This window comes from Leptodactylus fuscus, chromosome 2, assembly GCF_031893055.1.
Source record: "Leptodactylus fuscus isolate aLepFus1 chromosome 2, aLepFus1.hap2, whole genome shotgun sequence".
NCBI classification, from domain to species: domain Eukaryota; kingdom Metazoa; phylum Chordata; class Amphibia; order Anura; family Leptodactylidae; genus Leptodactylus; species Leptodactylus fuscus.
The window spans coordinates 127,668,721-127,740,809 of record NC_134266.1 but is presented as its reverse complement, the minus strand read 5'-3'; the positions used below and the strand labels follow the sequence as shown (position 1 = coordinate 127,740,809).

At 44.6% G+C, this 72,089-nt stretch overlaps 1 protein-coding gene across 1 annotated transcript; it reads right to left on the bottom strand.

Annotated features, from left to right (window-relative positions):
* Window positions 1-32,962: 32,962 nt before the first annotated feature.
* On the bottom strand, window positions 32,963-44,299 carry UTP11 (UTP11 small subunit processome component). The gene is made up of 8 exons (XM_075264577.1): window positions 44,184-44,299; window positions 44,030-44,091; window positions 41,713-41,815; window positions 39,756-39,869; window positions 35,580-35,673; window positions 34,561-34,691; window positions 33,221-33,331; window positions 32,963-33,094 (listed from the first exon to the last, which is right to left on the bottom strand). Exons 1-8 carry the CDS (start codon window positions 44,244-44,246, stop codon window positions 33,011-33,013), a joined length of 762 nt encoding a protein of 253 aa, XP_075120678.1. The 5' UTR covers window positions 44,247-44,299; the 3' UTR covers window positions 32,963-33,010.
* Window positions 44,300-72,089: the final 27,790 nt, after the last annotated feature.

The window sequence follows — 72,089 nt, the reverse complement described above, 5'->3', positions numbered from 1 at the left end:
TCATGGTGGTCTGGGGCCCTGGCCATTTCCAGCTGGCCGCGGGCCCCGTATCCTTCTGGGATTGGTGACAGTTACACCCCCTGCTGGCTTGTCAGATCTGTAACCTTTAGTAATAATTAATCTGTCAGGATCAGAGCTTTATCTGATCCAAGTTATTCCAGCGCGAGCCTGGCTGTCTGTTACCACTGTTAATATGTAAAGTATGCTGCCAAGCTACAGGGCTATCTATAACATACATAAATATGTATTTATGTGTAAATTATGGTGTGCCATAAAGTTAATTGTTTCTTTTAAATTTGGATGCATTGGGGCAGAAAAAAAAAACAATCAATGTAAAATAGTTTTCAGATAAATTTCTAGATGTTTTTAAACTATAACCAGTTTTATAAAACTGTGCGTAATCTGTGTATTTTGGGTATTCGCATTGGCATCCTCCTCCCTGTATTCTATTCAATGAAGGATATTTTTGTTAACTTTAAAGTTTCTAAGAACCTGCAGAAAAGGAAAGGGAACTTCATTCTACTGGAAGATAAGAAGGATGCTATTCTTAAAGTAGGCAAAAAGGTTTTAGAAGTGATAAAAGCAGTAATTTCACATAATTCACTTCAATGTGATAACCACTGAGTGTGACATTAAACACATGGGGGCAGATTTATTCATACTGGCATTTCATACACCAGTCTTAATAAAGGCACAAACTGGAGTGGGGCATAAATCAGTCACAGGACCATGCGCCTGGATGGAGGTCTACTCCAGTAAGAAGCTGGCATAAATTTCCATTATAACTTATAGATGCCTCCACCCTGGCCCTTCCCAGTCCACCCACATTCGCACTGTGGCAATTGAGGTGCAGACTGGAGATTTTGGAGCACATTTGTAACAAGACATGGCCTGTACAATATTATGATCAAAGGGGGAATTTATCAAACCCTCTATGCCAGTTTTCTGATAAAGAGGGATTAATAAATCTCGCCCAAAGATCATAGAATTGAACAGAAAGAACAGCTGGACCTATGGCTAAGTAAATGTAAAGACGGACAAGTGACAAATATAAAACATGATACCTAACTAGAGATGAGCGAACAGTGAAATGTTCGAAGTTCGATTCGAGTAGCCGCTCAATACTCGACTGTTCGATCGATCATCGAACCCCATAATAGTCTATGGGGAAAAATAATTGTTTAGGGGGAACCAATGTTCGACTCAGGAGGGTCACCAAGTCCACTATGACACCTCAGCAAATGATGCTAACACCTCTGGAATGTAACTGGGACAGCAGGGGAAGCATGTCTGGGGGCATCTAACAAGCCCAAGTCACAGTTTTACCCCACCATCACAGCCTATCAACTACACACTTTCCACACTCAAAAAAACCTCTATCAAAGTGGGAAAATACCTGGAAACCTTTTTTCCTCCCCAATTGGATGGACAGAAACCCAAATTTTACTCTAATGAAACCTTAACTTTAAATCACGTTGCCCATGACAACCACAGATGGAATAGGCAATGGGAAATCCAACAGTACCCACCCTGAACTGTCATTGTGGATGCGTGTGTGTGTGTGTGTGTGTGTGTGTGTGTGTGATGTGGCAAGACCTTCCAAAATTCACTTTCCTGGCCCTTAACATGAGCCCTTCCAAATTAAGTTAGAGGCCCATAAGCTGAGTTACCAGCAGAGATTCAGGCCCTTTAGGTGACTTCAGCCTCTTACCAGAAGAGTTTTAGGCCCTTTAACTTAGTTGAGCTTTGCACCAGCAGTGTTTTTGGCCATTGGGGTTAGTTGAGCCTTGCACCAGCAGTGTTTTTGGCCCTTGGAGTGAGTTAAGCCTCTAACCAGCAGAGTTTGGGGAAATCAGGGTGGATTCAGGGTCTAACCAGCAGAGTTTAGGGAAATCAGGGTGGATTCAGCCTCTAACCAGCAGAGTTTGGGGAAATCAGGGTGGATTCAGCCTCTAACCAGCAGAGTTTGGTAAAATCAGGGTGGATTCAGCCTCTAACCAGCAGAGTTTGGGGAAATCAGGGTGGATTCAGCCTCTAACCAGCAGAGTTTGGGGAAATCAGGGTGGATTCAGCCTCTAACCAGTATAGTTTGGTGAAATCAGGGTGGATTCAGCCTCTAACCAGCAGAGTTTGGGAAAATCAGGGTGGATTCAGCCTCTAACCAGCAGAGTTTGGGGAAATCAGGGTGGATTCAGCCTCTAACCAGCAGAGTTTGGGGAAATCAGGGTGGATTCAGCCTCTAACCAGCAGAGTTTGGTAAAATCAGGGTGGATTCAGCCTCTAACCAGCAGAGTTTGGGGAAATCAGGGTGGATTCAGCCTCTAACCAGCAGATTTTGGGGAAATCAGGGTGGATTCGGCCTCTAACCAGCAGAGTTTGGGGAAATCAGGGTGGATTCAGCCTCTAACCAGCAGAGTTTGGGGAAATCAGGGTGGATTCAGCCTCTAACCATCAGAGTTTGGGGAAATCAGGGTGGATTGAGCCTAGAAGGATCAGAATTGTGCAACACAGATGGTGGAGGAATATGAGGAGGAATTGTAGAGCGCAGACATGACAATTCATGTTGGGGTGCTTGACACTGGTGGGCACGAAAATGATGGGTCTATCCAGTGGCTGTTCATTTTGATGAAAGTCAGCCGGTCGGCACTCTCAGCTGATAGCCGGCTGCGCTTATCCGTGATGATACCACCGGCTGCGCTGAAAACCCTTTCAGATAACACGCTGGCAGCAGGACAGGACAGCACCTCCAAGGCGTATAGGGCAAGTTCAAGCCATAGGTCCAACTTCAACACCCATTACGTGTAGGGCGCAGAGGGATCGGAGAGGACAGGGCTGTGGTCGGACAGATATTCCCGCAACATGCACCTATACTTTTCCCGCCTGGTGACATTAGACCCCTCAGTGGCGGGAGTTTGGCGAGGGGGTGCCATTAACGTGTCCAAGAGCTTAGACAGTGTACCCCTTGTGGGTGTGGACCGGACGGCACTTGTTCGCCTCATGGAAGAACTGTTCTCTCTGCCACCAACAACACTTGATGGAAGCATCTCCATCATGTTCTGCACCAATTGCTTGTGGCAGTCATTAATGCGATTCCCCTCTACCGGAATAAAAGACGAGATGTTATTTTTATACCGGGGGTCAAGGATTGCGAATATCCAGTATTGGTTGCTCTCCATTATTTTGACTATGTGCTTGTCACTTGAAAAGCACCCCAACATGAAGTCAGCCATGTGTGCCAGAGTGTTACTTGGCATGACTTCGCTGCCCCCACCAGAAAGGACACTCTCCATTTCCTCTTCTTCCTCCTCCTCCCTTTCGCTCCATCTGCGCTGCAAGAATGGGACGCATTGAACTTCCCCGGTAGCCTCCTGTGTCACAATCATATCATCTGCCACGTCTTCATACTCCTCCTCCTCCTCCGTCATTAAACACTGTGAAGCGGACTGGTGTGTGGAACTACTCTCCTGCTGTGACGGTTCTGCTACTATCCCTGACTCCTCAGTGTGATCTGCGTTATCCCTGATGGCAATGAGGGATTCTCGCATCACACACAAGAGCGGAATTGTTACACTCATTAGTGCGTCGTCACAGCTGACCCTCTTGGTGGACTCCTCACCTGTAGGATTTCACATAGGTCTCCAATCCATGGCCACTCATGGTTGAGAAACTGAGGGAGCTGACTTTGTGGCACCCTAGGGTTTTGGAGATGGTACTCCATCAAAGGTCTCTGCTGCTCAACCACTCTGCTCAACATATGATGTGTTGAGTTCCAGCATGTGGAGACGTCGCACAACAGTCGGTGTTCAGACAGATGTAAGCGTTGGTAGAGTTTTTTGAGGCTAGCAGCGGCTACTGTAGACTTGCAAAAGTGGGCGCACAAGCACCGCACTTTCACCAGTAGCTCGTACACATTTTAGTATGTCTTTAAAAAACGTTGCACCACTAGGTTAAAGACGTGGGCCAGGCATGGAACATGTTGGAGGCTGGCAAGCTCCAGAGCTGCTACCAGGTTCCTGCCGTTATCAGACACGACCATGCCTGGGCCCAGGTACAGCGGCTCAAACCATATTGCTTTCTCATCGAGGAGGGCATCCCTCACCTAGGAGGCAGTGTGCGGTCTGTCCCCCATGCTGATGAGCTTCAGCACAGCCTGCTGACGTCTACCCACGCCAGTGCTGCAACGTTTCCAGCTCGTAGCTGGAGTCAATTTAATGGCGGCGGAGGAGGAGGAGGAGCCCCTGCCAGGAATGATAGGCGGGGAGATGAGGTACACCAGCCCAGTTTGTGACCCAGTCCCAGCCTCAACTACATTCACCCAGTATGCCGAAATGTAACGTCCCTGTCCGCATGGACTTGTCCACGCGTCGTGGTCAAGTGGACCTTTGTGCAAAGCGCGGAACTTAGGGCCCGCCTGATGTTGAGTGACATGTGCTGGTGCAAGGCGGGGATGCCACACCGGGACAAGTAGTGACTGCTAGGGACAGCATAGCTAGGTGCCGCACTTGCCATCAGGTCCCGGAAGGCCGGAGTTTCCACAAGTCAGAACAGCAACATCTCCTGGGCCAGGAGTTTGGAGATGTGCACGTTCAAGGGGCTTGCGCATGTGGGTGGTTAGCGCTGTATTTTTGCCTGCACTCAAAAGTCTGAGAGATGGTGGGTTGCTGGGAGGAGGTGCATGATGGTGCAGGAGAAGGAGCTGAGACAGGAACAGGGGAGGATGAGGGAGAAGTCCCCAAAGTGGCGGAGCCAGATGTTGCGGCGTCCTGGCTGGTGCTCTGGACTGCCGCGCCAGCACTGGCAACAGTGGGAGAGGCAGTGGCGGCAACGCCGGACAACGATTGTCCTGTGTTTGCTCTCTCCCACTGAGCCCAGTGCTTGGATTCCAAATGACGGCCCAAGGAAGTGGTCTAAACGTTGCTCTTTTCAGAGCCCCTAATCAGTTTTGAGTGGCAAGTTGTGCAAACCGCACTATATTTGTCCTCCGCGCATTCCTTGAAAAATCTCCACACCATCGAGGAACGTGCCTTCGATGGGGGAGTTTTTCTGGGCTGGCTATAATAGGGAACATCTTGGGCCAATCTGGGTGTGGCCTGGCTTCGACGAAGCAGCTGACCTCTGGACATGCCTCTGCCTCTAGCTACTCTTTTTGGTGCTGCACCTCCTTCAACATCGACACTGCTTTCCCCGCTTGACATCCCCCTTGTCCAGGTCAGGTCAGTGTCCTCATCGTCCACCACCTCCTCTGCCAATTCCTCTCTCGCCTCCTCCTCCTGCACACTGCACATGGCAACAGGCTGCCCTGATGGTAACTGTGTCTCGTCATCGTCACTGAGGGTGGGTTGCTGGTCAACCACCACAAAATCAACAGGAGATGGAGGAGACTCCAGTACTTGGGCATCTGGAAACAGAAAGTCGTCTGGTAGCTCCGTGGAAACGGGAAATGGAGGGACAGTTAAAGGACCAGAGAACAGCTCCTGGGAGCAGGGAAACTTGGGATTACTCTGCTGGGAAGATTGGGCATTTTGGGAAGAAGGCTGACCAGAATGTTGTGTAGGAGGAGGAGTTGAGGTAGAGGCTGACTGGCAGGTGGATAATGTGGTGGAAGCATTATCCACCAGCCATTGTAACACATGTTCCTGGTGCTCAGGCCTACTTAGGTTTGTGCCCTGCATCCTACTTAATGTGGCCAGCAAGCCGGGGACTGTGGAGAAGCGCAATGCTTACTGCCCCTGAGGAGTATGCACGGAATGCGCTGTGGCTTCACCGCACCCCCAGCCTCGCCCACGGCCTTGTCCACGTCCCTTTTAGATGGTTTTGATTGTTTGGTGGGTACACACCATGACAACCTGGATGAAGCGTATATAGCCTGAGAATTAGAATGTATATCCCACTGATTTTTTGTGGGTACACACCGTGACAACCTGGATGAAGCGTCTATAGCCTGAGAATTAGAATGTATATCCCACTGATTTTTTTGTGGGTACACACCATGACAACCTGGATGAAGCGTATATAGTGTATATGGGCTGAGAATTTCAGTGTACAGTCATGGCCAAAAGTTTTGAGAATGACACATATTATATTTTCACATGATCTGCTGCCCTCTGATTTTTATGTGTGTTTGTCAGATGTTTTTATCACATACAGAAATATAATTGCAATCATATTATGAGTAACAAAAGCTTATATTGACAGTTAGAATGAGTTAATGCAGCAAGTCAATATTTGCAGTGTTGACCCTTCTTCTTCAGGACCTCTGCAATTCTCCCTGGCATGCTCTCAATGAACTTCTGGACCAAATCCTGACTGATAGCAGTCCATTCTTGCACAATCAATGCTTGCATTTTGTCAGAATTTGTAGGTTTTTGTTTGTCCACCAGTACCTTGATGATTGACCACAAGTTCTCAATGGGATTAAGATCTGGGGAGTTTCCAGGCCATGAACCCAAAATCTCTATGGCAAGGTGCTCCATCATGCTGGAAAAGGCATTGTTGATGGCCAAACTGCTCTTGGACGGTTGGGAGAAGTTGATCTTGGAGGACATTCTGGTACCATTCTTTATTCATGGCTGTGTTTTTAGGCAAGACTGTGAGAGAGCCGATTCCCTTGGCTGAGAAGGAACCCCACACATGAATGGTTTCAGGATGCTTTATAGTTGGCATGAGACAAGACTGGTGGTAGCGCTCACCTCGTCTTCTCCGAATAAGCTGTTTTCCAGATGTCCCAAACAATCGAAAAGGGGCTTCATCAGAGAAAATGACTTTACCCCAGTCCTCAGCAGTCCACTCCCTGTACCTTTTGCAGAATATCAGTCTGTCCCTGATGTTTTTTCTGGAGAGAAGTGGCTTCTTTGCTGCCCTCCTTGAGACCAGGCCTTGCTCCAAGAGTCTCCGCCTCACAGTGCGTGTAGATGCACTCACACCTGCCTGCTGCCATTCCTGAGCAAGCTCTGCACTGCTGGTAGCCCGATCCCACAGCTGAAACACTTTTATGAGACGGTCCTAGCGCTTGCTGGTCTTTCTTGGGCGCCCTGGAGCCTTTTTGCCAACAATGGAACCTCTCTCCTTGAAGTTCTTGATGATGCGATAGATTGTTGACTGAGGTGCAATCTTTCTAGCTGCGATACTCTTCCCTGTTAGGCCATTTTTGTGCAGTGCAATGATGACTGCACGTGTTTCTTTAGAGATAACCATGGTTAACAGAAGAGAAACAATGATGCCAAGCACCAGCCTCCTTTTAAAGTGTCCAGTGGTGTCATTCTTACTTAGTCATGACAGATTGATCTCCAGCCCTGTCCTCATCAACACCCACACCTGTGTTAATGGAGCAATCACTGAAACGATGTTAGCTGGTCCTTTTAAGGCAGGGCTGCAATGATGTTGAAATGTGTTTTGGGGGATAAAGTTCATTTTCTAGGCAAATATTGACTTTGCAAATAATTGCTGTTAAGCTGATCACTCTTTATAACATTCTGGAGTATATGCAAATTGCCATTAGAACAACTGAAGCAGTAGACTTTGTAAAAATTAATATTTGTATCATTCTCAAAACTTTTGGCCATGACTGTATACCTCTTAGTTTCAGGAAGGGGGAAGGGGGAAACATACTGTTGAACCCTGGATTAAGCGTATATAGGGTATATGGTTATACAATTTCAGTGTATCCCACTTAGCTAAATCCCCACCGCAGAAAGCTGGGTTGCGCAGATACAGCCTGGCTTATTTGCTGTGAATCCCACTTTAGCGTTTGTGGGTAGACGCTGTGCCAAGCTTGTTTCAGCTTCTCCCTTTAGTGTAGCTCTTAAAAGAGCTGTTGTGGTTCTTCTTCTTTGCTATTCCTGCCTAGCAGAATCTAAAAACCTAACTAGCCCTCAGCAGATGTCTGTCTCTAAGTGCAAGCACAGAATGAATCGGAGCTGATGCCACCTGTTCGTTTCAATCTGAGCTCACATGTCCTCATCAGCCAATGGCTTTTTCCTAGTTTTTTCATGGCCTCCATTGTCATAGTTCCTGTCCCACCTCCCCTGCGCTGTTATTGGTGCAGAAAAAGCGCCAGGGAAGGTGGGAGGGGAATCGAACTGTAAGTGCATTTTCAACGCGGTGTTCATATGAAATCGAACAGCGTGATGTCCGATCGAACATGTACTCGATCGAACGCTGTTCGCTCATCTCTATACCTGACATATTGTAAACATGAGAAGAAGCATTCCTAAGAAAACACAGAATACGTTCCCTACAAACATAGGAACAATTCTATCAAGTATTCAAATCTAGTCCACATTTTAGTCTCTGTTTTTATATAGCAAGAACTGTATACTGTAGCTCAAGGTATATACAAACATACATAATACTGTATACATATATAAGCTGCTGACATTGTCAGTGCAAGACAAAAAATTGTGCTGCAGGGTATATTTAAGCATATAGAATCTGAGCAGGCAAACTGCTGCAGAGAAGGAGAATTTAGGGAGTAGCAAGAGAATTGCGCTACAAGTAAAGCCTCCAGATATTTAAGGAAAAGTAGTTCCCTTGGGCAGCGCTTCCCCAATCAGCTAAAGGGTAAATCGATAAAAACATGAAGTCTTTTATTTTGTATAGCGTTCATTATTGCATTGATATTATTACATTTATTGCATATCGTCTTGATGTGCAAGAATCAACTCCTGATGGTCCAATCCTGCAAAGAGGGTGTAATTAGATCCAAGTGTACATGTGAACATGCCATAGGATGTTGTGCTCCGCTGTAGCTTTTCTAATGACTCGCAGCAGAGGTTTTAACCATCAGCCCATGGGACATTGGTTCAGCTTTGAATTAATAATATATATCCTATTAATTACTTTACTACAAGTTAAAAGATATGACTGTTGGGATACTGGGTACTAAGAAAACCGCTATTAAATAATTCATTCATAAATAGATCATAGGGACTAAACATCAATGGAATGGAGACTATGCTTCACTCCCAATTCACAGTACAAATCCCCCTAACAAAGCATGTAACACTTACTATCGCACATACAGGAAACAGTTTTATGTATGCCACTAGACCTTTGCTAAAAACACATCTGGACGTACAGAACAAATATCATTTGGCTTCAACATAAGATTGCAGCTCATAGCTTATCCACAGATGTTTTAATGGAGGTTATAACAAAAAAAAAAATATAGTTCTATATTTGACAAGGAAATCAAAGGCCGATCACATGTACACTTTCATGCTCCTCTGACCTACTTACAATGTTCTAGGCAAATTCTGTAACTTCACTTTCTACTCCACTAACTGGTCCCCATCTCTGCTTAAATACAGCATGGACCTTATTTTTGAGGGACTGCACAGGCTGGCAGTGGTCACAGTATGCGCTCCATGTTGTGCATATAGTTAGATTTTAATACTTGTCAACAAAATGATTTTTTAATATTTTTTTCATCAAATGATTTTTTTAATTTCTGTCCTCTAGATGCTGGAACATCCTTTATTACCTACCTTTTGCAGTTTATAAGACAGAAAAGTTACAATGGGACATTTTTCAGACATATGTAAATCATTTAAAGTTAAATCAAGGGTTAAAATTCAAAAGCATGTTTTTAGCCAGACCCAAACAGATAATGATGTCCCTTAGGGTCACTTACATCTACCCAGGGCTTTCCTACTACTCAACCCAGCTACCTTTCAATAGTATTGATAGTATGCTATCCTTTGCCCTTTATCAAGTTTTCACTAATAAGGTCAGCCTGTACCCCACAGATCAATGGTATTGAATAACGAGGGTGCACTAGGACTCCGGCTGTACCCTGTCTATCATGTGAAATCAATTTCTCATTTAGGTTAAGGTTGTGCTTGATTAAACAGAAATAATGCAGATTACATCATCACAATATATTTGTTTGTACTGTACTTTGTATATGTATGTTATATATGTACTATAAAGTTACAATTTTATATTTGAAATCCTTAGAAAATATATTTCTACGGTTTAAAGCTAACACCACACCTACTGGAATGATACCCCCATCAGGCCCTTGTGCAGAAAAAAGCAGGTGAAATTACTGCTTTTTTATGACATTTTTACCCCTGCAACTTTCCCCATTTACAGTCATGGCCAAAAGTTTTGAGAATGATACAAATATAAATTTTCACAAAGTCTACTGCTTCTGTTTTTCTAATGGCAATTTGCATATACTCCAGAATGTTATAAAGAGTGATCAGCTTAACAGCAATTACTTGCAAAGTCAATATTTGCCTAGAAAATGAACTTTATCCCCCAAAACACATTTCAACATCATTGCAGCCCTGCCTTAAAAGGACCAGCTAACATTGTTTCAGTGATTGCTCCATTAACACAGGTGTGGGTGTTGATGAGGACAGGGCTGGAGATCAATCTGTCATGATTAAGTAAGAATGACACCACTGGACACTTTAAAAGGAGGCTGGTGCTTGGCATCATTGTTTCTCTTCTGTTAACCATGGTTATCTCTAAAGAAACACGTGCAGTCATCATTGCACTGCACAAAAATGGCCTAACAGGGAAGAGTATCGCAGCTAGAAAGATTGCACCTCAGTCAACAATCTATCGCATCATCAAGAACTTCAAGGAGAGAGGTTCCATTGTTGGCAAAAAGGCTCCAGGGCGCCCAAGAAAGACCAGCAAGCGCCAGGACCGTCTCTTAAAAGTGTTTCAGCTGCGGGACCAGGCTACCAGCAATGCAGAGCTTGCTCAGGAATGGCAGCAGGCAGTTGTGAGTGCATCTGCACGCACTGTGAGGCGGAGACTCTTGGAGCAAGGCCTGGTCTCAAGGAGGGCAGCAAAGAAGCCACTTCTCTCCAGAAAAAACATCAGGGACAGACTGATATTCTGCAAAAGGTACAGGGAGTGGACTGCTGAGGACTGGGGTAAAGTCATTTTCTCTGATGAAGCCCCTTTTCGATTGTTTGGGACATCTGGAAAACAGCTTATTCGGAGAAGACGAGGTGAGCGCTACCACCATCTTGTCTCATGCCAACTGTAAAGCATCCTGAAACCATTCATGTGTGGGGTTGCTTCTCAGCCAAGGGAATCGGCTCTCTCACAGTCTTGCCTAAAAACACAGCCATGAATACAGAATGGTACCAGAATGTCCTCCAAGATCAACTTCTCCCAACCGTCCAAGAGCAGTTTGGCCATCAACAATGCCTTTTCCAGCATGATGGAGCACCTTGCCATAGAGATTTTGGGTTCATGGCCTGGAAACTCCCCAGATCTTAATCCCATTGAGAACTTGTGGTCAATCATCAAGGTACTGGTGGACAAACAAAAACCTACAAATTCTGACAAAATGCAAGCATTGATTGTGCAAGAATGGACTGCTATCAGTCAGGATTTGGTCCAGAAGTTCATTGAGAGCATGCCAGGGAGAATTGCAGAGGTCCTGAAGAAGAAGGGTCAACACTGCAAATATTGACTTGCTGCATTAACTCATTCTAACTGTCAATATAAGCTTTTGTTACTCATAATATGATTGCAATTATATTTCTGTATGTGATAAAAACATCTGACAAACACATAAAAATCAGAGGGCAGCAGATCATGTGAAAATATAATATTTGTGTCATTCTCAAAACTTTTGGCCATGACTGTACACTGAAATTCTCAGCCCATATACACTATATACGCTTCATCCAGGTTGTCATGGTGTGTACCCACAAAAAATCAGTGGGATATACATTCTAATTCTCAGGCTATATACGCTTCATCCAGGTTGTCACAGTGTGTACCCACAAAAAATCAGTGGGATATACATTCTAATTCTCAGGCTATATACGCTTCATCCAGGTTGTCATGGTGTGTACCCACCAAACAATCAAAACCATCTAAAAGGGACGTGGACAAGGCCGTGGGCGAGGCTGGGGGTGCGGTGAAGCCACAGCGCATTCCGTGCATACTCCTCAGGGGCAGCAAGCATTGTGCTTCTCCACAGTCCCCGGCTTGCTGGCCACATTAAATAGGATGCAGGGCACAAACCTAAGTAGGCCTGAGCACCAGGAACATGTGTTACAATGGCTGGTGGATAATGCTTCCACCACATTATCCACCTGCCAGTCAGCCTCTACCTCAACTCCTCCTCCTACACAACATTCTGGTCAGCCTTCTTCCCAAAATGCCCAATCTTCCCAGCAGAGTAATCCCAACTTTCCCTGCTTCCAGCATGATTGGAGCACCTTGCCATAAAGCAAAGGTGATAACTAAATGGCTCAGGGAACAAAACATAGAGATTTTGGGTCCATGGCCTGGAAACTCCCCAGATTTTAATCCCATTGAGAACTTGTGGTCAATCATCAACAGACGGGTGGACAAACAAAAACCTGCAAATTCTGACAAAATACAAGCATTGATTGTGCAAGAATGGACTGCTATCAGTCAGGATTTGGTCCAGAAGTTGATTGAGAGCATGCCAGGGAGATTTGCAGAGGTCCTGAAGAAGAAGGGTCAACACTGCAAATATTGCAACGCTGCATTAACTCATTCTAACTGTCAATATAAGCTTTTGTTACTCATAATATGATTGTAATTATATTTCTGTATGTGATAAAAACATCTGACAAACACACATAAAAACCAGAGGGCAGCAGATCATGTGAAAATATAATATTTGTGTCATTCTCAAAACTTTTGGCCATGACTGTACATTGCACAGGAAATCAAGCTACTGCGCTATCATACCCCAACTCAAGATGCTTTGCCATATGCTTCAACATTGTGTGGATAAGATCTGCTTAAATCCCATCCAGTACACTGGTACTGTATATCCCAGTAGATTAGCTGCCAGCCATGCCACCAGTGGCTACAACTATTCTTTGAGTGGCTTCATCCTCAAGAGAGATTTCAAGATTTCTATTTTGATGACCTATCCTTATACTAGTCCATCAATGTCAGATTAGGAAGGGTCTCACTTCTGGTACCCCCACTGATCAGCTTATTGAAGTATCCATATTGCTCAAGTGAAAGCAGAAGCCTCTTCAATACATTGAAGACCTAGCAGAATACATATCTGGTGCTGTATCTCTGTCCAATTCACTTTCATGTGACATCACAGTGACTAAGAAGAGGCCATAGCACTTGTCCAAGTGATGTTCCCCTTTAATCAGCTGCAGGTAGGTCACCAAAATAAAGATATCAGAACTTCTGACAAATTTATTAAAGGGGCTCTATCATTGGGAAAAGTCATTTTTAACTAAACACATCTTTGCATAGGCTTTAGAAATGCTATTTCACACCTACCTTTAGTACGTAAATTGCCTCAGTTGTTTTTGAATAAGTCTGTCTTTATTCATATGCTAATGAGCTTCCAGCCAACACAAGAAGTTCCCAGCAGCACTCCTCTCTACTATTATCTTCTATGTGTGTGTGCAAACAGGAAGCATGAAGTCATCAGCAGCAGCCTGTGCTGTATACACCCATAGGAAACAATAGCAAAGAGGTGCACGATGTATTGTGCACCAGTCTAATTAGCATATGAATAAAAACGGACTTACTCAAAAACCACTGAGGCAATTTACTTACAAAAGGTAGGTGTGGAATAGACTTTCTAAAGCCTATGCAAGGATGTGATTAGTTAAAAATGACTTTTGCCAATGATAGAGCCCCTTTAATGTGTTGTTACCTAGAATGTGGCATAAGATGTGCAAAATCTGGTACATTTCTGTTACAAATTATGGCTTCTAGCGCCAGGCCATATTTTCAAACCAGCTTGACATGGGGAAGTGGCCTAGATAGAAGTGGGACTTAGTGGCAAAGGGAGCTTGACTTGAGATGCGATATTTTGTAAAATTTTGGTACAAATATGGTTAAATTAGGTGTAAACTTGTAGACCAGTGTCGTGCTGTAGCGAGGATGCAGGTTACCTGTAATAAGTTCACTAGGTGATAACTTTTCTGAATCAGAACTCTTTATTCCATGCTTCCTCCAAGGCTCTCTGTCTAGCATCTCCTCCTCCCTTACTACCTCACTGTTGCTAGGCAGAAAAGCAAAATGAGTAAGCAGCAAAGGACACATAATACACTTATAACAACATCACAACTGCAGTCTGTGTGCTAGATTTAGTACACAACATGAACCATTGGGATAAATCTGGTACATTTTCAGGTTGCTTGTCTAAGTTTACACTCACTGATTATTAGTAGAGATGAGCGAACAGTGTTCTATCGAACACATGTTCGATCGGATATCAGGGTGTTCGCCATGTTCGAATCGAATCGAACACCACGTGGTAAAGTGCGCCAAAATTCGATTCCCCTCCCACCTTCCCTGGCGCCTTTTTTGCACCAATAACAGCGCAGGGGAGGTGGGACAGGAACTACGACACTGGGGGCATTGAAAAAAATTGGAAAAAGTCATTGGCTGCCGAAATCAGGTGACCTCCATTTTAGACGAATAGTGGATTTCAAATCCGGGTCATATGAGAATGTGAACTTTGTGACTATGAGACAGGGATAGCTGTACAGGCAGGGATAGCTAGGGATAACCTTTATTTAGGGGGGAATGTTATTAAAAATAACTTTTTGGGGCTCTATCGGGTGTGTAATTGTGATTTTTGTGAGATAAACTTTTTCCCATAGGGATGCATTGGCCAGCGCTGATTGGCCGAATTCCGTACTCTGGCCAATCAGTGCTGGCCAATGCATTCTATTAGCTTGATGAAGCAGAGTGTGCACAAGGGTTCAAGCGCACCCTCGGCTCTGATGTAGCAGAGCCGAGGCTGCACAAGGGTTCAAGCGCACCCTCGGCTCTGATGTAGGAGAGCCGAGGGTGCACTTGAACCCTTGTGCACCCTCAGCTCTGCTACATCAGAGCCGAGGGTGCGCTTGAACCCTTGTGCACACTCTGCTTCATCAAGCTAATAGAATGCATTGGCCAGCGGTGATTGGCCAATGTATTCTATTAGCCTGATGAAGTAGAGCTGAATGTGTGTGCTAAGCACACACATTCAGCTCTACTTCATCGGGCTAATAGAATGCATTGGCCAGCGCTGATTGGCCAGAGTACGGAACTCGACCAATCAGCGCTGGCTCTGCTGGAGGAGGCGGAGTCTAAGATCGCTCCACACCAGTCTCCATTCAGGTCCGACCTTAGACTCCGCCTCCTCCGGCAGAGCCAGCGCTGATTGGCCGAAGGCTGGCCAATGCATTCCTATGCGAATGCAGAGACTTAGCAGTGCTGAGTCAGTTTTGCTCAACTACACATCTGATGCACACTCGGCACTGCTACATCAGATGTAGCAATCTGATGTAGCAGAGCCGAGGGTGCACTAGAACCCCTGTGCAAACTCAGTTCACGCTAATAGAATGCATTGGCCAGCGCTGATTGGCCAATGCATTCTATTAGCCCGATGAAGTAGAGCTGAATGTGTGTGCTAAGCACACACATTCAGCACTGCTTCATCAAGCCAATACAATGCATTAGCCAGTGCTGATTGGCCAGAGTACGGAATTCGGCCAATCAGCGCTGGCTCTGCTGGAGGAGGCGGAGTCTAAGGTCGCTCCACACCAGTCTCCATTCAGGTCCGACCTTAGACTCCGCCTCCTCCGGCAGAGCCAGCGCTGATTGGCCGAAGGCTGGCCAATGCATTCCTATGCGAATGCATACTTAGCAGTGCTGAGTCAGTTTTGCTCAACTACACATCTGATGCACACTCGGCACTGCTACATCAGATGTAGCAATCTGATGTAGCAGAGCCGAGGGTGCACTAGAACCCCTGTGCAAACTCAGTTCACGCTAATAGAATGCATTGGCCAGCGCTGATTGGCCAATGCATTCTATTAGCCCGATGAAGTAGAGCTGAATGTGTGTGCTAAGCACACACATTCAGCACTGCTTCATCAAGCCAATACAATGCATTAGCCAGTGCTGATTGGCCAGAGTACGGAATTCGGCCAATCAGCGCTGGCTCTGCTGGAGGAGGCGGAGTCTAAGGTCGGACCTGAATGGAGACTGGTGTGGAGCGACCTTAGACTCCGCCTCCTCCAGCAGAGCCAGCGCTGATTGGCCGAATTCCGTACTCTGGCCAATCAGCACTGGCTAATGCATTGTATTGGCTTGATGAAGCAGTGCTGAATGTGTGTGCTTAGCACACACATTCAGCTCTACTTCATCGGGCTAATAGAATGCATTGGCCAGCGCTGATTGGCCGAATTCCGTACTCTGGCCAATCAGCACTGGCTAATGCATTGTATTGGCTTGATGAAGCAGTGCTGAATGTGTGTGCTTAGCACACACATTCAGCTCTACTTCATCGGGCTAATAGAATGCATTGGCCAATCAGCGCTGGCCAATGCATTCTATTAGCGTGAACTGAGTTTGCACAGGGGTTCTAGTGCACCCTCGGCTCTGCTACATCAGATTGCTACATCTGATGTAGCAGTGCCGAGTGTGCATCAGATGTGTAGTTGAGCAAAACTGACTCAGCACTGCTAAGTCTGCATTCGCATAGGAATGCATTGGCCAGCCTTCGGCCAATCAGCGCTGGCTCTGCCGGAGGAGGCGGAGTCTAAGGTCGGACCTGAATGGAGACTGGTGTGGAGCGACCTTAGACTCCGCCTCCTCCAGCAGAGCCAGCGCTGATTGGCCGAATTCCGTACTCTGGCCAATCAGCACTGGCTAATGCATTGTATTGGCTTGATGAAGCAGTGCTGAATGTGTGTGCTTAGCACACACATTCAGCTCTACTTCATCGGGCTAATAGAATGCATTGGCCAGCGCTGATTGGCCGAATTCCGTACTCTGGCCAATCAGCACTGGCTAATGCATTGTATTGGCTTGATGAAGCAGTGCTGAATGTGTGTGCTTAGCACACACATTCAGCTCTACTTCATCGGGCTAATAGAATGCATTGGCCAATCAGCGCTGGCCAATGCATTCTATTAGCGTGAACTGAGTTTGCACAGGGGTTCTAGTGCACCCTCGGCTCTGCTACATCAGATTGCTACATCTGATGTAGCAGTGCCGAGTGTGCATCAGATGTGTAGTTGAGCAAAACTGACTCAGCACTGCTAAGTCTGCATTCGCATAGGAATGCATTGGCCAGCCTTCGGCCAATCAGCGCTGGCTCTGCCGGAGGAGGCGGAGTCTAAGGTCGGACCTGAATGGAGACTGGTGTGGAGCGACCTTAGACTCCGCCTCCTCCAGCAGAGCCAGCGCTGATTGGCCGAATTCCGTACTCTGGCCAATCAGCACTGGCTAATGCATTGTATTGGCTTGATGAAGCAGTGCTGAATGTGTGTGCTTAGCACACACATTCAGCTCTACTTCATCGGGCTAATAGAATGCATTGGCCAGCGCTGATTGGCCGAATTCCGTACTCTGGCCAATCAGCACTGGCTAATGCATTGTATTGGCTTGATGAAGCAGTGCTGAATGTGTGTGCTTAGCACACACATTCAGCTCTACTTCATCGGGCTAATAGAATGCATTGGCCAATCAGCGCTGGCCAATGCATTCTATTAGCGTGAACTGAGTTTGCACAGGGGTTCTAGTGCACCCTCGGCTCTGCTACATCAGATTGCTACATCTGATGTAGCAGTGCCGAGTGTGCATCAGATGTGTAGTTGAGCAAAACTGACTCAGCACTGCTAAGTCTGCATTCGCATAGGAATGCATTGGCCAGCCTTCGGCCAATCAGCGCTGGCTCTGCCGGAGGAGGCGGAGTCTAAGGTCGGACCTGAATGGAGACTGGTGTGGAGCGACCTTAGACTCCGCCTCCTCCAGCAGAGCCAGCGCTGATTGGCCGAATTCCGTACTCTGGCCAATCAGCACTGGCTAATGCATTGTATTGGCTTGATGAAGCAGTGCTGAATGTGTGTGCTTAGCACACACATTCAGCTCTACTTCATCGGGCTAATAGAATGCATTGGCCAGCGCTGATTGGCCGAATTCCGTACTCTGGCCAATCAGCACTGGCTAATGCATTGTATTGGCTTGATGAAGCAGTGCTGAATGTGTGTGCTTAGCACACACATTCAGCTCTACTTCATCGGGCTAATAGAATGCATTGGCCAATCAGCGCTGGCCAATGCATTCTATTAGCGTGAACTGAGTTTGCACAGGGGTTCTAGTGCACCCTCGGCTCTGCTACATCAGATTGCTACATCTGATGTAGCAGTGCCGAGTGTGCATCAGATGTGTAGTTGAGCAAAACTGACTCAGCACTGCTAAGTCTGCATTCGCATAGGAATGCATTGGCCAGCCTTCGGCCAATCAGCGCTGGCTCTGCCGGAGGAGGCGGAGTCTAAGGTCGGACCTGAATGGAGACTGGTGTGGAGCTATCTTAGACTCCGCCTCCTCCAGCAGAGCCAGCGCTGATTGGTCGAGTTCCGTACTCTGGCCAATCAGCACTGGCCAATGCATTTCTATGGGGAAAAGTTAGCTTGCGAAAATCGCAAACTGACAGGGATTTCCATGAAATAAAGTGACTTTTATGCCCCCAGACATGCTTCCCCTGCTGTCCCAGTGTCATTCCAGGGTGTTGGTATCATTTCCTGGGGTGTCATAGTGGACTTGGTGACCCTCCAGACACGAATTTGGGTTTCCCCCTTAACGAGTTTATGTTCCCCATAGACTATAATGGGGTTCGAAACCCATTCGAACACTCGAACAGTGAGCGGCTGTTCGAATCGAATTTCGAACCTCGAACATTTTAGTGTTCGCTCATCTCTAATTATTAGCACACTGAAAATGTGGGCCAGTGTTAATAAGATAAGATAAGATAAGATAATCCTTTAATAGTCCCACATTGGGGAAATTTCAGCGTGTTACAGCAGCATAGTAAAAACAGATACAGGATAATACAGAGTAATATATTACAGACGTAGACACACATAAGCTGAGAAGAGAAGATATGCTAGGAGGCCATAGCAGCTAAGGAAAAACAGAAGAGAAAGAGGAAGACCTCATGGTCATCGTCATAATCATTAGTTCTCTGTGCGGAGTGATCTTCGTTTGGTCTGATGTAGATTATACAGCCTGGTCGCGGTTGGAAGGAAGGACTTGTGATAGCGCTCCTTCTCACACTTGGGGTGAAGCAGACGGTCACTTACAGAGCTGCCAAGTCCCATCAAGGTCTCATACATGGGGTGGGATTTGTTCTCCCGCATGGAGGTCACCACAGACAGTATCCTTCTGTCACCCACCACCTGTACTGGGTCCAAGGGGCTCCCTAGGACAGAGCTGGCCCTCCTGATCAGCCTGTCAAGTCTATTTCTGTCCCTGGTTGATATACTGCTTCCCCAGCAGGCCACACCGAAAAAGATGGCTGAGGCAACCACAGAGTTGAAGAAGGCCCTAAGAAGTGTCCCCCGGACTCCGAAGGCCCTCAGCCTCCTGAGCAGGTAGAGTCTGCTGTGGCCCTTTCTGTGCAGCGCCTCCAGGTGATCAGACCAGTCTAGTTTATTGTTGAGGATCACGCCCAGGTACTTTTAGGTCCTGACTATCTCAATACATGTTCCTTGGATCTCCACTGGGGTCGGAGCACCTCTCCGTTTACTAAAGTCCACCACCATCTCCTTGGTCTTCTCAGCATTAATCCTGAGCTGGTTCTGCTGGCACCATTCAACAAAATCCCGGTTTAAGTCTCTATATTCCTTATCATCGCCATCTGTGATAAGGCCGATTATAGAAGAGTCATCAGAGTACTTCTGTAAGTAACAGCTGGAGGAGTTGCACCTAAAGTCAGCAGTGTACAGTGTGAAGAGGAATGGGGCAAGAACTGTACCTTGTGGTGCCCCCGTACTACAGATCACAGTGTCAGACACAGACCTGGGCTCTCACATACTGAGGGTGGTTTGTCAGGTAGTCTAGGATCCAGTTGGACAGGTGATGGTCCACACCACCACGGTTCAGCTTCTCCCTCAGTAGTCCTGGCTGAATGGTGTTGAAAGCACTAGAGAAATCAAAGAACATTATTCTCACAGTGTTCCCGGGTTTCTCCAGGTGAGAGAGAGCTCTATGAAGAAGGTGGATGATGGCGTCATCTACCCCAATGCCCAGCCGATAGGCAAACTGGAGGGGGTCCAGAGCGGAGCTCACTAGGGGGCGTAGGTGTGTCAGGACCAGTCTCTCTAGGACCTTCATCAGGTGGGATGTCAGTGCTACTGGTCGGTAGTCATTGTAGCCCATCGGGTTGGGTTTCTTTGGGACTGGTACCACGCAAGATGTTTTCCACAGTTGAGGTACCACTCCCAGCTTCAGGCTCATATTGTACATGTGCGTAATAATACCACACAGCTGGTCACTGCACATTTTAAGAGCTCTTGCGCTTATACCATCAGGTCCCCCCGCTTTGTTTGCTCTAATCTTCTTCATTTTCTTACACACTAGAGACTTCTGCAGGATCAGATATTCAGATTGCAGTTGACCGCAGTTCGGTGGGGGTTGGGTCTTGGTGTGTGAGGGGAGGGGGATTGGCTGACATTCTGGTGGAGGGAGCATTTGTGGAACAATTGCAGAACTTACTAGACTATCATCTAGGAATAACATATGTGTAGGAAAACAAATAAACAATACTTGATGTAAGGTTAGGTTCACATCTGCTTTCAGGTTTCTGTTCAGGGAGTCCGCGGACCCCATAGACTATAATGAGATCTTCATCGTTTCCACTCAGTTTCCACCCAAAAAGGGCAAGAAATGCAGAGAGAAAAGTGCTGCTTGCAGCGCTTTTCTCGCCACATTCTTCAAGCGGAGAGGAGTACGGAATCCACAAACAAAGAACCAACGCTGGTGTGAACCGAGCTACTGAAGTACTTTATAGTGTCCCATCCATCAAAAAGGTAAAACCTGCCTACCAGCTTGCTGAAGAATACAGGAAGTAAGAAGAAGGGAGAACAGGCAACCTGATGAGAGAGCTGGGAATACCACTTAAGGTGAGAGTTCTGAACAGTTCAATAGAGCATCAGAAGACATGTTCTTAGTTGCAAACTCTCTTGAAACATCCAATAGGCTATCAGATAAAGGATATATATTGTAGAGAATTTGTATTTGCTGTTATGCTTGGATAAAAATAAATGCATTAATAATTGTCTTTCCAGTTCCCCAATGGCTAAACTGCTTCATTGTAACAACAGCAGCATAGTGGATGATATTTCTACACTGCAAAAGTTGAAGTAGAGGAATTCCTGCAGGTGTGCAGATTTTGGGTGTTTCTTGCAGTGGCAGCCTTAGGTAAATCACAGCCAAATTTTCACAGGTGTAATCTCTTAAAGGGAGTCGTCTAGTCCAAAATGTCTCCCAAACAAATAATAATTCCTTGTAGAGGTCTTTTATAATAGCAGAAACATTCCTATTGAGTCACAAACCAATGAAGCAATGCACAGATCTTTTTATGGTTATGCAAATCAACCTGCAAGTGCACCAGGGATGGGGCCTACTTTCCAGATTTTTTGGGCCTGACATAACCTAGTCATAACTTTAAAAATCAGTAGTCACTTCTCACCAATCCTTCACCACTCCCAGGCCCTCAACGCTCTTTATCTGGAATGAAATACACGCAAGGAAATGTTCGGAGAAGTCAACTCAACTTCATTTGCTGAAGCAGGTCATTTCTGCCATAAGTGATTGGCTAAATGTACCTAAAGCATTTTCTGTATTTCAAGAGATACAACAAAGTGGAGAGCAGTAGGGATCTGTGCACCAATCACTTGCTCATGGCAGCTCCTAATATGACACATTGGATGGAAGCAGACAGTTCCATCCATTGTCTAGTGGCCAGAGCAGGTTACTGCAGCTCCAGTCCAATACCAACAGGGCCACTACATAATGGATGACGCATTCTCATTTGGTGCCTACTGTGAACAGTACATCAGTGTGGTAATGATTACCACTCACTCAATACCACTCCTAGTAACACTGACATAATAAGAGCTTTCCCCCTCCTGTTCCCGAGCAAGAGGAAGATCTTGCTTGATGCACTGCCACCCTAGAATACTCCCCTAATGCACTCTTAGCTCATTTTCACAGGAATAAAAAGAAGCTTTTACTCAAAAGTAACAACAATGGAATTCTGCATCATCCAGCCTGATGTCATTAGAGCACTGCTGAAATCCTGCGCATGCGCAATATGCTTCTGTAGTTCAGTATGTGCCCAAGTATACTGCGCATGTGCTGCCTTCAACTTCTGACCCAACACCCAGAAGAGAAGAAGAGGAGACTTCATTGCAAGGGCGAAACTTGCAGGCGTTACATGCGCGGTACACTCAGACAGGTCCTGGATGACAGAAATGTACTGTGAATAAAAAAGAATGGATTGGGCGTATTAAGCAGTGACGCAGCTGTGCTCGGGAATGGAAGATAATGCCCCTGTGCTCCATTAACCTCATTTACATATCGGTTAAAACAGTTTTTTACACACATTCCTGAGACACATCAACATTTCAAAGTTACGAATGGACATATATTCATAGCCTGTACAGGACTATAACAATTCTTTACAGTGGCTGGGAGAGGTGATAGAATACTTTAATGTTTATGAGCCCGCCATCAGGAGACACTGAACAACAATAGTGTGCAAGGCAGGATTGCATGGTGAAAGCAGCTATTCTCTAAAAACAACATTGCTACCTGTCTGTAGTTTGCTAAAGATCACCTGGACAAGCCATAAGGCTATTGGATGGATGAGCCCAAACTAGAGTTTTTTGGTTTAAATGGGACGCTTTATATTTGGAGATAGGAAAACTACAGCTTTTAACCCTTTCGCTGCCAGGCACGTACACTGTACGTGCTCCCAAGGTGGCACTTCAGTACTTAGTACGTCCTCCCTACTAATGCAGATATCTCTGGACTGCATCAACACATCTTGATGCTTTAAAATGCATTTTACAGAAGAGACTCTCATCTTTAAAATGATACCAGGGACTTCATGATTTTACTTACAGTTTTGGAGCCATTCACTGTTGAAAACACTATTTGGCATTGAGATCCAACTGCAGATCTCAATTCCTGACAGCGTTTCAACAGTGAATTTCTCCAAAACTGTACATCTGATCATCGAGTTCTTGATATCATTTTAAAGATGAGATTCTCCTCTTTAAAATGCAATTGAAAGCATCAAGATATGTTGATGCAGTCCAAAGATATAGAGCTCCAAAGTGTCCCCCCCCTCCTGTCTAAGCAAGCAATTTGCGATCTAACAAGAAAGGGAGAGGGACACGGAGCAGCCCAGCAGAGAGAGAGAGACACAGAAACGATCTCTTTCTCTGCATAACTTGTATGTGACAGCAGGAGGGGGGTGGCAGGGACTCTATTGTCCCTATTAATCCTTCTCCTGCCAATCAGAGAACATACTATACATTTGTCTCTGATTGTCACATACAGTTATAATGTAATTCCCCCCTGACATTTTCTAGTGGGGTATTCTTATGTTATACCTCCTGAACATAACGAGGAAGTTTGTTGGCACTGTGACCCAGACATTTACCATTGTCCAGGTCGCAGAGCCAAAAGAAAAAGTCGCACCAAACACTTACACAACATATACATAAAGTCGCAAATAAAGTTTACATTTCACCCAATCCTTGTCCTGTCTATACCTGAGCTTTCTACAGTAAAATACGTCTCTAGTGATATCCGTTACACGCTAAAATAATAGTAATAACGATTATCACCAGAGATGAACGTATAGATTGCTAAAATTATTATAGGGGGATGGAAAATAACATTTTTATGTAAAGTCCTATTTAATTTGCATGCACAAAATGGGATGGCGCATTTCTGCAATTTTGGCGATTCTTTAACACCCGCCCCTGTAAATATATACATGTGTGGTATGTATGAACTCCTCACATATTGCAGTTTTATGGACAGTACATTATGTTTGCAGAAAGGGATTTCTTGAGCCGCAATTTAGTGGCAAATTTGAATTTTTGCACAATTTTTGCTAGCAATCTCTGTTTGCGGCAAAGTTGAATGAAGGTGGTTGTATATATAAACTATTAAATTGTGTTTTTATATACGGTATGCTGTGTACTCTGAAAAAAGTTAGATTTTGGTATCACAGTCACAGTTTGGTAGGTGCAGTATAGCTTTTTAACATATTAGTGAACAACAGCAAAATCCTGCTTGTCTTCGGTAATCGTGTTTTTGGGAGTCCAAGCTCTTGTTGTAGTTGATGTTTGCGGTACATATAGTATATATACACATTGTATAAACCATAAGCTATTATTTTAAAAGTATTTTGTATATGAATGTGAGATTGAACATGAGTTTTAGGTGCAAATATGTGTTTTAGCGTATTTTTTCAAAAAATTATTTGTGTTGGTCGCAAAGTTGCATGAAGGTGGATGTGGCTATCGATGACCCATTAAGACATTTGTAATCTTCAGATTGTCTACTTTCAAAAAATATATAGGGTTTAGGGGTTCACTTACTTTTCATGGTGTGTAATCCCTACATTTTATAGGATGATACTTTTTTAACATTTCCAGCTTCAAAGCAGAATTTTGTTCCTTCCAGTTCTAGCGATTTTCTGAAGACACGTGCATGCGGGTTCAGGCCATAGTGATATGTATGAACTCTGCACATGTTGAACTCTTATTTTTAGGAGGTTTGGTGCATTTAATTTTTTGTTTGGTTTCCGCTTTTAACAACTAATATACATTTATTTGCATTTTTTCATAAAACATTAACTTTAAATCAAAATTGCATGAAGGTGCCTGTTCGTATACAGTACCAAGTGGCATTGAGACAATGCTGCAGGTGTCTACTTTAAGAAAATATATAGGTATGGGGGGGTTGGATGCTTTTTTAATGTTGCAATTTAAGTTTGATTTGTCCATCTCAAAACTGTGAAAATTGCTCTGGCTACTGGAGGTGCAAAATTTCCAGAGACCCTTTTTGCAGCGAAAAGGTTAAAAGTCTATCTGTGGTGTGGTGATAGTATTATGGTTTGGCCTGTTTTGCTGCATTTTGGGCAGAATAGCTTGTTATGCTTGATAGAACAATGAATTCTGAATTATATGCCACCAAATTCTAAAATAAAATGTCAGGACATCTTTCCGTGAGTTGAATCTTAAGAGAATGTGGGTCATGAAACAAAGCTACAACAGAAGTATTTTACCAAAGATTGGTGAAAGGGATTCTATCATTAAAATGCTATTTTTTCTCACTAACACATAGAAATAGCCTTAAGAAAAGCTATTTTTCTCCTACCTTTAGATGTCTTCTCCGCGCTGTTGTTCGGTCGAAATCCCCGTTTTCTTCTGTATGCAAATGAGTTCTTTCACAGCACCGGGGGCGTCCCCAAAGCTGTGAGAGAAATCTGTAGCACCACCTCCATCTTTGTCTGGAACAGCCTCTCTTCGCGTCTTCTTCCGGCGGCCATTTTTGCATGCGCAGTACACTCGCGTAAACGGGCACAAAAAAATGGCTGCGGGCATGTGTAGTCAGCTCTGCTTGAGGCCCGATGGCAGAGTCAACGGCACATACGTAGAAGTTTGAACCCAGCACAGGAAGAAGACGCAGAGAGAGGCCGTTCCAGAAGAAGATGGAGGTGGCACAGGAGAGTTCTCTCACAGCATTGGGGATGCCCCCAATGCTGTTTGAGCATTAGGGACTGCCCCCAGTGCTGCAAGAGAACTCATTTGCATACAGAAGAAAACCTGGATTTCTACTGAACGGCGGCACAAAGAAGACATCTAAAAGTAGGAGAAGAATAGCCTTTCTTAAGGCTATTCCTACGTGTTAGTAAGAAAAAAATTGCATCTTAATGATAGAATCTCTTTAAAGAAGATTAAAGTTAAAGGGGTATTCCCAACTCACCTGCTCACCAACTTACAGGCTGTATACTCTGTTCTCTTCCTGGTTTTCTTGGTAAATTGGTGGGTGGGGTTTCACTTGCTCTGCTATCTCTCTTCATAGCAGTACATGTTTGCATTCAGTAATGAGGGATGGTTGTAAATAAATTAGCACAGTATCACTGAAAGATGCACAATATGAAGATGATGTAGCAGAGCTGGAACAAGAGAAGAAGAAAAATACGGCACCGAGCTGACCCTAGTGTAGTAAATTCAGCACAAGTATGAGTAAAGGTAAGCAAATGGAAAGCCGCTCACCTTAGGGGGTTGTGTAGGACACAACAATCCCAACAATTAAAAAGATGTTAGAAACCGAGAGGGAAGCAGCTGGAAGAAACGTCACTGGGACGTAGAGGCATCAACAGACTGCGACCAAAATCTTCAGAAGGTTTGGCAAGGAGAAGCGCTCACCCAATTGGATAACGATATGTTTATTAAGGCACGACGCGTTTCAGGCACTTAGGCCCTTTATCAAGTGCAATAAATCACCTTCCCAGAGCAGCTGGGAGTCTTAGTGGTTCCGAGTTCAGGGCCTAAGTGCCTGAAACGCGTCGTGCCTTAATAAACATATTGTTATCCAATTGGGTGAGCGCTTCTCCTTGCCAAACCTTCTGAAGATTTTGGTCCCAGTCTGTTGATGTAGCAGAGCTGGACTTGTTAGGTGATGAGAATCCCAAACTTACATGCTACAGGACCAACCGTCAGCTTGCAATAAACTCACTTTTAGGTCTGTGTTTACATACAGAGGTAGCAGACTCCCTGTCTCAGCCCTTATCAGCAAAAATCAATTAGGAGACTGATAACTGGAAGAGGGAGATAAACAGCTCAGAAATACAAGCTGCTCCGACTCAGCTCCCCTCCCTTCCTTGAGAACCGGGCACTACGTCACTTGTCCTGGGCGGAGAGATAAGATCACCCCAGGTCCGTGGTTATGGAGACGCTGTGTAAACAATGAAGTGAATAATCTCAGATACCAGCCAAACAAAGCAGTTTTGCTGAAGCTATTTATTTAGGAAAAGTCTTAAATCCACATAAACTAGCAATATAGATAGCATCCTTTAGATGGGACAACCCCTTTAAAGTTTTGGAATGACCAAGTGAAAATTCTGACCATAATCCATAATGTTGTGGAAGGACTTGAAGTGAGTAGTTCATGGAAGTAAAACCTGCAGCCTAAGAGAGTTAGGCTGAAGCCTCACTTTGCAGAAACACTGTTTTTTGTTGTGGTTTTTTTTTAAGCTAAAGCCAGGAGTGGTTTGAGCAGAAGGCAGAAGAAAAAGCACTTAAGATATATTTTCCCATTCGTATAGTAGCCATTTCTGAGTTTGGCTCAAAAAACTGCAACATAATCTGTTACAAAAAAGCTGTGTTTCTGCAACATGGGGCCTTAGTTCACACTAGCGCCCGGAGTCTGTTCTCAGCTTTCCGTCTTCTGCATACAGAAGATGGAAAGCTGTCAGACCGGGTCCGGCTGTGAGTGCCGGTGAGCGTTTTATGCTCTCCGCCGCAAAACTGGTTTGTTAAAATCGGACACAGAGTACTGCATGTCCGACTCTGTGTCCAATTTTAAAAAAACGGTTTCGCGGCTGAGAGCATAAAACGCTCACCGGCGCTCACGGCCGGACATCTTTCAATCCCATTCAAATGAATGGGTATGAAAGAGTCCTGCAGGTTTTCGTCTCCTGCTCAGTTTTGTGCAGGAAACGGAAACCTGCAGAACGGAGATCGGGCGCAGATGTGAACGAGCCCTAAACCTTAAGCTGTTTTGTGGGAGGAAGGGGTTAATTCCTCAAGTCGATGTGTAGGACTAATCAACAATTACCGGAAACGTTTAGATGAAGATATTGCTACTTAGGTTGTTACACCAGATACTGAAAGCAAAGGTTCACATACTTTTGCAGCTCACAGATAGGTAATATTGAATTATTTTCTTCTATAAATAGAAGACCACTTCTCATATTTGAAAATATTTGTTTGACTTGGTTCTCTTTACCTACTTTCAGTACTTGCATGAAAAGCTGATGTCATTAATGCAGATACATTGAAAATAGAGAGTTCACAAACTTTCAAGCACCGCTGTACAGCATAAGGTCATCCCTGTTTTGAGGAAATGTGGGAGGTCCTGATGTTTTTTCAATAATTAAAGAAAAACCCACCCATAATACAGACATCTGATAGCAGCCTACATACAGTATATGTGCTATTTATTTCTGACTAGTTCAAGGGGGTTTTATGATCTAAACTATTAAAATTTGCTTCAAACTTGATTTTTGCATCATTCTGGTTACAACTAACCTAGAACAAGCAATTTATGTAACCAAGGTGCAGACTATTTTTTATTTGAAGAACTGCAATTATCAAGTACAGATAATATCTTCAGGCCATTATATGTGTTAACTGTCACCTTCAAGCTGAGAGACTTCGGCGTTCAATAAATAGATTCATATTTCTGACAATTTATTGGTATGTAAAAAAAAATTATCTGTGCCTATGAAACCTGAGCATGACCAAAAAAATAAGAAAATACACTATAATTTATAAAGAAATCCAACTATTTGTAACAGAATTTACAATTTTAATATTTGTTTCTATTATTTTCAGAAAGAGGTGTAAACTTTTGGCCAAAAAGGAAAAACAATGGTTTGGGAACAGCCCCGAAGAACAAGGCTATGGTTAAATAATGGTCACATCAATGCTCTTCCACTGCCACCTAGGAGACCATGTGAGGTACTGCGATGAGCAAATAAGTCATCAAAAACAGCAAATAAGAAATACATATCACTAACCTGCATAAACTAGTAAAATGAATTTAAAGAATGATTTTAGCATTTATATTGGACCTCCCACTATTTAGTTGACCTTTGATAACTATACAAGTCTGTAATGATCAATGTCAGATCGGTTAAACTGATCACTTATTTTTAATGGGTTGGACACATTATGGAACGGGTATGTTTCATGAAAACATCTGAAATATTACAAGTATATATGCAGAACTAAAATCACAATGTTATGAACAGAATTTAACTTTGCTTTTAGTCCAGTTTCTGCCTCCATGTTCACTGAAGAATTTACATTGGTCCAAAATCCCTTGCATTTGCACCACAAATTTGTGTTGGATGATATACAGTATGAATCGGGGTGCACAACCTACTTCCTGAAATACAATTCCACGCGACCATCAACCTCCCTCATTCCCTTCTATACTACAATGGAGAGAGCCATGTTCATACACAACCATATAGGCTATATGGTAATGTATGAACATGGCTCTCTCCATTGCAGTTTAGAAGGGAATGTGAAATGTTTGGTTTCCAGAACTCTCACACTACATGCTAGGGCCTTATTCACATGACTGTAACACAGTAACATAGTAGATACGGTTGGATAAAGACACAAGTTCATCAAGTATAACCTATAATCCCAGAAAATTAATCTAAAGGAAGGCAAAAAAACCCACAAGGCTGTCACCAACTACCCCATCTCAGGAAGAAATTCCTTCCCAACTAAAAATATGACAATTTGACAAGTCCCTTGATCAACATCTTATATACAGAAAAAGGTGACCCACATAGATGGTAAGTATAAGTCATATACCCCTTGTCCTGCTACCCCTAAGGATGCCAAAATTATGGTACTCTCAGGGATAGCAATGGGAGTGTGTACAAAAATACACTGTAGCTCAGATGTTGGATGCACCTCAATGTGTAGCGCGCGTGAGCTGGCACACATTGACATAAATGGCATCTGTTTTGAGCGCTCACACTCTGACACATGTATACGTGTCTGAATGCACGGCGCTTTACATCGTGGGAACGAGCCCTTACAGCTAACACCCACTCCCGATGTGCTCTACAACTAGGTGGCAGCGATGTAATAGTACAGCATTCATTGCCTAGGGGTTAATAAAGTGTATTACTAAAAAAAATTACAAACTCCATAAGAGAGGATGGAAAAAAATTACAAAGGCTTCCTAGCAGAGATGTCCATTTATTTAAATCAGTGTTTCATTGTCGTTCACCCCAACATGATACATACAAAGCTTAATAATTTGACTGACTGAGCCATGAGCTCTATTAATTTTAATGGGACTCCCCCCCCCTCCCCTTACATCTCTATATAAATAAGATTATATCTTTATTTTTATTTTTCAGCATACAATGTACTGGCATATTGAGAGAATTTGCTACCTAGAAATACATTATACAGGAAAATCAATCTAGGAAGTCAGGGAGAAAAGTAAAAAAAAAAAAAAAAAAAAAATTCCTATTGGAGCTGGTTGGGGCCCAGTTTAGCAAGTGTCATGTTGTGGGTTCTGCGTGATGGATTAAACTTTGTGTTTCGAGGTGAAAGAGACCATTCACTGAGTGAGTTAACAAGTCTGCTCTTGTGGGTGGCGTCATGCACTAATTGCGAAAGTCTTTTGTTTTTAATTACTGATAAAAACCTGTTAGGGTAAGTTCACATGGGGTTTTTTGGTCAGGATTTTGAGGCCGTATCCACCTCAAAATGCTGACCAAAAAGACGGGTCCCATTGAAATCAAAGGAAGCTGGTTTGTTCCGGCTCCCAGAAAAAGAAGTGAGATGCTCATTCTTCAGGCCGATTTGCCTCACGATTTGGCCTGAAGACCCTCCTCCTGGCTAGGCTCATTCATTGAGCGGAGTGTGCAACTGGATGCTGATGCAGTGCATCGGCATTTAGTCGCGGCTACCAATTTTTTGAGACCGCCTCCGCCTCAGGTTCCAGACCAAAAAACTCTGTGTGAACTTACCCTTACTTTTTCGTGCATAAATGACTTCTCATCTATTTGTCTTAGGCTGGGTTTACTCCGGCGCTGGATCTCCATTCAGGGATTCCATTCCCCTTTCTACCTGAAAGCAGCACTTTTCTCTATGCATTTTTCACCCTTTTCGGGTGGAAATCAGGCAGACCCCATTATAGTCTATTGGTAACAATGGGTAAACGCTTTTTATAAGTGGATTAAGTTTCTGTTCAGGGGGTTCAGACGCAGATGTGAACCTAGCCTTATTAGCAAAATTTCTACTTCTTCCATTAAGTTTGAGGACTTTTAACAAACTCCTATCAGTATTTTATTATTCTTTACCCCACTCCTTATCTCCAACCACAAGGACTCCACAACAAAGTACTAATGATGTGTTGGAGTGTTATTTTGTTCATTTGTTTTTCATGATTCCATAATTTTTTTCCCTCCGAATTGAGTGATTCCATAATTTATTCCCTGTGCTTGTTCTAAAAATCTAACTGTTACTGGCTACCACAAATATTTTTCTTGATTTCTTTTAGTGTTTCTTAAAGCCAGAAAGTTGCCATATGAAATGCCTTTAGTTTTTTTTCATGGCTGTGATCTGCTTTTTCTACAAAATTGAACAACTCAAGGAACATCCTCAGGGACTGTTGATTCCATAACTTTTTCTAGGGGTTGTGTGTGTATATATATATATATATATATATATATATATATATATATTTTATCATCCCTTTCCACAATGTGAGGCCTCAGCCTAAGTCAACCCAGTTTTCCAAGATCCCAAACAACCTTTCTATTCCAGCTCTTGAGATGGTCATATAAGAACGATGAGAGCAAGTGGGTATATTCACATCCCTTTTTAACAGACCATTTTACACTGCTATCAAATTCAAAGACAAGCTCTAACTTTGTCCATTTTGCAGGATACAAAAATAGACATGTAAATACTAGAGATGAGCGAACACTAAAATGTTCGAGGTTCGAAATTCGATTCGAACAGCCGCTCACTGTTCGAGTGTTCGAACGGGTTTCGAACCCCATTATAGTCTATGGGGAACATATAGTCGTTAAGGGGGAAACCCAAATCCGTGTCTGGAGGGTCACCAAGTCCACTATGACACCCCAGGAAATGATACAAACACCCTGAAATGACACTGGGACAGCAGGGGAAGCATGTCTGGGGGCATAAAAGTCACTTTATTTCATGGAAATCCCTGTCAGCTTGCGATTTTCGCAAGCTAACTTTTTCCCATAGGAATGCATTGGACAGCGCTGATTGGCCAGAGTATGGAATTCGACCAATCAGCGCTGGCTCTGCTGGAGGAGGCGGAGTCTAAGATCGCTCCACACCAGTCTCCATTCAGGTCTGACCTTAGACTCCGCCTCCTCCGGCAGAGCCAGCGCTGATTGGACGAAGGCTGGCCAATGCATTCCTATGGGAATGCAGAGACTTAGCAGTGTTGAGCCAGTTCTGCTCAACTACACCGTGTGCCGGTCAGCCCATCAGATGTAGCAGAGCCGAGGGTGCACCAGAACCCTTATGCACTCTCGGCTCTGCTACATCAGATGTAGCAGAGCCGAGGGTGCACTGGAACCCCTGTGCACACTCAGCTCACGCTAATAGAATGCATTGGCCAGCGCTGATTGGCCAATGCATTCTATTAGCCTGATGAAGCAGAGCTGAATGTGTGTGCTTAGCTCAACTACTCCACCGGCGTAGTTGAGCTAAGCACACACATTCAGCTCTACTTCATCAGGCAAATAGAATGCATTGGCCAGAGTACGGAATTCGACCAATCAGCGCTGGCTCTGCTGGAGGAGGCGGAGTCTAAGATCGCTCCACACCAGTCTCCATTCAGGTCCGACCTTAGACTCCGCCTCCTTCGGCAGAGCCAGCGCTGATTGGCCGAAGGCTGGCCAATGCATACCTATGGGAATGCAGAGACTTAGCAGTGTTGAGCCAGTTCTGCTCAACTACACCGTGTGCCGGTCAGCCCATCAGATGTAGCAGAGCCGAGGGTGCACTAGAACCCTTATGCACACTCGGCTCTGCTACATCAGATCAAAGCTTTGGTAGAATGGCGATCTCTGTGGCATATAAAAAGCTGACCATTTCTTTTCTTGCCCAAATAAAAAGGAGTTATACCTGAGTGAAGAGACCGGATATCCAGGATTTACAGTTTTCACTCCTGATCCAAGTCTTGTCCCCTGCCCAGACTGTTCTTTCTGCTCCAGTGAGTGCACATCTATGTGAAGCCTGCTGAGTAAGTCAGTGCCTATGCTCCATTCCCCTCCACTGCACCCATTTCAACACTGGACATACACTTTAATTTGTCTTAATATTTTATTATAACTTTGTAAAAAGAAAAAAATAATAATAATTATATGTAATATTGAACTTGGCAAGCTTCTTCTTGACCACAGCAATGGCTATCTCTTTCGCTGTTTTTTGAATTTATAAATGGCTGCGGAATTTACTGTTTCCTTCTTCACCTTCACCTTTTCTCTTTTTTCCTGGAAAGACCGAAGAAAGAAAAAAAAACAAACAAAAAAAAAATTACGATGACTTTATTACACTATCACAACAAGGGCTTGTAGAAGGGCTTGCTGAGAATTATAGGAAATAAATGGATTCCTCACCATAAGATCTTTACGTGCCTGTATTTTCTGAGAAATAACAAACATCTTCCTTTCTCTTTCTATTCTTTGATTCAAAATCTCATACTGGTTTCTTCTTTGTTTAGCCAGAGTCTACAAAAAGGAAAGGGAAGGAACCGCATAGTTAATACATGTGAATGCATGGAGGATCATTTATCTGGCCCAAGTTGAAAATATGTAAGGATGCAGCCTACAGTAGTTTGATAACTTAAAGAGTTATCAGTGGTCAATATAGTGGTCTGATCAACGGTTGTTGCAACAACTGGAGCCTCCCCCACCTGATCCTCCATTCGGGTAAGCACTGGTCATATCACCTGCACTTGTCACATGATTCACTTGCAACTCACTCCCATTTAACTAATTTAAGTTACAATACCAAGCAATAACCCTTATACAATGTATGGAGCTCTTCTTGGTATTCAGGAAAGGTTGCAGGATTCACAAAAACACTGTAGACCCCACTGACCAGATACTGACGACTTGTCCTAAGAATACGTCACCATTATGCAAATCCTTCATCACCAACCTGTATGAAAGGTCAGTTTAAGTTTTTAAGTTAATGACTAGAGATGAGCGAGTACAGTTCAGATCAGCCGATCCGAACAGCACGCTCGCATAGAAATGAATGGACGTAGCCGGCACGCGGGGGGTTAAGCGGCCGGCCGGCCGCCGTCAAAGCGGAAGTACCAGGTGCATCCATTCATTTCTATGGTGCGTGCTGTTCGGATCGGCTGATCCAAACTGTACTCGCTCATCTCTATTAATGACCACTTATCCATAGACCCCTACTGATCCAATAAGGACGGTGTATTCTGACAGCCAGAAACCCCACAGATCAGCTATTTTCATAGTGGAGAGAACTGAAAGCAGACCGCTCTGTCCACTGTATAATAGCTGTGGTATGTTAATGCAGATCATTGACCCCTTCGATGATACAAGGTTTTTTGTTTTTGTTTTTTTATTTCTTCATTTCAAATGCCACATTTATCTTTGACATTCTGATTTTTGTTACTGTTAAAAAAATAAGAAAACATGTAGGTTTTTCCTGTCCGCTTGAAAAGTCGGACATCTTTGGGAACGGACACTTAAGGACACCCACGGACAGTAAAAGAATGCACTCGATGTCCATTTAAATCAATGCAAAATGTCACGGACACAGCTAGTGTCCGCTGCTAATGTCCGCACAAGATTTTGAACGGACATTAGCAGCGGACACTACCTGTCGGACACCGCCGGTAGTGTGAGCGCTCCCTATCAAACACACAAGTAATATTGTATTACACAAATATGAAGTCGCATACTTTGTGTACAAAATGTCTTACTTTTAAAATCTTTGACTGAGTAGGTCCCTTTATTGTCTGCTTGTGTAAGGTTTCTAAGCTAGGTCTGTTGTACACTCTGTCAACCAACTCTGGAGCAGTGTTCAGTCGTTTCGCCAAGTCAAAGTTGCGCACTAGATGAATGAAAATAAAAAAAGAATTAAAAAACAGACAATACTTAAAACGACTGTCCAATCAGGAACTCAAAAATATTACATAGGTTAGAACCTACAGGTTACAGCTCACACTTATTTTCCTCAGTGTTTGTAACATAGTTGCACTTTCCCAGGAATATAAACATATTTAGATTTCTAGATCATTAAACGTTAAACATTTTTTCAGCTATAAAAAAATATTTTTTTTCTAATCTATTCAAGTCTTTTGTTTCTATTGGTTGCCAATGAATACAGCAATCTGTAATGCTGCAAAGCAGTTACAACAGTTTAGTTGCAGTGCCTATAGGCAGTCTGAAAGACACCTCCTGTATCATCACTGCCACAAGCTGCTGTTCTCACTCCTATTCTTTGAAGATCTGCCTCGCCAGATTAGCTACAGTGTATTAAAACGGATCTATCACAAGCATTTGGTGACGAAGATGTATGGAGAGTTGAATTATATATTACATACATTTCAAATTCTGCTCCCCTACATTATATCAGTGCAGAAACCTGTCTATATAGTCAGTCTGCTGTAATACATATAGTAAAGTATAGGATGCCAATATTAGATCTGCAGGGACCCCAGATCACTGGCACTGCTCACTCTTCATACAAACTGTAGCAGCAAGTGTAGGTACTGCAGCACTCCCCCATTGAGGTCAATGGGGCAGTGCTACGATACCTACATTCAACACTACAGTTTGCATAGTGAGTAAGCAGTGCAGCTCTGCCACGCGCTACCTCGATACCAGTGTCTGACACTTGGGACCCCCACAGATCTAATGCTGATGGCCTATTCTGAAGATAGGCCATCAATCTTACAAACCAGATAAAGTTTTTGGACTATCGATAAAAAACACTTGCCTTCTTTCTTGGTGTCACAGAAAAAAGTATGTGTATTCTTAGGCTTTCCTTCAACATCCAGCAGGTGGAGCTCAGATTTAAGGCGTTCAATTTTCTGTAAAACATAAAATATCATACCTAGAAGTAATGCAGTAGAAGTCCAGTTATAGCTACGTGACAAGTCTTAGGGTAGGTTTACATGATCTTTATTAAAGGGGTTGGCCACTTTCAGACCAATATTGAGAGACAAATGTTATGGTTTGTATAATAAAAAGATATACAATTTTCCAATATACTTTCTGTATCAATTCCTCAGTTTTCTAGATCTCTGCTTGCTGTCATTCATTCTGTTACTTTTAATGGATAAAACTCTGACCATGGTCATGTGATTTACAGTCCATGGTCATGTGATGAGCACACAGGTGCTGCTCGTTATAGTCACAGCACAGTAATCAGACATTTGCCTGGTAACGAGCTGTGCACCTGTGTGCTAATCACATGACCATGGACCATAAATCACATGACCGTGGTCAGACTTTTATGCCCTAGAAGTAACAGAATAAATGACAGCAAGCCGAAATCTAGAAAACTGAGGAATTGATACAGAAAGTATATTGGAAAATTGTATATCTTTTTATTGTACAAACAGTAACATTTGTCTCTCAATATTGGTCTGAAAGTGTCCAACCCCTTTAATGTCTGTTGGTCTCATCAATTATAGTATGAAAGCAATGGGTATTAAAGGGGTTGTCCCGTCACAAGGATCCTATCTATACTGCTTGTAAATGTGAATGTAAGACTTTTCCTAAATACATTGCTTCAGCAAAACTGCTTTGTTTGGCCACTATCTTACGTTATTCATTTTTTTGTGGCCACAGCCCTGACCTGAGTCAAGTGATGTGTCTGCCTGCTCTCAGGGGGGAGGGAGGAGGGGCTAAGTACACGGGAGCGAGCCTGGAGGGGGGGGGGGGGTAGTTTATCCTTTGGGGGACAGGTGAAGCCAGCAACATCGCTATGCTTCTGCCCTGCATGAAGCCAGCAGCGGCAGAAGCGATGCTGCTATTCCGGGGCGGGGGGGCGGAGGAGCGGAATAACAGCATCGCTTCTGCCGCTGCTGTCTTCATGCAGGGCAGAAGCATAGCGATGTTGCTGGCTTCACCTGTGCCGGCGTCTAACTCCCCCGCATCCGCTGTAATAGGCGGATGCTGGGGACTGTTAGACGCCGACACAGGCACATCGCTATGCTTCTGCCCTGCATGAAGACAGCAGCGGCAGAAGCGATGCTGTTCCGCTCCGGGGTCACATATGCAGAGCCAAGCGGCGATATGCCGCTGGCCCTGCGTGCAAGCTCATACACCAGTCTAGCCTTCACAATGCTAATACAGACCCGCAGGGTGTCGGGTCTGTATTCGCATTGTGAAGGGTAGACTGGTGTATGAGCGCGCACGCAGGGCCGGCGGCATCTCGCCGTTTGGCTTTGCATATGTGACCCCGTCCACCAATGACGAGACAAAGCCGGAAGACAGAAGATTTTAGAGGAACGAAGACGGGTAAGTATGCGACGTGGGACAACCCCTTTAAGGGTAATAAAGCAACTGATGCACATAGAGCCCCCTTCAAAACACATAAGAGAAGCTTTCTTTCGTCATGTTTTTTACTTTTCTGATGAAACAAAAAGTTCTGCATGCAATGGGAATAGACATAGACCAAGAGGACACTGTCTGCATCCGTCACTAAATAGTCATTAACGTTCACTGGTCTTATCCTATAGTAGATGAAAGCTACTGATGTTCATATCGGTAGTTATGAGATTTTGTTTCTGTAATGAGCCCCATCAACTTTTTAATGTAATTTCAATGCAGCTTTATGAGATATTGTATTTTGTAGGTACATATGACTTTTTGAAGTTATTACTTTTTGTTTCTGAGAGGAGTTTAAGTTTATAGCATTACTAATTTTATTTTAGGAGTTGTTACAAATGTGCCAATTGCATTTAGGCATTTATTTATTTTGCTCATTAAAGCATGCCTCTAGTTATAAACAACGTTTCATAAAAGAATAAATCAGGTTGATAAAAGAAACTTTGTAATACATCTCATTACAGATATTGGATTTTTGGATTTACTGTAAAATCCCTTTCTTTTTGTATTCATCGAGGGACGCAGCACTAATGGTATAGGCCCCGCCTCTAGGATTATCAAAAAAGTGTTGGCTCTGACCCTGGTCTATACGCTCTCCTCTGACACCCAAGCTAGCCAGTTTGTACTGCCACAGTAGGTGAGAGAAAAAGTAAATGAGAAACCAGAGAAAATGGAACCAACGACCACCATGTTCTGAACCCAGAAAAGTATAAGGAACAGCATGGGACAGGAAAAAGAAAGGGAGGGGTCTACGTCCCCCAATGAATACAATGAGAAAAAAAATTTACGGTTAGCACAAAAATCTGATTTTCTCATTTATATTATTGCGGGGTCACTGCACCATGGGACATCCAAAAGCTAACCCAGAAGGTGGGTAGACTATGAAGAGGGAGAGGGGGGATAGAAAAAACACTCAAAGGATTGCTGCTATTACATTCTGCTATTCAAAACTCTTAATACTGCCAAGTTGTATATAAGAGGCTAGGAGTATCAGAATGAGGTAAAATATCAATTAACTAGCCAAAAGGAGAATCCTACTCCAACTATTCCATACAGCGGAGAATGAATAAGGAAACAAATATAATATAAATAAGCAGTCAGATTAAAGATAAGGAACAGGAGAACAGCTTAAGAAGGATAAGGAAAAAGATATAAGATAAACTACAAAATTTCTTATAGTCAAATGCACTATTCATGTATTTATGAAAAGTTGTTTATAACTGGATGTATGCTTTAACAAAGGAAACAAAATGTCTTTTTTCTGTAAAACCACTTAGGTGCTGTAGTCAGCATAGGAGTTTTTTGGCATGTATGAGGTCTGATTGATTATGACAAAACAGAACAAAAGGGAGGAATACTCAAAATAATTGGGGATAAAATTGATATCTTTAATTAGAAAACATTAAAAGATCATAGTAGAAGGATTGTTACCAACAGACAAAGAAATGGGGTCCCAGACCCACAGAGCATCCGAACATAGCAGGGCAATTGTTAACATGAATTTAATATAGTCACCCCCAGAAGAAGGCACACTCGCCGAAACATGCATTGGAGACGGGACCTGTCCCACCCGGCATCCTAGATACATTCCATCATGAGTATATGTTCTCCTGTCTGCTAATTGTGGTATTTAGTCTTTCTTCACATCGTACTATGACTTGTGGTTTCTAGGTGTGCTTCATTACTCTTTGCTCTATTTACCTATACTAGAGGAACCCTCCTTATTGTCATCATTATTTATTTACCACTACCATTACAGGTACTTGTGTGCACAGGCACTCATGACAAGGTGTATTTGACCATCTATGTTATATCACAGTATACAATTTTGTGACTTGTATATATTGTTATACAGATTTTGGAGTCCATTATATTTTCTACTTATATACTCACCTTGATATCATTTTATGTGAACATTATCGTATACTTTATTGTACAGGTGACTATATCCAATTCACGTTAACAATTACCCTGCTATGTTCGGACGCTCTGTGGGTCCGGGACCACATTTGTCTGTTGGTAACAATCCTTCTACTATGACCTTTTAATGTTTTCTAATTAAAGATACATATTTTATCCCCAATTATTTTGAGTATTCCTCCCTTTTGTTCTGTTTTGTCTATCTAGTTTGGCATAGGAATACATAAGACGCTGGACTCATACAGAGGGAATTGACTATATGTTTTGTACTTAGCCCCTATTTCCTTGATGTCATGCGTATGGTATGTATACTGATTGATTATGAGCAACAGTCCACATTAGCCCTTCCCCTGGGGTTATCTAAAGTCACGAAACTGGAGCATAAGGAATCATTCTCCTCACCCTGCAGTTAAACGTTCTCCTACCTACCAGTTGAAGTGAAAGCTGCTAGTTTATGTAGCTCCACTTCAACCAGTAAGGTCGTTAATGGAGATGCCGCCATGTAATTTGATGCTTTAAAACAAGACCAGGATTGTGACTCTAGCCCCCTCTGCGCAGACCATTTTTTGAAAGATCTCATTAGTACAGAATATATATTTTAGTAGATGCTAAGCATCAGTTACAAGATGGAGCTTACCTTAGCCTCTGCTACCCTCTTCATCTCCACATACTTTAGGTCTTGTGTCCTCATTATTTTAAGCTGCTCATCTGTGATTTCATCTGGATTCTGCTTTATCACATGGACTCCATCCTTTAAAACAACCGAAGAGAATTAGCACACTATGTATTTCTCTATAAGAATATCATGCAATAGTAATAATGTTACAGACTAAAAAGAGCATGAACAATTGTTCTCAATAAATTATAAAGATAGTTCTATACATTTATAAGGGAGCCATTCATAATCTCTAATCCATTAAGACACCTGACAGTGATAACTAGGTAAGAGTTGAAGCACTCAGTCGATGTCATGATGATTGAATCAATGAGGAGTGCAAGTTTTAATCCCCCTTGTACTGTAATCTTAAATCCCGTACACAAGTCATCAGTATCTTTGCTACATCATGGACAAGTGTCAAATGGGCAGTCTTGTCTTGTACAGTGTCCCAGGACCACAGAACTGCATGTTCCACAAATAATTTCCTTCTGCATTAAGTGGAAGTTCAAAATAGATAGAGTTGTCACATAGAGCAGAAAGGAGAGGTTGAAGTGTGTTCATTGCAGGTGGTATCTTCTGAGAAGGGGGCTTTTTTTAAAAAAAAAAAATACAGATTATCTACCTTGAAGTCATAGTATCAGATCAGTGGGCGTCCAAAAAACGGACCTGTCACTAATTAACAGTTTCAGGCAGCCTCCACTGATGAATCCAAAGGAATAAGGCTCCAAACACAATATAGCAATGGTACTAGAGTCCTGCAGATCTGCTCCAAGTTTATCAGAGCTGTAGTATTCCAGCTAGGCCACTATAAAATGAACAGAGTCTCCAGACTAAGCCAGCCCCCACAGCACAGATAAATCACCTGTTAAGAAGGGAGATGAGAGGTAAAGGGACCCAAGGTAGCAGGGACTGGTTGGCTGTTGATTCTGTTCACGTGACCAGGGGTCAGAACCAGCCAGGAATTTTTAGGTTGACAGATCCAGCATTAAAGGGATTCTACCATTAAACTTTCCTTCTTCTGCAGCAGCTCCGCCTCTTCTGGCTTCTCTTGCTCTTGTAATTCTAAACAAGAGCATAGAGAGGCCACCCCAAAATGGCCGCCGGTCGGCTCCTGTATTGAACTGCAAGAGCAGCTACCCAAAAATGGCCGGCGGCTGGCTCCTGTATTGAACTGCAAGAGCGGCTACCCAAAAATGGCGGAGTTGCTGCAGAACAAGGAGGCGGCACAGGAAAGAGCTCTCGGGCAGCAATGAGGATGCGCTCATCGGCCTTTCAGCGCTGGGGCCCACCCTCATTGCTGCGGAGAGCTCATTTGCATACCGGTTAAAACTGGTATTTCTACGGAACGGCGCGGCGGAGACCACGTCTAAAGGTAGGAGACGAATAGGCTTTCTTAAGGCTATTCCGACGTGGTAATTAGAAAAAAATATACTTTAATGGTAGAATCCATTTAAATAAAAAAAAAATAAAAAAAAAACAAAAGCAGCAGGTATAATAAAACTCCCTGAACACCCCCTTTAAAGACTAAGCCCTCTAGTACATACTGTAGTATGCGTAATGGAGGGTGAATTCACTCATCAAGAACACCTCCGCTTTCAATATCTTCCAAATGGGTTCCCCAGCTAGTCATGTGATTGCTAGACTGACATGCCAGTTCACACACACCAGCTAGAAGTCCCAAGTTTCTAAGAATGTCTGTGAGTGCATTACATGGACAGGAAAATTGACTAGCAGCTGGTGTGTGAATCTGCAGGTCAGTCTGCTAATCATCAGATCAACAGAGGGACACAATCAAAAGCTAAAAAAAAAAAAAAAAAAAAAAAAGAGTGAAAGGTTTGGGGCATTTTCTTTAAATACACAGATGGCTGCCTTCAGGTTCAACTGACTGTTCTAAATGTAGAGATAAACCAATAACATACAATACAATGACCATTACCCGGAGTTTAGTTGAAGTCATTTTAAAGTAGAATTCATCTGGATTCTTTTCAAGGGCTTTCTTCCGCAAGGCATTGAGTGTTCTCTTTTTCTTATGAAAGTCACTGGAATTTAAAGAAAAAAAAGTAAATAAAATCAGTGTCATATAGATCAAGGAAAGAAAAAAATAAATAAATCAAAAGATGAAAGTGAACATGACAACATTCACGAATAAGGCTGAGGACCCACATTGAGAGAACACTTTTTTGATTGCAGATTTTGCTGTGTTTTTTTCCATAGATTGAGCGGAAGGCATAAGAATAAGTACTTCCTATATATTTCCTATTCCTTTTGTAGCTTGCAACATGGGGCCTCAGGGTAAGGTGTGTTCAAATCGTGCTTTCTGCATCCATTTAGCAGGTCCTTTTGAATGAAACCACTGAAAATAGATGCCAGCAGAAGAGCATGCATTTCAAAGCATACAAGCATAAATTAATAGTTCAAAGCAATCTACACCAGTGGTTCTCAAGGAGCATTACATGTACCCCTGGGTACTGCCCAGGGGGAGCGCACCATGGCAAGAGTCCTCATCCACCCCTAATGGTAGTTTCTTGGGTTTTCCACTCAAACTACTATTACCTTCCAGGGTCTCTTTAGACCCTCAGAGTATGATTAGCAGAGCTCTAGGTAAGGAGAAAACCAAAAGTATTACTCACCTTCCCTAGGGTCCCAGTACTAGTCTATGCATGAGGGGGGGGGGGGGGGTTGGCGCACGCTCTTCACCACTCATCGTCATCACTGGGTGGTAAGGAGCTCCCCTTCTAACAGTACAGCTCTATTGACAGTTCTGTCAGGAGGGACGTTCATCACAGCCACGCTAGACTGTCAGGAACTCCCTTCTGACAGTGAAGAAATATCAGTAACTGCACCAATATCTATTGCCCCGGGCACATAGTGGAAAGCTGATAGTGCACCGAATTGTTTTTTTTTTTGTTTTTTTTTGCTATGGTGTTGGTAGATGTTAGCTGAACACCTGTATGCAATGCAGTATATGAAGCTAATTGTAGCATGTGTCAAAGGGGATGGGCACTTTGAACAGCTTTTCACATGCTAATCAGGCCTGATGTCACAGGTAGCCATGATGTCACAGGTAGTGACATTGTAGGCCCTTCGCCGTTTGGCCTCAGTGGTCATGTGACCACCAAGTCCAATCAGTGGAACTCTGGAAGCCGTGAAGAAGGGAGTAATCCTGAAACACGTAGCCGATATTTGATATGTTGACTCCATAAGGTCACTATGTGACTGTTTTATTGTTTTGTAAAATAAAGTAAGAATTTTATCACGTCTGCCTAAAGATCCTAAGGTTTCCGTGCTCATGGGATTTGAATTAGCAATGCTGCATGACATATGGTGAGCTGGACTGTTGCATTGTAATTATCGTGAACTCTGGAAGAGACCCGGGAGAAGCCAACGGAGCAGAAGAACCGGGAAGCGTGGGAGGACACCGGAGCATCAGGGAAAGGAGAGTATGCATTTATTTTTTTATTTTTTTTTATTTCAATACTCCCAGCTGATTTAAAAGGGTTGTCCATTTCTGCCTGAACAACCTCTTTAAAAGGATCCTATCACTCAGACATTATTTTTTCTAGGTACCACGTCGGAATAGCCTTAAGAAAGGCTATTCGTCTCCTACCTTTCGTCGTCATCTTCTCCACACCGCCGTTCACCTACAATCCCGGATCTTGTCAGTATTCTAATGAGCTCTCTCGCAGCACTGGAGGAGTCCCCAGCGGTTGCTTGTAACTTCTAAGGCTTGGGCCTTGGGCAGAGCAGACTGCACATGCCCACAGGTCACGAGAGAATCACTGCTTGCACAGTACTGGAAGCGGACATTTTCTCATGGCCTGTGAGCATGCACAGTCTGCTCTGCACAAGGCCCGAGGTCTAGAAGTAAGAAGACGCTGCCGGAAGAAGAGGCTAAAGATGACGCTGCTGAAGAAGAGGAAGCAGCGCTGGAGAGAGTTCTCTCGCAGCATTGGGGACGCCACCAGTGCTGCGAGAGAGCTCATTAGCATACCGAAAAGAACTGGGATTGTAGGCGAATGGCGGCGCGGAGAAGACAAAGAAAGGTAGGCGACGAATAGCCTTTCTTAAGGCTATTCTAACGTGGTACTTAGAAAAAATCATGTCTGAGTGATAGGATCCCTTTAAGAGATCCACTAAATAGAAGCATAAGACAATATCTGTGGAAAAGGTATAACAAACATATAGAAATGGAAAGGTGCATGTAAACAATGACAGATATACTACAGTCAGACATTACCACAGCTTCTACTCACTCAGCGCGGAGCTTGTAGTCTTTCTTCTTCTCCAGAAGCCCTAGGTTTTTACGGAAGCCCGGCTAGACACAAAACATACAAAGTCATTAAATTAAATCTATTCATAAGCCAAAGAGCTCAGCACATCTCGGGCTCTCTCTAGGCGCCCCCTCACCTGTGACCTCTCCTTATGGTCCTTTTGCCGGGACTTCAATGCTTTCCTAAAAGCTGCAGACATTTTAGCGACACGACTCGTACACCAGCCTACAGAGAAGCTGCTCGGCACGCGACTGTTTGGACTTCCGGCGCTTAGTGTGACGCTCCAGCAGTACGCGTGGTCGTACGTTGTGTTCCACGGCTTCACTGTAGTTATTGTCCTCTGCCGACAGGTGTCGCTGGCGACTGTAAACCAATCTCTATAGATAAAATCACCATAACAATGGCAGCCTGGCGATGCTCATAACACTGAGTATGGAGGAGTGCTATAACTGGCTCTGCGCTCTCTAGACAGGGAACTGTGCCTAGTACGATGAATAGCAGCGTGGCTATGGACTCTATGGAACATCCTTTGTGCACTACCTATGGGATTTTTCCACTAGTTATCTGCTAATATTATATTCTTCATTCACAATCCTTGATCCTCCACAGGGCTATGCTCCGCCCACTTCAATGTTGACTCCGCCCATCCTCACCCATTTTTCTTTGTACCCCACACAGTATTATGCTCCTACACTCACCCTAACATTATATGACCCCACATTATAATGTCCCCCTTCAATTGCCCTATAGTATGAAGTCCCTCTCCTCGTGCCCCAGTTTAAAGGGATTTGATCTTTAGATTTAGGCAAATTTGCCTAAGGACATGTTGGAATAGCCATTAGGCCTGGTTCACATCTGCATGCAGCATTCCATTTGGGGAGTACGTTTGGGGATCCTCCCCAAATGGAATACCAAACGCATTACATACCTCCCAACTTTTGAAGAACTGAAAGAAGGATAAAATGTGTAGCGCGCCGCAACAAATTTAGCTCCACCCACTTTTATGTTGACTCCGCCCATTCTCATTAATTTTTCATGTGCCCGCACACAGTATAATCCTCCTACAGTCACCCGTAAATTATATGTCCCCTCTCTAGCTTTCTCCCAGTTTCATGTCCCCCCTCCATCTCTGCCCCTAGTTTCATGTCCCCTCCATCTCTGTCCCTAGATTTATGTCCCCCCATCTCTGCCCCCAGATTCATGTCCCTCCATCCCTGCCCCCAGATTCATGTCCCTCCATCTCTGCCCCCAGTTTCATGTCCCCCCTCCATCTCTGCCCCCAGATTCATGTCCCCTCCATCTCTGCCCCCAGATTCATGTCCCTCCATCTCTGCCCCCAGATTCATGTCCTCTCCATCTCTGCCCCCAGATTCATGTCTCTCCATCCCTGCCCCCAGATTCATATCCCCCCCCATCTCTGCCCCCAGATTCATATCCCCCCCATCTCTGCCCCCAGATTCATGTCCCCTTATCTCTGCCCCCAGATTCATGTCCCTCCATCTCTTCCACCAGATTCATGTCCCCTCCATCTCTGCCTCCAGATTCATGTTCCTGCCATCTCTGCCCCCAGATTCATGTCCCCCCATCTCTTCCCCCAGATTCATGTCCCTCCATCTCTTCCACCAGATTCATGTCCCTCCATCTCTGCCCCCAGATTCATGTTCCCGCCATCTCTGCCCCCAGATTCATGTTCCCCCATCTCTGCCCCCAGATTCATGTCCTCTCCATCTCTGCCCCCAGATTCATGTTCCCCCCATCTCTGCCCCCAGATTCATGTTCCCCCATCTCTGCCCCCAGATTCATGTCCCCTCCATCTCTGCCCCCAGATTCATGTCCCTCCATCTCTGCCCCCAGATTCATATTCACTGATTTCAAACAAATGTGTGTATATTAGAAAGTTCACAGAGGGACAAATGACACTTTCTGCCCAAAAAAAATAAACACATAAAATTTCACTTTTATTTATATCCTTTAAAACCAATCCAAAAAGTAAAAAAAAATAAAAAATGATTGTGTTCCACCTGTTCAGTCCATACAAAAGTGAAGAAATAACTAGGGAGGGGCAATTGTATATACACCTATATATGCCCTATAGGATGTCCCCTCTCTAGCTTTCTCCCAGTTTCATGTCCCCCCTCCATCTCTGCCCCTAGTTTCATGTCCCCTCCATCTCTGTCCCTAGATTTATGTCCCCCCATCTCTGCCCCCAGATTCATGTCCCTCCATCCCTGCCCCCAGATTCATGTCCCTCCATCTCTGCCCCCAGTTTCATGTCCCCCCTCCATCTCTGCCCCCAGATTCATGTCCCCTCCATCTCTGCCCCCAGATTCATGTCCCTCCATCTCTGCCCCCAGATTCATGTCCTCTCCATCTCTGCCCCCAGATTCATGTCCCTCCATCCCTGCCCCCAGATTCATATCCCCCCCCATCTCTGCCCCCAGATTCATATCCCCCCCATCTCTGCCCCCAGATTCATGTCCCCCCATCTCTGCCCCCAGATTCATGTCCCCCCCATCTCTGCCCCCAGATTCATGTCCCTCCATCTCTTCCACCAGATTCATGTCCCCTCCATCTCTGCCTCCAGATTCATGTTCCTGCCATCTCTGCCCCCAGATTCATGTCCCCCCATCTCTTCCCCCAGATTCATGTCCCTCCATCTCTTCCACCAGATTCATGTCCCCCCCATCTCTGCCCCCAGATTCATGTTCCCGCCATCTCTGCCCCCAGATTCATGTTCCCCCATCTCTGCCCCCAGATTCATGTCCTCTCCATCTCTGCCCCCAGATTCATGTTCCCCCCATCTCTGCCCCCAGATTCATGTTCCCCCATCTCTGCCCCCAGATTCATGTCCCCTCCATCTCTGCCCCCAGATTCATGTCCCTCCATCTCTGCCCCCAGATTCATATTCACTGATTTCAAACAAATGTGTGTATATTAGAAAGTTCACAGAGGGACAAATGACACTTTCTGCCCAAAAAAAATAAACACATAAAATTTCACTTTTATTTATATCCTTTAAAACCAATCCAAAAAGTAAAAAAAAATAAAAAATGATTGTGTTCCACCTGTTCAGTCCATACAAAAGTGAAGAAATAACTAGGGAGGGGCAATTGTATATACACCTATATATGCCCTATAGGATATTGAAACCCTCACTCCCTAATAAACCACAGTGGCTTTTTTCCAAACAGCACCTTGTGAACAGGACCCAAAGCGTGAACTGCCAGCAAATCACTCCCCCCCTCTGAGGTTACTGGCCTACTGCCACGCCAACAGAGAGGAGAGAGGCACTGACAGTCAGGTCACCGTACAAATGCTGAACTGGATGATAAGTCCACTGACTAACTGGGAATTTATGACCCTACGCAGCGTTTCTTCTATTAAAAAGAGTCATCAGGGGTCTTTTTCTCACTTCACAAAATAAACAGCTTAACACTGTAACACATGATAGCGGTGTGGTGTGCTGACCACTGGCAGGACCGCCGCTCAAAGATTCAGCGGTGAGTTGCCCTGCTCCACACAGATCTTTTAAACCTCCTACTCCGCCCTCCAGGCTGTTGTGATCCAATCTCCATCATGCTGAAAACACACCTCTTCCATGTCACTCCCCTAGCCCACGTGGGGCACATCTCCCTCATGCATTACAATGTACCACCTACTAGGCTGAACTACAGTCCAAGCGCAGAGGATTATACCGTTCTGTTTCTTCACACATGCGCATTACATTCTACATCGTGCCAAACCTTTTCTGTTTCACAGTCAGCACGCTACCAATATACTGTACCTGCGTCTATGCATGTGAACGGCCCCCATATTCTAAAGCGCTACCAAACCTGGATCAATAGATCTATTGATCCAGGTTTGGTAGCGCTTTTTTATTTCTTCACTTAAGTATGGACTGAACAGGTGGAACACAATCATTTTTTTTTTACTTTTTGGATTGGTTTTAAAGGATATCAATAAAAGTGAAATTTTATGTGTTTATTTTTTGGGGGCAGATACTGTCATTTGTCCCTCTGTGAGCCCCCAGATTCATGTCCCTCCATCTCTGCCCCCAGATTCATGTCCCTCCATCTCTGCCCCCAGATTCATGTCCCCTCCATCTCTGCCCCCAGATTCATGTCCTCCCATCTCTGCCACTAGATTCATGTCCCTCCATCTCTGCCCCCAGATTCATGTCCCCTCCATCTCTGCCCCCAGATTCATGTCCTCCCATCTCTGCCACCAGATTCATGTCCTCTCCATCTCTGCCCCCAGATTCATGTCCCCCCATCTCTGCCCCAGATTCATGTCCCTCCATCTCTGCCACCAGATTCATGTCCCCCCATCTCTTCCCCCAGATTCATGTCCCCCCATCTCTGCCCCCAGATTCATGTCCCCACATCTCTGCCCCAGATTCATGTCCCCCCATCTCTGCCCCCAGATTCATGTCCTCTCCATCTCTGCCCCCAGATTCATGTCCTCTCCATCTCTGCCCCCAGATTCATGTCCTCTCCATCTCTGCCCCCAGATTCATGTCCTCTCCCTCTCTGTCCCCAGATTCATGTCCTCTCCATCTCTGCCCCCAGATTCATGTCCCACCATCTCTGCCCCCAGATTCATATCCTCTTCAGCTCTGCCCCCCCCCCCGTGTCATGCCGTCCTCTCCTTCATCTGCCCCCAGTTTCACGTTCCACCTCAGTGTACACATTATACTTGCCTTCTCCTCGCTCCCCCGCCGCTCTGTCCGCGCCTCTCTGTCTCTCGCACACAGTTGTAGGCGCGATGTGACGTCATCACATCGCGTCTACACAGCCAGTAGACGCAATGCAGCGGTGAAGCAAGGAGCTGAGATCTGACAGCTCCTTGCTTTAGCCACGTATGTATTCAACTCAGATCTGCGTCCTCTGGACGCAGATCTGAGTTGAAATCGGGACATACCTCCCTCCAACCGGGACCACGGGACACGTCACCGAAATCGTGAATGTCCTGCGGAAATCGGGACGGTTGGGAGGTATGCATTATAAAGCAGTGAGCAATGAAAGCACACGGACCCCATAGACGATAATGGGGTCCATGTGTTTTCCGCGTGCTGTCCACATGGAAAATGTGGAGAGAAAAGTACTTCAAGAGATACTTTTCTCTCCGCATGACTTGTGCAGACACCACATTGGAAACACACAGACCCCATTATAGTCTATGGGGTCCGTATGCTTTCATTGCTCACTGCTTTATAATGTGTTCAGTATTCCGTTTGGGGGGGGGGGGTCCAAACAGACTCCCCAAATGGAATACCGAACGCAGATGTGAACCAGGCCTTAGAAATGCTATTCTGTCTCTACTTTTCTTTAGCTTTTATCCAACGCCGTTTTTGAAGTGCAGACTTTATTCTTATATGTTAACTAGCAGGAGGATCCGGCTTCACATGGAGTATATTTCTTTTTTTTTTGTGTAGTGGCCCTATAAGAATTGCCCAGTTTTGCACTAGTGTACTTTGTATGTCGTTTGTGTGTGTGTCTGCGTGTTGTTGGCGTCGATGATCCACCTATATTAAGCAAATTGCTGCTGTCAATGGTTTGTCTGCTTCGGTGTTTCGGCAGCTCTTAAGCTGTCCTGCTGCTGAACTTGTTCCTCACACCATATAATGAGCGTGTTGTTGGCATTGATGTTCTGCCTGCTCCGGCGTTTCGGCAGCTGTCAAGCTGGTCTGCCGCTAAACTCATTCCTTGCGCTGTACTCGTGATTGTTTCAGCATCTCAGCAGCTCGCTGGGAAGCCATATAATGAGCATGTTGTTGGCACTGATAATCCGCCTGTTCCGGCGTTTCGGCATCTGTCAAGCTAGCCTGCCGCTAAACTCGTTCCTTGCGCTGTACCCGTGATTGTTCCAGCATCTCAGCAGCTCGCTGGGAAGCCATATAAAGAGTGTGTTTTTGGCGATGATCCCCATCAGCTCCACTTAAGGAGAACTCTGTTGACTACTGGCTACATTCATAGCTGTTGTTGTTTTAGAATTTTGCAACAAATTAGATTTATTATTATTTTTTTTTTTTTTAATCAGATAATTTTTATTAACAAATTTTTCTTAACATAAAATCAAACAATCGACAAAACAACAGCAACACAATAACAATTCAAAATAAATATGGAGACACAATCCGACACATAAAGAGGGAGGGGGGGAAGTCCATTAGGACCCCCAGCTAAATCTCCCGAACCTCCTTTGATTTCCATGTAAAGAATAGCACTCAGGGGATCAAGGAAACAGAGAAAGTCGAAGTGAGAGGTCTGTTCCTAATCAGAGACGGGGAGGGAAGGCCAGGTGTGTCCAACCATGCTCCCCAAATTTTTTCAAATTTAGTTTGGGCCTTTCTCTGTATATATACGCCCCTCTCCAGCCTAATAGTATTATTAACTCTAGCTATCAATTCCACTAGAGAAGGAGGACTCGGGTCCAACCAATGATAAGCAATCAATTTTCTTGCCTGGTATAAAACCCTGGACAACCCTATAAAATCCGGGCTTTCCGTGTCCACACCCTCCCCCAAAAGACCTAGGAGGCAAACTAATGGTGATCGTAGAAGTGCGATAGAATACACCCGGCCAAGCAAGGACAGTACCTGATTCCAGTAACTGGCTAACTCCTGACATTTCCACATCATATGCAGGAGATGTGCGGGTTCCATACTACAGCGGGGGCATTTGGCATCAGAGCGGATATGCATACGGAACAGTCTCTGTGGAGTCCTATAGACCCTATGCAAGAGATAAATATGAGACAGTCTCTGTGCTTCACTAGGGGACAGTGTTGGGGTTAGGGCTAACACATCTCGCCAGGTTTCCTCATCCACCGCACCAACATCCCCCTCCCACCTTTCCCTAGTCTTGTCCGGGAAATCCTCCAGGTATGCCATTAATAACTGTCGGTACAGTGTAGATATCATTCCCTTAGTAATAGATCCATTATTATTATTATTATATTATTTTCTTTTTCTCGGCATGTTTAAAGATAGCAAACTGCCAATTTGGATTAAGGGTGTTTTCCCATCTAGTGTGTCAGTATGAAAATGCATGTACAGAATACACTGAGGGTTAGCTGAGTGTTTACATAGCTTCTGATAAAGCCAGGTCTGTTATCTGCCTGAGTTTATAATATTAGTAGGATTCTGTGCATGGAGCATAGCACTATCATATCCAGTATCCCACCTCCTCTGACCGCTACACACCCCTTCATGTTTAGATATCATTCTCTTCTTATCTAGAAATGATAGGTGTACAGTAGTTCCAGGGCGGGTGTCTTACAAAGGGGATGTTTTTTAAAAAAATTAAAGGGGTTACAGTCAAAGCTGTAAGTGTTGGCAACCCTAAAATTTTTCCAGAAAATGATTGCAATTACACATGTAAGTGTACACATGTTTATTTCCGTTGTGTGTAGTGGAACAACAAAACAAATAAAGGAAAAAATTATATAATTTCACACAACTCCAAAAATGAGCCAAACAAAATTACTGCCACTCTCAACTTAATATGTGGTTGTACACCCCTTGGAAAAACCTGAAGTCAATTGCTTCCTATAACTATTAACAAGCTTCTTACACCTCTCATGTGGAATTTAGGACCACTCTTCTTTTACAAACTGCTCCAGGGCTCTCATATTTGAAGGGTGCCTTCTCCCAAAAGCAATTTTTAAGATCTCTCGACAAGTGTTCAATGGGATTTAGATTCCAACTCTTTGACACTTCATAACTCTCCAGTGCTTTGTTTCCATCAATTTGTGGGTGTTTTTTGAAATATGTTTGGGGTCATTGCCTGCTGGAGGACCCATGATCTAGGACGCAAACCAGCTTTCTGACAATGGGCCCTACATAGTCTTAAAATCCTTTGGTAATCTTCAGATTTCATGATGCCTTGCACACAGTCAAGGCACCCAGTGCCAGAGGCAGCAAAACAACCTTAAAACATCTTTGACCCTCCATCATACTGTGTTATTTTCTTTGTATGCCTCATTCTGTTTTTTTTTTGGTTTTTTTTTAAAGAGTGGAATGATGTGCTTTACAAAAAAAAAGCTCTATCTTGGTCTCATCTGTTCACACAATATTTTTCCAGAAAGCTTTTGGTGCATTTTGGCAAACTGCAGTCTAGCTTTTTATGTTTCTGCAGTAAGGTCCTACTGGGTCTCCTGCCATAGTGTTTAACCCCTTCCGTAATAGCACGGCAGATGTCGGGTGTTTAAAGATGGCATTAACCACCTCTGGCACCTTGGTCAAAGCTGACTGAGGTGCCATTTTACCGGCAGCGTGTGAGCACCACCATTTTGCCAGGGATTACTGGCACCTGGAGCAAATTATGGAGCTGGTGTCCCATTGCTATGACAGCCGGGAGCCTTGTGAAGGCTCCCAGGCCTGTCTTTCATTAGTTTCTATTGCAGGTTACTCTATGCAGCCTGTAATAGAAGAGCCAGTTTTATGCAATGCACACAGGAAAATGGCCAACGTTTTGGATGAAGATACAATGGGAGCACGAGAGAAGAAGACAGAGGCGTTGCTGGTGAGTTTTCAAGCAGCACAACGGATGCCCCGAGTGCTGCTTGAGCGCAGGGGAACACCCCTAGTGCAGTGAGAAAACTAATTTGCATAACAACAAAAACATAGGAATATCTACCGCATTGCGATGCGGAAAAGACTTCTAAAGGTAGGAAAAGAATAGCTTTTCTTAAGGCTATTCCTATATGTATTTACTTAAAAAAAAGGGGAATCTAATGAAAGCATCCCTCTAAGGCGGAGGCTCCACATTGCAGAAACGCAGCTTCTTTAGTTGCAGATTTTGTTGCGTTTTTTTTTTTGAGTCAAAGCCTGTGGATTGAGCAGAAGGTATAAGTATAAGGACTTCCTATATAATTCCCATTCCTTTTGTAGCCATTCTTGGCTTTGACTGCAACAAAAAAAGCTGTATTTCCGCAACGTTGGGCTTTACCCTAAAGGAAATTTCTGGGCAGAATTTTTATTTTTTAGAAAGGTCTGTTTGTGCTAGTTATGGATTAAAAGTACACCCATATACCTTTAGCAGTGTTTGGAGCGATTTCTGGGTGTCTCTGATTGCTGCTGGCATCCTATGCTTTTGTTAGCAAGTTGTTAGCTTCCTGCTGTGCAGCTTCCTGTGTAGTTTCTACACTAGTTCCTTGTCACTCAGCCCCCCTCCTCTATCACAATGTTACACTCCCCCTCCCTGTCTCACTCAGGGGCGGATCCAGGGCCGGGCGAGCCGGGCAACCGCCCGGGGCCCCGCGCTTAGCGGGGCCCCGCGCTTAGCGGGGCCCCGCGGCCCGGCCCTAACAAAATGGTCCCGGTCAGCTCGGCATAGTCGGGCAAGTGCCGGGGCCCACAGAGCCTCTGGGGGCCCCCCGGCACTTGCCTGTCACGATTTCAGCTCATTGGCGTCTGTCCGCCGATGAGCTTAATCGCCATTAAAGCAGGAGCTGTGAGCTCAGCTCCTGCTTTAAAGCTCCGGCCCGGCTTGCGTGTTTAGGCGCGATGACGTCATCACATCACGCTTACATACGCAAGCCGGGCCGCAGCTAAGCAGGAGCTGAGGTCACAGCTCCTGCATCGCGTATGTGACTGGAGTGAGAGAGAGGAGCGTTGGGGGAACGATGGAAGGTGAGTGATGGAAGGTGAGTGTGTTTGTTTTGTATTAAATATTAAGGTGGAACATAATGAAGGGGGCCCATGAAACTGGGGGGAAAATGAAGGGGAGGGGGGAACAGCATGACACTGGGGAAGATGAAGGGGGTGGGGAGAGAACGGCATGAAACTGGGGACAGAGATGGAGGGGGCCCAAAGAAACTGGGGGGCAAATGAAGGGGAGGGGGGAACGGCATGACACTGGGGCAGAGACGGGGGACATTAAACTGTGGGCAGATGAAGGGGGAGAACGTGATGAAACTGGGGACAGAGATGGAGGGGGGACATGAAACTGGGGGCAGAGGAAGGGTGTATATGAAACTGGGGGAGAGATGGAGGGGGGCATATAATTTACGGGTGACTGTAGGAGGATTATACTGTGTGGGAGTACATGATAAATGAATGAGAATGGGTGGAATCAACATAAAAGTGGGTGGAGCCAGATTTTACCCCTCTTTCTACTCTTTGAAAATTGGGAGGTATGGCGTTAGTAACGCCACACTCCTGCATGACGTCACTCGCTTCATCTGCGACGCACAGTGTCTCGACTCCCCCCGCCTCCTTTACTGAGGCTCTGTCGCCCAAGGGTCCATAAAAACCTGGAGCCGGTCCTGGGTCAGCATGTCCCTACAGACGCCGATGAGCTGAATACATAGGCGTTTAAAGCAGGAGCTGTCACAGCTCAGCTCCTGTTTTAACGCTGAGCTCCGGCATTTGTAGTCGCAATGTGATGACGTCACATAGCGCCTACAATATGTGTATGAGGGAGAGAGCTGCGGGAGAACGAGGAAAGGTGAGTGTGTGTGAGAACAGTATGACGCTGGGGCAGATGGAGGGGGAGAGAACAGTATGACACTGGGGCAGATGAAGGGGGGAGAACAGCATGACACTGGGGCAGATGGAGGGGGGGAGAACAGCATGACACTGGGGCAGATGGAGGGGGGGAGAACAGCATGACACTGGGGCAGATAGAGGGGGGGAGAACAGCATGACACTGGGGCAGATGGAGGGAGGGAGAACAGCATGACACTGGGGCAGATAGAGGGGGGGAGAACAGCATGACACTGGGGCAGATGAAGGGGGGAGAACGGCATGACACTGGGGCAGAGACGGGGGGGGACATGAAACTGTGGGCAGATAAAGGGGGAGAATGGCATGAAACTGGGGACAGAGATAGAGGGGGGACATGAAACTAGGGGTAGATGAAGGGTGTATATGAAAATGGGGAGAGATGGAGGGGGACATATAATTTACGGGTGACTGTAGGAGGATTATACTGTGTGGGAGCACATGAAAAATGAATGAGAATGGGCGGAGTCAACATAAAAGTGGGCGGGCCTAATTTGCTGCGGCGCGCTGCGCGTAGGGCCCCGCCAAAGTCAATTGCCCAGGGCCCCGCAAACCCTGGATCCGCCACTGGTCTCACTAGCCTAGCGTTCCCGCCCATTATTAGCCCCTCCCCATCTCCCTAACCTAGTGATCCCGCTCATTACTAGCTCCTCCTACCCTCCACTGTCTCCCTAGCCTAGCGATCCCGCCCATTACTAGCCCCTACCACCGTACCACTAAGTGGTTTTGAAGAAGCATGTGAGAAAGTCCCTTGAGTCCAGATTTGATGGTCTATACAAGGTGCAGATGATCAGACCTTCTGCTTTCACACTTGAAGGAAGAGCTACTTGGGTTCACACCAGCCATTGCAAGAAGGTCCTGAAACCAGCTGACCATAGAAAAGGAAGTGGGTGCTACTACTGCTACTGCACATGCACCCGCGCCATTTTTCATCAATGGTAGTTCGCGAGCGCCGGAGGAAGACGGGACCCGAAGACATCGCTGGAAGAGGAGGCGTGGCTGAAGATGACGTCGGACCCTGAATGCCCGCTCACCGTGCACGATACATAAGTATAACATTCTTTTTTAGGGTTTTATTTTAAAGCGGGGGGGGGGGGGGTAGTTTAATATAACTTAGCGGTGCGTGAATGGCCTTTTTAAAGGCTATTCACGCATATGTCGGGCTCTATCAGTATAATTTTGCTGATAGAGCCCCTTTAATAATGCCCCAGGTGTTTCCTAATAAAAGAGTAAAATAAATAAATAAAAAATTGTGGGGTTCAAATACTTAAACCCCCAGGATCAGCTGTTTGGATGAACCGTTTCGCTGTCTTCATGACTTTCTCTAGTACTTTCTCCCCGTCTTTTGGACAGTCACTCCCATTTCAAGCCCTCTTATTTCTACTTAATCTTAAACCCCCTAATTTCTCTTCCCTCTCCCTCATTCTCCCCTGTCAGCAGTTGTTTTTTTATGTCTTTTTTTCCCCTTGTTTACCCTTCACATGTTATTCCATGTTATCTGTACATATATGATGCTGCATTTGATGCTTCTTATTGTTTTCAAACTGGTCCTGGGAGGCCACCCAAAAGCTTCCTGCTAATAGATTACACTATGGCTCCTTCACTAAAATCTTACATATGTGCTGACTATCCGGAGTTACTGAGTATAATATGTTCAACAGAGCCTGCCCCCCACCACAGTATAATGCTCCACAGTGGCCCGAACACAGGATAATATGCTCCTCACACTATAATATGCTCCTCTCACTATAATGCTCCACAGTGGCCCCACAGAGTATAATATTCCCCCTAGAAGCTCCACATTATATAGTATTCTCCACAGTGGCCTCACACAGTATAATAGACTCCACAGTGGCTCCACACAATATGCTGCCCAGAGCCACTCCAGTATAATATGCTCCCTAGAGTGGCATCACACAGTATAATATGCTCCCTAGAGTGGCCTCACACAGTATAATATGCTCCACAGAGGGCCCCCCAAGTATAATGCTCCGTCCCAGTATAATGATAATCCACAGTAGCCCCCTGCAATATACAGTCCTATGAAAAAGTTTGGGCACCCCTATTAATCTTAATCATTTTTAGTTCTAAATATTTTGGTGTTTATAAAAGCCATTTCAGTTTGATATATCTAATAACTGATGGACACAGTAATATTTCAGGATTGAAATGAGGTTTATTGTACTAACAGAAAATGTGCAATATGCATTAAACCAAAATTTGACCGGTGCAAAAGTATGGGCACCTCAACAGAAAAGTGACATTAATATTTAGTAGATCCTCCTTTTGCAAAGATAACAGCCTCTAGTCGCTTCCTGTAGCTTTTAATCAGTTCCTGGATCCTGGATAAAGGTATTTTGGACAAACAATTCAAGTTCAGTTAAGTTAGATGGTCGCCGAGCATGGACAGCCCGCTTCAAATCATCCCACAGATGTTCAATGATATTCAGGTCTGGGGACTGGGATGGCCATTCCAGAACATTGTAATTGTTCCTCTGCATGAATGCCTGAGGATTTGGAGCGGTGTTTTGGATCATTGTCTTGCTGAAATATCCATCCCCGGCGTAACTTCAACTTCGTCACTGATTCTTGAACATTATTCTCAAGAATCTGCTGATACTGAGTGGAATCCATGCGACTCTTAACTTTAACAAGATTCCCGATGCCGGCATTGGCCACACAGCCCCAAAGCATGATGGAACCTCCACCAAATTTTACAGTGGGTAGCATGTGTTTTTCTTGGAATGCTGTTTCTTTTTGGACGCCATGCATAACGCCTTTTTTTATAACCAAACAACTCAATTTTTGTTTCCAAAATGAAGCTGCCTTGTCCAAATGTGCGTTTTCATACCTCAGGCAACTCTATTTGTGGCGTACGTGCAGAAACGGCTTCTTTCTCATCACTCTCCCATACAGCTTCTATTTGTGCAAAGTGCGCTGTATAGTTGACCGATGCACAGTGACACCATCTGCAGCAAGATGATGCTGCAGCTCTTTGGAGGTGGTCTGTGGATTGTCCTTGACTGTTCTCACCATTCTTCTTCTCTGCCTTTCTGATATTTTTCTTGGCCTGCCACTTCTGGGCTTAACAAGAACTGTCCCTGTGGTCTTCCATTTCCTTACTATGTTCCTCACAGTGGAAACTGACAAGTTAAATCTCTGAGACAACTTTTTGTATCCTTCCCCTGAACAACTATGTTGAACAATCTTTGTTTTCAGATCATTTGAGAGTTGTTTTGAGTAGCCCATGATGCCACTCTTCAGAGGAAATTCAAATAGGAGATCAACTTGCAATTGGCCACCTTAAATACCTTTTCTTATGATTGGATACATCTGGCTATGAAGTTCAAAGCTCACTGAGGTTACAAAACCAATTTTGTGCTTCAGTAAGTCAGTAAAAAGTAGTTAGGGGAATTCAAATCAATAAAATGATAAGGGTGCCCATACTTTTGCACCGGTCAAATTTTGGTTTAATGCATATTGCACATTTTCTGTTAGTACAATAAACCTCATTTCAATCCTGAAATATTACTGTGTCCATCAGTTATTAGATATATCAAACTGAAATGGCTGTTGCAAACACCAAAATATTTAGAACAAAAAATGATTAAGATTAATAGGGGTGCCCAAACTTTTTCATAGGACTGTAATATGCTCTCCAGACTGTCCTTCATAGTATAATGCTCCACAGTCGCCCCACACAATATAATATGCTCTCCACACTGCCCCCTCTCTCGTATAATGCTCCACAGCTGCCCCACACAGTATGATATACTCTCTAGAGCCTCGCGGCGCTTCAGGCAAACCTATCAAATTTCATTTTGACGAATATTCATGAGGTTTGCCTGTGCTGTCATTATACCCTGGCTTCACTTCGCACTGCTCTGCTGTCTCCCCAGCTTCTTTAGGTCAGCAGCTGACGTCACGAGTTCCAGAAGTCACCGCTGAGGCCTGTGATTATGATGCCAGTGCACCCCATGTAAACCCTGAGGCCCAATCACAGGCCCAAGTGATGACGTCCGTAACGCGTCACATCAGCTACAGGTCAGAACTGAGTAGAAGATGATGCCTGAACATCAGACACACAGGAGATGAATAAAAATGTTTGTTATTTTTACAGACTTCCCCTGGCTAGGCTTCTATTGGAAAGGGGACCTGCGACACATGACACCAGACCTCTTTCTGTTATTGATGTAGCCAGGCCTGACTCTGGGATCAGGTTCCGTATCCTAGGTGGGCCTGGGCAATTGCCCTATCTACCTTTTTCCCCCCCTATCACCGGCCCATGGTGGATCACCCCACCATAGTTTATAGCCCAGGAACTGAAGGACATCATGCACGATTGGAGCCTGTAGCTCATGGATTATAGGTAGAAAGGGAGGTCGTATCAGGATTCTTGAGGAACATAGATAATACCTTAACACCAGTAATCTTACTATAACTTACCCTGCAAGCAGTGGCCTGACAAACTTGATATTTATACCCACTTGTTGTCATTATATTGATCTGCATGGAGCTTTCCAGATTAAGGCAGAAATATAGGTAGTGAATGAAAGAACAATCCACCCCAAATACTCATGAGTGGTGAAAGGATATTTCTTCATTCCTGAACCCTGCAACTTGCTTCAAAGGAATATGGGGATGGCTGACTGGGGGTGTCCCTTCTGACGCTGAAACTAACAGCACTGATATCTCTGGCACCCGGTCACGTACCAACAAAGCTGGTAGTGAGATGAATTGAGCGCACTGTCAGCTTTCCAGTGATATAGAAAATCCTGTCAGTTCCAAAGGATGTGAAAGGTCCTCTTTAAAGGGGTTGTCCCATCACAAGGATCCTATCTATACTGCTCATTAATGTGGTTTTAAGACTTTTCCTAAATACATTGCTTCAGCAAAACTGCTTTGTTTGTGCACTGTCTTACTTTATTCATTTCTCTGTTGACACATCCCTTGACTTATCTGGTCATAAGTCGTGATGTATCTGCTGCTCTGAGGGGGGAGGGAGCAAGCCTGGAGGGGGGGGGGGGTAGTTTGTACTTTGGGGGAAGGGGCCGCCAATACAGACCCGGCATCCGCTGTAATAGAGAGGCGGATGCCGAGGAGTGTTAGACGCCGACACGGGTGCCTGCAACATCGCTACGCTCCTGCCCTGCATGAAGCCAGCAGCGGCAGGAGCGATGCTGCTATTCCGCTCCTCCGCCCACCCACCCCTACCCACCCGTAGTGATGTTGCAGGCACCCGTGTCGGCGTCTAACACTCCCCGGCATCCACCTGTCTATTACAGCGGATGCCGGGTCTGTATTGCATTGTGAAGGCTGGAGAGCTGACTGGTCTCACCATCTATGAGCACGCACGCAGGACCAGCGGCATCTCGACGCTGGCTTTGCATATGTAACCCCGCCCACCAATGACACAACAAAGCAGGAAGAAAGAAGAATTTACAGCAGCGAAGAGTGGTGAGTAAGCGACGTGGGAATACCCCTTTACACAAGTGCAAAGTGAACATGAGAATAGGCTGCAAATGAAGTGTGACAAGTTGAATATCAAGATGTCTGTTCATACTAATAATTAATTCTTTTAAGTTTTTAGATAAGGATGTCCATACAGCCATCTACAAGTTTTCTGGAGGATGGAGATGCCACAGAATGCTCCAGCCAGGTAACAAAGGTACTGTGCTGAATGAAGACCAATTCCGATCATGGATAGTGCCCAGTGCTGACAGAAATGGAACCAAAAAGGATGGAAATGAAATGGAAGACCCTCATACTGGAACATGAAACTCCATTTTGTTGTGTTGTTTGAATTTCTGTATACTTAAAGAGGACCTTTCATGAGATTGGGCACAGGCAGTTCCATATACTGCTGGAAAGCCGACAGTGCGCTGAATTCATGATCTGTGCCCCGGGTAAAGCGCTATCTGTCCCAGTACCGTAGCGCTTTACAGTCAGAAGGGCGTTTCTGACAGTCTGTCAAGAACGTCCTTCTCCACAGCAGCGCCTATCGCGCTGTACAGTGTGAGCGGGGAGGAACGCGCCCCTCCCCTCCTGATAATACTCAGCTATGGACGAGCACTGTGAGCAGAGTGCACACTGTACAGTGCAATAGGCGCTGCTGTGGAGAAGGACGTTCCTGGCTGACTGTAAGAAACGCCCTTCTGACTGTAAAGAGCTACAGTACCGGGACTGATAGCACTTTACCCGGGGCACAGATCGGGAAAGCCGATAGTGCACTGAATTCAGCACACTGTCGGCTTTCCAGCAGTATATAGAACTGACTGTGCCCAATCTGATGAAAGATCCTCTTTAAGATGGCCCTGAGTCACGAAATTGTGTGGCATATCCCAGCAGAGAGATGAAGCCTAGATGAAGACTCCCTGCTGATATATCATACTGCTTGTCTGCTTGTCCTAAAGGTCCTCTTTAGGCTAAGGCCCCACATGGTGAGCCAAAGCTAAAAAACGCTGCGGCATTTTTCACAGAAAGTCTGCATTGGTTTCCTCTGTGGACTTTTTGCTTCTATTATACCTATATGGCGTTTCCGTAGGTATAATTGACATGCTGCGATTTACAAAAATGTACATATTTTTCTACAATGTGTGGATGGCCTTAGCCAGAATCCTATCCACTTTGCAGGTGCTGTAAAACGGCGCAGTTTTTGCCATGACCAAATTGCGGCAGTTACACTACGTGGTTTAAAGGGGCTCTATCAGCAAAATCATGCTAATAGAGCCCCACATATGCGTGAATAGCCTTTAAAAAGGCTATTCAGACACCATAAATGTTATATTAACCCCCGGTCCCGTTTTTAAATAAAAGGATAAAAACATATATGCAAAACTTACCTGAACGTGCACCCTGGGCGGGGGTGCACGGTGCGACGTCAGCTTCGGGCACGCCTGCCTCTTCTGTCTTCTTGGAGTAACACCCTCTTGCTCCGTGTCTTCTTCCGGCTTCTTCTCGTGAAATCCCGCGCCTGCGTAGTAGCACTTTGCTCCGAATCGCTATTGCGCAGGCTCACTTGCCATTTCACTTAATGGCAGTTCGCGATTGTACTGCACATGCGCAGTACTGTCGCGTACGTCTACGGGGACTGAACCTGCGCAGTAGCGATTCGGAGGGAAGTGCTACTACGCAGGCGCGGGATTTCACGAAAAGAAGCCGGAAGAAGACACGGAGCAAGAGGGCGTTACTCCAAGAAGACAGAAGAGGCAGGCATGCCCGAAGCTGATGTCGCATCCTTTATCCCCGCCCAGGGTGCACGTTCAGGTAAGTTTTGCATATATGTTTTTATCCTTTTATTTAAAAACGTGACCGGGGGTTAATATAAGATTTACGGTGCCTGAATAGCCTTTTTAAAGGCTATTCACGCATATGTGGGGCTCTATTACCATGATTTTGCTGATAGAGCCCCTTTAAAGACCAGACAGAAATTTTGTAGAACAATGTAGTTATATTTCTTATTCCACATCTACTACGCCCCACTAGGCAAGTTGTACCCAAGCACAGAGCCCACATAATGCTGCTTTCTGGTCACACTGCAGAGTGCTCACATGGACTATACCACAAGCCGAATGTGGGGGTGTTTAGAGGGAGAATAGCTTATCATAGCTTCATCGTCTCCCAGATAGTGTTTTATTTCACAGGACAGTCACTGTATGCATTACCACATAGCACTAAACAATCCAGAATCATGGTCAATAATCCACATTGTGGCTGCATATAAATTTGCACCTGTTGATGTCCCCCCGTGTGGTGGTGCCTGCCATTTTCTTGTGAATGCATTGTGCTGGATGGACGGACGCAGGATGATGAGTGCTGGATGAGCAGGAGTTGTAGTGTTGGCTACTCCTGACATGCAGCGGATGGAGTGAGGATGCGGTGTGGTCCCTCAGCCCCTCCTCCCGACACCGCATCATTGTGGCCGCTGTACTCCATGGCGACTGGCCGTCAGCTTTAGGAAATAACCTGCAGGACGGACGGAAGTCTCCTGTACGACGGCAGCACCAGGACAGGCTGCAGCCCCCCGCATTGAAGCTAGGCTGGACACAATGGACACCATCTGCAGCCCAGTAGTGGTCGTATCCTCAGCCACCTCTAAGGTAGGTATAGCTTATATACACCATGGATGACACATTGTTCATATGACATGATGCTCTATCTATATACACTGCTATTTTATGTTGGGAAAAATCACTCCCAGCATAAGAATACAGTCATGATAGTAAAGCTAACCCTTACCAGCCAAATAGCCAAAAAATGGGAATAATCTGGGACAATTGTCATTCAGATGGAGAGTCTTGTTTTTATCAGGTGTAAATATTGCTTACTACTACTGCATGATTGTAATAGTTATAGCGCTCGGTTGTAAGCATTGTGTCAACATCTTGGAAATGGTGTAGCACCATAAGGTGATACTAACTAGCAACACCTATTCTCCAAGGCAAACGCTTGACTTGGGGGCCCCCTGACCCCACACAGGATAGCACCCCCTATCCTGGCTCCCAAATGCTCTCTTTACTGGCCTTCATACAGTATAACGCCCTATACACACGCCCTTTACACACAATATAACATCCCACAGTGGCCCCTTCACCAAGTATGATATCCTACAGTATCCCCCACACACACACACACACAATATGGGCAGCGCTGGAGTCCTGGGTTCGAATCCTGCCAAGGACAACATCAGGAGTTTGTATGTTCTCCCCGTGTTTGCGTGGGTTTCCTCCAGGTACTCTGGTTTCGTCCCACATGCCAAAGACATACTGATAGTGACTGTAGATTGTGAGCCCTATATGGGACAGTGACTGTCAATGTCTATAAAGCGCTGCGGAATATGATGGCACTATATAAGTAAGCATAATAAATAATAATATAATGTCTACCCACCCTGGTGCCTATGATGGTTTTTTTTTTTACAAATTTAGCATAAATTTCAGGTTCTTTGACCCCAAAATTTTTGGGTTCAAAACCCATGAACTACTATTATTCTGTGGAGTCTTTTCAGATCCTAGAGAATAATGAATGGACGCCCAGTGGAGGTGATCCAACATAAAATAAACATGGGTGATGCCGACATGACCAATTACAGACCTCAGTGATCTGTGACTTCTCTGAAGAGGTCTGAAGATCCACACTAGATCCCAGTAAAGGTGAGTAACACTATTTTTATGTTTTGGGGTTTTTTGGTTTTTTTATGTAGATTGTGAGCCCATTTTTTTTCCCTATCAGTATGTCTTTGTAGAATGGGAGGAAATCCAAGCAAACATGGGGAGAACATACAAACTCTTGCAGATGTTGTTCTTGGTGAGATTCGAACCCAGGATGCCAGTGCTGCAAGGCTGCAGTGCTAACCACTGAGCCACCATGTTGCCCCCTGTTTTTATGTTTAATCACCTCCCCTGGGCTTCTGACCATTATACTTTGGAGACCCAAGGGTAAAATAATACCATTTTGGACGTGTTAGGTCTAAACTAAACCTGCTGGCCAACCTTACGAGGTTCACAAAATACTCTAAGTGCCTCTGCCTTACTTACCGATTTTCACTCTTTCCCATGGCTGCCTCCACTTCGCCCATAGGCCTCCAGGAGGGACCCATGTGCTGTGCTAAATACCATTAGCAATACACAGGGGCCCCTTGGAGGGCTGAAAGGGGAGTGTAATGTAGCTGCAGTTCCACCACTGGGTGATGCATTCTGTTTTGTATAAGACAGATGTAATCAATACTGTATTTTTTGGTGCAATTTAATTTTTTAAGTGTTTTTTTTTTTTTTTTTTTTAAAGTAAGAAGCATTTTATTTACTTTCTTACAAATATATCCATACTTCTTACAAAGATATCCATGCGCAGGATAAGGTATAAACTTCAAATCGGTGTGTTGTTTTGAGCCAAAGGCAGGAGTGGATTGAGCAGGAGGTAGAAGTATAAGAACCTCCTGCATATTTCCCATTCATTTTGTAGCCATTCTTGGCTCAAAAAAAAAACAAAACAAAAAAAAACACAGCAAAAGCTACATTTTACAATGTGAGCCTCAGCCTAAGGGCCCGTTCACACGGGCACAGAGGGGGCGATTATGGCGTGCAATCAGCATCATAATCCACCCCCTCACAATGGTGGTCTATGGAGACCGCCAGGCTGCTCTTTTCTGTTAGCAGCATGCTGCCACTCACGGGAAAAATAAGTGGGAGCAACCTCCGGAGTCGGCCCATTCATTGGAACCGCAACAGTCGTGGCAGGCGGGTTTTGACCCGAGAGTGACACGCTCCCTGCGTCATTCTTGGTGCCAAAATCCACCCCACTGCCCCCCGTTTGAACTTAGCCTAAAGGGAAACACAGAGCAGGAATTCACACCCCAAACCTGTTCCAGTATCTTATAAAGCATCTGGCGATCATAATAACAATTCCTTTCTCTTTTTTGTTGCACTTTGTGTTTATTAATTTTTTCATATTTAATATTATTACAGAAAGTGGAAATCATATAAGAACCATATACAGATATACAGCGTTTCATGACATCAAAATGCACCAGATATCGGTGTCTGACACAAACAATCTATAAGAAAAAGAATGAAGGGAGGGGAGAAACAAATATAATAGACATCCAAAAAGAATTAGGAAGTTACTGGAGTGGAGAGAAAGAGTAGAGCTTGTTGCTACAGGGGTCCCAAGCAATCCATATTACACAACACCTATAAAAAAAAAAGGGCCATGAGATAGTCCATAGAGCGCAGGTCTTGTATGCGGGCATGTAAATCTATGCCGGAGAGAGGAGCCAATACACACCGGTGAAGAGAAGTCAAACATTTAGCAGCAGTCAGAATAATATGAAGGAGCAACCTGGCACTGTTTTTACTCACATTCTTGGGGGGCACTTTTAGTATTAGGTATATCAATGGATCCAATTGGATGGGTACCCCTTGTACTATGGTCACCATGCCATCAACCCCAAGTTGGCATTCCCAAAATTATGGTACAAAAAACCATCAGGGCCATTATATAGCTAGTATAGATTAGGGATAGGCAATTTCAGCCTGTGGAGGAGTTCAGCAACCTATTTTGATTTTCTTCATAAAGGGAGCAGAGAGAAACTTTAGGGGCTCTGAACCAAATAACCTGCCATGAATATGCAATCGGTCTCCCAATACATCGTTCCCAGTGAAGCATGTAAGAATGTTGATATTCTGGAGGATAGTCAGAGTGTAATAATAAGCTGGATATATCAGAGATCAGGCCCCTATTTGTAGTGCATTGTAAGCATATTATATCAAATGGCATCACGCGTGGAATCTCCAGAGAACCTACTGTAGTTCCCCAAAAGTGTGCGATTTATATATGTAAACAATGTTGAAGGTGGTATGGAGAATTTATGTCAGAGATCAGCAAATGACCAGAGTCTACTATTGAGAGGGTCAGACAAGTCCTTATAGATTGATGAGGCCTGTCTGAGGTCATGGTCGTGAACCTGCAGAGGTAGTACTAAAGGGGAGGTGCAGGGTGAGAGGGGATCTCAATGTAGACAGTTAATAACTAACCTTGCAGTGCTGCCATACCTCTCTAGTGAATATAATATCTTCCCCCAACCAACCCTGAAAAGATCATATACTGAGAACTTCACCCAGTATACAGGACAAGAGAAGTGCTACTGTGCATCATCCATATATACAGAATAAGAGTAGATACTGAGAATTGTATAAGAGCAGAGTTACTGTGCAGCGTCAATATAGGGCAAGAGAAGTAGTACTGTGCAGTGTCTCAATATACAGGACAAGAGGTGCGGTACTGTATACTGTCCATGTATACAGAGCTAGAGTAGATACTGAAATATTTCCAGCAAAGAGGACTAGAAGTGGTAGTGATATTGTGTGGTATCTTTACATCCAGGGCAATATAAGTAATACTGTAGTGGGCGTTTGGCTGTAAATATGGGCAATAGAAGTAGCTTTGTGCATTTAATCATACTGTAAAGAACAAACATAACACATTTACACACACAGCTCATATAACCTCACTAAGGCCTGGTTCAGATCTGCGTTAGGTATTCCGTTTGGGGAGTCCGTAGACTATAATGGGGTCCGTGTGTTTTCTGCACGGTGTCCGCATGAGTCAGCCCTAACTGATCCTGAATTATCAGCATTTGGTAAGGACACATTAAATACGTCCTCTGCTACAAAAGGGCCACCCTGGGAGAACATATTTTTACGTGGGTGGCGGGGAAAGGGTTAAAGGGGTTTTCAAGGAAAAAAAAAACATTTTTCAAAAAGGTCTATTAGTGCTATTAATAGGTTAATACGTGTACCCAAATACCTTTAGCAGTGTTTTGAGTGATTTCTGAGTTGCTTAGTGAGTTCCCGGCATCTTCTGCATTTGTTTACATGGGTATGTTCCTGTTTTGTGCTTTCTTACAACTACCATGATGGCGTGGGCTTCACTTAGAGCTGACTCACACCACCTCCCTATCTCACTCCCTCCCTCTCCCTTTCTCACGCACACCTCTTCCCTGTTTCTCTAGCTAGCCCTCTCACTACAAACCCTTCCTAACTAAATCAACCATCATCACCATCATAATTACCAGTCTTCCGGTCCATATTATCTGGGCATGGGACATCACTTCTTCTGGGCGGCCGGCTCTTCCTCTTGACACCTGCTGGCCGCCCATGCTTGGGCAATAGTGCCAGCTACTGCACATGCTGGCACTCTGGCTCTATTGCCCAGGTGTCAGAGGCTGGCAGACGTCAAGAAGAGGAGGCGCTCAGGAGAAGTGACGTACCTTGCCCAGAAGTTCCAAATCGAAAGACAGGTAACTATGCTAGGTTTGAGGGGGGTGGGTTAGTATAAGTGATATTCCGTTTCCCCCTTCTGGAAATGGAATGTCAGGCAAAAATCAGAAATAGTGCCTGGGTGATCTAAGTAATTATAAGTTATAGGTTATTATATCTAGGTAGAAAAAGATTTAGATGAGCAACATTAAAGGGATCCTCTCAGTCACTATTTTTTGTAGGTACCACGTTGGAATAGCCTTAAGAAAGGCTATTCTTCTCCAACCTTTCGTCGTCTTCTCCATGCTGCCGTTTGCCTACAATCCCGGTTTCTCTCGGTATGTAAATTGGCTCTCTCAGACTGCGTATGCCCACAGGCCATGAGAAAATGGCCGCTTACAATACTGTGCATCATGTGTGAGCGCTGGGGCCCACCCCCAGTGCTGCGAGAGAGCTAATTTACATACCGAGAGAAACCGGGATTGTAGGCGAGCGGCGGCGCGGAGAAGACGACGAAAGGTAGGAGAAGAATAGCCTTTTTTTAATCCGTTTTAAGCCTTTTTTTATTCCGACGTGGTACCTACTAAAAATTGTGTCTGACTGATAGGATCCCTTTAGTTTATCCCAGGTAACCCCTTTAACATGTCTATCGCTTCTGTGATTTTCACAATTCAAAACCTTTTCCCTCTTTTGAGTTGCAATGTGAATGTTGAGGAGTATACATATCTATATATATATATGTGTGTGTGGGTGTGTACTGTATATACACATACGTAATATATAAATTTCTGAGAAAGAGGTCAGTAACAGTTGACTCAATAAAAATGAAAGTCTGTAAATAAATATTGATCTTTTTTTCTGGTAATAAAATTGACATTGTGACAATGAATGTGCTATTATATGTTTAGAGCGTATTGTGGTGTTCGGTACGGTGTAATTATTCTGTCTTTAGTACCCTGAATGCAGCTACGTAGTGAAGGTACTGTAATTACAGAGTGCCTGCCTGACTGACTGGAACAAACTCTTACATAACGGAGATGTATTATTTATATGGAACATGACACAAATGGCTATACTACCTAGTACTGTATTATTGAAATAGAAAAATGACTGATATGTATGTTGGAAACTTTGTAAGTAATGTGTTGTTTTTGTCCTAATGTTATAAAAATATATTTTTTCCATAGACTGTAGCCTTGCAAAGCTTGGTTTTGTAAGCATTTAAAGAACCGTCCCCTAATACATAACCCCTTCTTAGATTGAAGCCATTCCAGCTTTCAGTTGCATTTCTTTTCTATCTAACAATGGTTGTCAAGCCTTCTGTAGTCGTAGTCATTTTCATCAATGGCTATCCAGTGTGGTTTCTAGACAGGGTTCTGAGTAAAGGGGCCCATCCATATAACCAAAACAGACATATGAATAATGGTTGTCTTGATGGGGCAATCCCTTTAACCCCTTTTTGGCACATTATTCTATATGAAGTGTATCAAGGTAAGAGCATGGGTATAAACTCAGCAAACTCAGTTCCGTGACTGACAGCCCCATTACCTCTTTAATGGCTTAGATGGTAGAAAACTCAGTCAATACTGATCAGATCTAAGGACTGTGACTAAAGGAAGAAGTTTTGCTTTGTGTCAGCCCTGTCAGCTTTGCATTGTGATCTTCTGCATTGACAGTTTTCTACTAGAAGCCTTGTCTCTGAATAAGACTATTTTTGCTATTTTCCGATGTTTTAAATCAAACTATGCCAGGTGATGTGCTGTTCACTCTGTGTCTTTTTAGTAGCAGTTATGGGTAGTGCAACTGTGTCCATTAAAAACTCCACCGCTGAAGTCCCAGTAAGTGCAATTTCTGAATGTACAGCGAGCGAGCAGACACCACAGTATCTGGCAGGTAAACAATGGATTTGCATTCACTAGGAAATAGCTGATCTGCAGAGGTCCCAACAGTTGGATTTCCCACTGGTATAAAATGTATGGCCTATCTGAAGGATAGATCTTCTGTTGGTAAAGGAAAGGTGGATTATCTCAGAATATGTATACAATACATGTTATACAATATACACTGTATACAATATATGTATACAGTGTGGATGTTTTAACCAGTGCTTATGACCATAATTGAACGCTTTCCTGGAGAGCCACAACGATGGGGGTCACAAGCCACGTGTGGCTCCCAAGGCACAGGTTGAGGACCACAGGATAAAGTCATACTTGCCTACTTTTACCAATTTAATATGCCATCGCCTCTCTATGGAAAACAAGGACTAAAATGACTTCTTGAGACTCCATTAACGCTCCTGTCAGACCAACCAACTCCACCAACTCTAAAATGTGAAGAGACCTATCTGTGATAAAACCATTTAATTCTGCATGCAATGCAGATCTTTTTGCCTTTTACACGCCTTTATTTGTACCACTATTTTCTTTGCAGCAGTGTAAAAGCAATCAGTATCTATTTAGGCCATATGCCCAAAATTGCATTTTATTAAAGGGGTTGTCAAGGCAAAAATGAACAGCTCCTTTAACTTTTAAATCTGCCGGGGGCATTGAAAAAGATTTTAAAAATTCATACTCACCTGTCCTTAATTCTCCAGTGTCCTCCCGTCACATTTTGGTCCTTCTGTTGAACGGGTCTCTTCCGGAGTTCCGCTGATTGGGCTCAGCAGTCACGTGATTGGTGAGGTCAGTTAGCGGCCTCAGGTAGGGACACGTGATGTCACAGGTAGTGATATCACATGCCATCCCAAGTCCACCTGATTCAGGAAATGACTGAGACTTTGTTCTCTCTGTAGCCTGAGCTGTGAATTTCACATTATAATTATTGTATATTGAGACCTAGCACAGGCAATTACATAAAGGACAATTCTCTCCACTATCCTCATGAATTAAAAAACCCATAACTATAGGAAAATTCATACATTGACACATAATTCATGAGATGGTATAATCTATGCATATTTAATCACAAACAACTTACACTAGGTTCACACTATCATTACCTCTCTGTTGTTTTCCTCCTTAGGAGGAAAGGAACAATGGAAAAGCAGGCTGCTAAAATAGTGGCATCAAACAGAGTCCGGTGGACCCCATTAACTCTGGCGCTAATGTGAACCTAGCCTAAGATGCTTAGACAAAAAAAAATGGAGAACCTATTATAGAAATCACAGATGGCCACTTCAAATTGGGACATAAAAGTATATGGTCTCATGAGGAACATGCCTGAAATCCACTGGTGAAGCTAGGACGAGACCTACTGGAATCTTGACTGGGGTCGGCCAGTGCAGGGGCAACTTAACCACCACATTTCTCCTGGGCACGTGCTGACCGATGGGCCCGTAAAGCCCTTGGTCATCAAGGTGTCTTGGCGTGTCGCCAAATTGTTAGTGGCCAAAGTGGGTGGCAGTCAGTGCAGGTTATGCCGCCTGACCGCCTTTTGTGTTTTTATAAGCCTCCCTATGTGTGCTGGAGCTCTGCTCCCACTACGGGGGGTGAACTAGGGGTAGCTGGTCCACTGACCTGGCCGCCATAATAGTCAGAGGCCACCACCGGCTGTTGCAGGGCAAGGGACCCTGGACTGACGTCCCGCTCGATGTGAGTAGGGACGCCAGCCAGCCGTCCCCGTGCTTACTGCAGTAGCCACGTTTGGGGGGGGGGGTTTGCGGAGTGCTGGTCCAGTGGTCTGGCAGACCTGATAGTTCAGGCCGAAGTCACTGCCGGCTGTTGCGAGTGGAAGGGGCCCTGGACTGGCGCCACGCTCAATTTGACCAGGGACGCCAACCAACCTGCCCCTTCTTCAGTTGCCCATTGTTGCAGCAGCTCAGTGAGCTGCTGTTCTTGCGCCAACCGCTTGGTCAACGGAGGGAAAAAGAGGAGAGGAATCCCCACTTAAAGCACGGGCAGTCAATATCCGGCCGGCTTATGCAGCCTCCTGGCTTGCAATCTGATGGAGGGGGGTGAATTTTGTCCGTGTATAGGCTCTTATATCCAGGTAATATATTGAGTCCTTTTATCAGTGTGCTGAATTTTATCATAAGCTTGAATTCCTAATTTTTTCTCTCTCTGTCATTCATTAAGAGACCTTTTAGAATTTACTAGTTGCTGATAAAATTCAGATCATTGACCCAAGGACTCAATCTAACACCTGGATCTCCTCTAGCAGACTGACACTAGATGACTTAAACCACCAAGCACCCCCCCAGGTCCTTACACCTTTAGGCTAAGGCCCCACGTTGCGGAAAGGCAGATTTTTATGTTGCAGAATTTGTTGTGGTTTTTTGAACCAAAACCATGAATGGCTACAAAAGGAATGGAAAATACACTCACCGGCCACTTTATTAGGTACACCATGCTAGTAACGGGTTGGACCCCCTTTTGCCTTCAGAACTGCCTCAATTCTTCGTGGCATAGATTCAACAAGGTGCTGGAAGCATTCCTCAGAGATTTTGGTCCATATTGACATGATGACATCACACAGTTGCCGCAGATTTGTCGGCTGCACATCCATGATGTGAATCTCCCGTTCTACCACGTCCCAAAGATGCTCTATTGGATTGAGATCTGGTGACTGTGGAGGCCATTGGAGTACAGTGAACTCATTGTCATGTTCAAGAAACCAGTCTGAGATGAGTCCAGCATTATCCTGCTGAAAGTAGCCATCAGATGTTGGGTACATTGTGGTCATAAAGGGATGGAAATGGTCAGCAACAATACTCAGGTAGGCTTTGGCGTTGCAACGATGCTCAATTGGTACCAAGGGGCCCAAAGAGTGCCAAGAAAAT

Excerpts from the sequence above, each read along its gene's own strand:
- UTP11 (XM_075264577.1), bottom strand. The coding sequence starts at position 44,246 with ATGTCTGCAGCTTTTAGGAAAGCATTGAAGTCCCGGCAAAAGGACCAT. Across the intron at positions 44,092-44,183 it reads ACCATAAGGAGAGGTCACAG|CCGGGCTTCCGTAAAAACCT; the intron begins GTGAGGGGGCGC and ends TTTTGTGTCTAG. Across the intron at positions 39,870-41,712 it reads TGACTTCAACTAAACTCCGG|GATGGAGTCCATGTGATAAA; the intron begins GTAATGGTCATT and ends GTTGTTTTAAAG.